This window comes from Mustela lutreola, chromosome 6 (assembly GCF_030435805.1).
Source record: "Mustela lutreola isolate mMusLut2 chromosome 6, mMusLut2.pri, whole genome shotgun sequence".
In the NCBI taxonomy this organism is placed as follows: domain Eukaryota; kingdom Metazoa; phylum Chordata; class Mammalia; order Carnivora; family Mustelidae; genus Mustela; species Mustela lutreola.
In genome coordinates, this window is record NC_081295.1 from 131692810 (window position 1) to 131764898 (window position 72089).

General features: G+C 42.9%; 2 long non-coding RNA genes across 3 annotated transcripts; both read left to right on the forward strand.

Annotated features, from left to right (window-relative positions):
* The first annotated feature begins 11405 nt into the window (after positions 1 to 11405).
* On the forward strand, positions 11406 to 43245 carry LOC131834433 (uncharacterized). 2 transcript variants are annotated; one of them, XR_009354871.1, is made up of 5 exons: positions 11406 to 12129; positions 12738 to 12931; positions 15559 to 15621; positions 18152 to 18287; positions 41862 to 43245. It is a non-coding gene; the product is annotated as an uncharacterized LOC131834433 (long non-coding RNA). The 2 variants fall into 2 exon arrangements; XR_009354870.1 differs by lacking the exons at positions 18152 to 18287; positions 41862 to 43245 and adding an exon at positions 16564 to 16835.
* An 8437-nt stretch (positions 43246 to 51682) lies between these two features.
* On the forward strand, positions 51683 to 63565 carry LOC131834434 (uncharacterized). Its single transcript, XR_009354872.1, has 4 exons — positions 51683 to 52322; positions 61361 to 61420; positions 62281 to 62372; positions 62468 to 63565. It is a non-coding gene; the product is annotated as an uncharacterized LOC131834434 (long non-coding RNA).
* The last annotated feature ends 8524 nt before the right edge of the window (positions 63566 to 72089 follow it).

Below are 72089 nucleotides of genomic sequence, written 5' to 3' on the forward strand. Positions count from 1 at the left end.
AATATAAAATAGGTCCTTACACCACCCACTTCGCTCAAAAAACACAAAGTCAAAAATAAAACTGAGTAATTCCTAGACAGTGAGAGAGGAGCACACTGACTTCACCTTAGAACCCTTCTGAGGGCGGTGCTTGGCGGGTGTAGGGGGGTGTGGGGGGGTGTGGATAATGGGACCTCTGAGGGTGTGGCCCAAAGGGCAGGGCCCTTTGAGAAGGGGCTTTCTGGGGGAGGGGCCCTTCTGGGAGCAAAGCCCTGGGTGGGGGCGTTCCCTCTGGGGGCAGGGCTGGGAGCAACCCCAGAAACCTGGCCCACAGAGAAGCTGGTCCTGTCTCTCCCTCTGTCCCCTTTCCCCAGGAACCCCTAGGCTTTGGAGACTAAAGTCAAAATTAAAGCCATATGTCTAAATGGTTCATACTGTGGTTGGGTAGTGTTTTTAACATATTAATTGACTGGTTTTTCTCAGTATTTGTCAAACCTTCCCCATCTCAAGGCTTTCTCTTAAGCAGCAGCGCAAGGCTGGCCCTTCAGTTGGGTCAAGCTGTTTGGTGATTCTCTGTAAAAACCCACCCTCTTGCGCTGCCCAGGAGGGCAATGCTGCGTCCTAGGATAAACATAAATATATATCAAATGTGTTTACAAATTATATTTATATGTATACATTCAATTCTATGTTTACATATATATGTATAAAATAAAAATAAAAATATTGTTTAAAATGCTATTTTGCGGGGAACCTGGGTGGCTCAGTCCTTAAGCGTCTTCCTTCCACTCAGGTTATGATCTTAGGGTCTCGGGACTGAGGCCCACATTGGGCTCCCTGCTCAGCAGGAAGCTTGCTTATCCCTCTCCCATTCCCCCTGCTTGCATTCCTGCTCTGTCTCTCTGTCAAATAAATAATTTTTTAAAAAGAAATACTTTATTAAAAAAAATAAGTAAAATGCTATTTTGCCCTCTATCCTGGTAAGATGGAACACATTCCTAACAAGAGATCTTCCTTGACTCCGTGATAAAAATTTAACATTGTCTTAATGAATCCTCACAACATCCGCCCCCCCAACCCTTCTTAGATGTTACAATTAAGGTTCAGTGAAGTCCAAACACTGGGCCTGAGGTAATATACCCGGTATGTGGCCTCTTGCCATAGTCTAGCAGCCCAAATTGGGGGCGAGGGTGTTTGAGTGTCATTGGCCAGGATGAAAAAGCTGAAAGATGAAAAGAAGGGTAGTCTTGCTTTTTGGCCCAAAAAAAGGGGATTTAGAAAGAAAGAGACCTGTCGCCCAAAGGAGGAGGCTCCCCACTGATCCCGGCTGGGCAGGAGTCAGAGCAGAAGGGAAACTCCCATCACCAAGGAGAATGGGCTTCTCCTTCATACAAAAGCATAGGATCCCTCTCACCTGATATGTTTCTGTCCCATAGTCATCCCCCTGTGCCTGTCCCATAATAGCATTCTCAGGAAATGGCTGAGAGATACATTCAACTTGCAGAATTATAGCAAATAAAGTAATCTTTGACCCATCCTAGGAGCTTCTGATTACTGGGAGGGGCCAAGCCATCCTAGGGCAAGTGCACTCATTTCAAGAACCAGTAAAATGACTCTAAGAGTATCATAAGGGCTAGTGATCATGACTGGTCCAGAAATATTTCTGGGAGTCCCTTTTAACATCCCTCCCATCATTTCTTCTCATCTTCAAGGGAATGGTACTTAGGTATTCTGAAAGAAATATGCATGACTAGTAAACTGTGTGTGACCCCTTCAGCCTAATTCATCCCTCACCAGCAATTAACACTGATGGTTTGAAGGATGGCTACTCCCCTGGCCGGGCAAGAGCTGAAGCAGAATGTATGGGGCGAGGTGGCTCTTCCCCCTGGATATAAATAATTAAACCCAGTAGCCACCCTTCCTGCCTGGCCACTGTCATTTAGGTATCCCTAAATGGGAATGAGATGGGGGCGGGGGTGGGGGAGGGAAGCAGGGGACGGTCAAAAAAACTACAGTAGCTGCCACTGAGAGTCCAACCTGGCATTAGACTGAGCTCAAGTCCTGATTCCATCATATATGAGCTGTATGAACTTGGAAAACTGAGTTCAACTCTCGAAGCATCTGCTTTGCCCCCCCCCTTGGAGTGAGAATAGTCAGTAGTATTGACTTCACAGGGCTTGTTAGGAGGATTAAATTAGATACTGTTTATTTAGCACAGTTCCTGGCCTATAGAAGGCACACATAAAAGTTGATTATCGTTTTTATGGACCTCCAACTTTAAGCCTTTTATAAAGAACCAAATGATAGCTCTGAAAAATACCAACTGCCTACAAGGTTGTAGGGAAAGTGGTATCTATGTTGACCTGATTAGAAAAAAGTGGAAAACCTCTTTTGTTTAAGCCTTGTTGAAATTTTTCTAAACTCTGTCTGCTCTTCTGCTTTAGTAATTAGAACAAACGTTGGAGACTCGTGGTTTTCTGATAATTGAGTTGCTCGTTGTAACGCAGGGCAATTCGACATTAGTGTTTATTTAAAAAATTACCGCAAATGAAGATAAATGGTGAGACGTGCACTAAATTTGATGAAAATCCTGACGTGAGTGTTTCTTCTTGGGATTCTCTCTCTCTCTCTTTTTTCTCCTATGATCTGAGAACGGATTACACTCTACTTGGGTGATGGCTCAGGTCAAATGTGTGGTTTTGCAGGTGCCTAGCCTTTCACAGACAATCTTGGAAGAACCATCATTGTCTCTGTAAGAGAACGGAGGGAAAGATGTGATTTTAACACTCAGCCTACAACAGTTCAACAATCTACTAATGTGAATTTAGAAACGCTGAGCAGGTCCCCCTTCTAGTAAGGAATATCTCTCCCGTTTTCTTATAATACCTGAGTTTCTACAACTGAGAAATCTACTCATTTGTGTAAAACAGCTTCCCAGGATTGTTTCTCCTTTAAACGCAAGTGAACTTTGGGGATGGCACTCAGATCCCTTTCTTTTACTGGACAACTGTGGAGCAGGGGTTGGGTGTTTTCAAGAGGGAAAATATCCACAAGGGGACAGAAAAAGGACATAAATGTACAAAATCCCATTTTCCAAGAATGTAAAAACTTCCAGGGGAGCCTGGGTAGCTCAATTGTTAAGTATCTGCCCTTCGGCTCAGGTCATGATCCCAGGGGCCTGAGAATCCAGCCCCGCGTCAGGCTCCCTTCTCAGCGGGAAAACCTGCTTCTCCCTCTCCCACTCCCCCTGCTTGTATTCCCTATCTCATTGTGTCTCTGTCAAATAAATAAATAAAATCTTAAAAAAAAAAAGCGAACTTCCAATATGTATTTTTTTCCTTTGCTCTAAATATCTCAATGTTCACTTGTTGAAAGCATTTGATTGAAGCCCTGGGAAGAAATGGTAGATTGAAGCACTCATCAGAGTTGTTTGTGCTGCTTTGCAGGGGTCTGGCTGCACTAAATTATTTCAAGAAGTATTAATTATCTAAGTCACTCAGAAGAAGCCATTTACCTATTTCATTTTCTGTGGTTCTTGATCCTTCCCCCAAATTCTCACAGGCCTCCGCAGCTGGCAGAGTCCGCTCCCATAACTATAATCCCTGTCCCATACTCTCACCTCCATCATACATCATACATACCTGATAAAACCCCACCTTGGTAAAAACCCAACCCTCTGTCCACCCTATGTCTTCCCCTGGCAGCTGAACGTGGTTGGAGAGAAAAGCAACGATGCTGGAGGCTTTCACATTAAATTCTCAGCCACAAATCCAAGTATGTTTCTCTGACCGACAGAATCTCCACTCTTCTCGTGAAATATTTTGACTATTTCACATCTTCTTTCCTCCAACCTTAAGCCAGGGCTTCTCAACACTGGCCACACTTTTGAATCGCCTGGAAGCCTTTAAAAAACAGGAGTGCCCACCTCCAGAGGATCTGATCTAATTGGTGTAGAACCAATTAGATTAATATCCAATTAGGGTCTGGATATACGTGTGCTTTTAAAATTCTCCCAGTGATTCTAATGTGCAGCCATTTTGTTCAGAGTGAGAACTGAACACCTTCCATCAGATAGAGCTGATGACCGACCATTCTGACGACTTCACTGAGAAAAGTAAATTGGGAGCACCTGGGTGGCTTCAGCTCTGGTCATGGTCTCAGGATCTCGGGCCCTTGCATTGGGCTCTCTGCTCAGCAGGGAACCTGCTTCTCCCTCTTCCTCTGCCTGCCTCTCTGCCTACTTGTGATCTCTTTCTCTCTGTGTCAAATAAATAAATGAATAAAATATTAAAAAAAAAGAAAGAAAAACAAATTGGGTGGGTGTCTAGGTGGCTAAGTGGTTAAGTGTGTGAATCTTGGCTCAGGTCATGAGCTCAGGGTTATGGAATCGAGCCCCACGTCAGGCTCCATGCTCAGCGGGGAATCTGCTTGAGATTCTCTCTCTCTCCTTCTGTCTCTTCCCCCTGCATGTGTGTGCTCCTGCTCTCTCTCTCTCTCTCAAATAAATCTTGAAAAGAAAATCAAATCGGTAAGGAAAGAAGACCCACAGAATCCCACTAAGTTTACCTGGGTGGAACCCTTACTCCAATCCCTTCTGAGTGAGGACAAGCCCCTCCACTTGGGGTTTCTTATCATTTCCCTGACCTCTGAGTATGAACGTGCTCCAGGACCCAACCACAGACTTCTCCTCTGTCTACACTGAGTCCTTGGTGACTGTCCCTCTTCTACCATCGATCTCCTGATGACTCCACATCTCCACCTCCAGTCCAGACCTGGATCTTGAAATTTCTTCCACTGCCTGCTTTCCAGATCTACCTAGATGAGTTAAACCCAACAGGTTCAAAACCAAGCTCTTATTCTTCTCGAGTTCTGCTGGTCTTGCAATAGCTCAAACAGGAAACTGTAGAGTCATTCTTGATTCATCTCTTTCTTTCACTGCCCATGTTTAATTCTATGGTAGAAGCTGTGGATTCTATCTTCAAAATATATTATAAATCTGACCAATTCTCCACACTTCAGTTACTCCCACTGTGGTCCAAAACACCGTCTTCTATAGCCTGAGTTATTGTAATAGTCTCCTATCTGGTCTTCTGGATTCCATCTTTGCTCTGTTCTAGTTTTTTTTTTTTTCCACTTAGCAGTTAAAGCAATCCGCTTAAGACAAAAGTCAGACCTTGTTATTTCTCTGCTCTAAGATCTCCAATGGCTCCCCACTTCACTCAATACAAAATTCAGTCTTACAAAATTTAACACTCAACTTCCTTCTCAACTCATCTCCTACCTCTTCACTCAGCTGTCTCTGCCTCCGCTCACCAGCGTCCTTAGTGTTTAACAGAGTACAGCAAGTGCGTGCCTCCCTTGGGGGGTTGCACTTGTTTCCTCTTCTTAAATGTACCCGACTTGTTCTCTGAATCCCCTCAAGGATCTGCCAATGTCTTCTTATCAGAGTAATCTCCCCTAACTGCACACACAGCCAGCACCAGCATCATCACAATCAACATAATTTCTGTCCCTCTCTACTTTTGACTTCTTATCAACAGCTGACATATTATATATTTATTTATTTACTGTCTGTTCTCTCTCTTCTATTTGAATGCATGTGCTATAAAAATGGTATTTGTGGGGTTTTTTTTCTGATTTATTCTGTGTTCAGAAGAGGATTTGATACATAATACTCAGTACATAATTGTTGAATGAATGAATGAATGAATGAATGGAAATATCAGGTTATCTCAATCATAAGAGAGATTTCTCTCAAGCATTTTCTATAGTATTCCCTTATTTCATTCTCTGCACCTCTGGGTTGATTAGTAGATAAAATCATCATGTAAAATCAGTTTGAGCAAGGTTGAATCCTTAAGCTTCTATGTCACCTAGGACTCCAAATGTCACGGTGTACCATGCACATTTGCCTCCAGCCTTCTCCCCCATATTTTGGTCATGGTTCAGCAGTTGTGGCATCGTTAAGCTTTCTTTTCCCCTCCTCTGTCTCAGTTCCAGGAGGTCATCCTTGGCTTTGGGCCCCCTCCTTGTGGGTGATGAAGGCAATGTAGGGAGAGGCAGCAGCTGCCCTGACTCACCCCTGCTTTCTCCATTCATACTGATCCAGTAACACATAGCCTGTGCAGTACAGGGCTGGCCAGGTCAGTCTCTGCCACCTTAGGACCTCATTTTTTTTTTAAGATTTTATTTATTTATTTGACAGAGAGAGATCACAGTAGGCATAGAGGCAGGCAGAGAGAGAGGAAGGGAAGCAGGCCCCCTGCTGAGCAGAGAGCCCAATGCGGGACTCGATCCCAGGACCCTGAGATCATGACCTGAGCCGAAGGCAGTGGCCCAACCCACTGAGCCACCCAGGCGTCCCAGGACCTCATTTTTGTTCCTTGCGGCAGCTTGGCCATTTGCAAAATCAGAAATTATAAAAGTACAAACAGGAAACAATATGCCATATTTTATGGATTTTAAGATGCCCCTCCCCTCCCATTTTCTTTCACATCTCCAGTGTCAGGAATTGTCTTATAGTTGGAGCTGAGCAGGTGGAAGTCCCTATAAAGTTACCACAGCTTGACCCTGTGCCATGTGGTTACTGCTCCTAGGGCACAACCAATCATCTACATCCGTTGGCATGCCAAGCCACAGGCCTTTTGAGGAAAGAAAATAAACTGGTTATTATATGAAAATCTCAGATAAGGAAAAAAAAAAAAAGAAAAGGAAAAGAAAAAGAGAAACCCCACCAGCATCCAACCAAGCAGAACGGAGGGGTGGCAATTTGGATGACCTCAGAATACTTTTATAAGAAGTGCAGCATGCAAAACAATATTGAGAAAGGAGAACAAAGCTGGAGGTATCAGTTTCTTGGATTTCAAGATATATTACAAAGCTATAGTAATCAAAACAGTAGGGTACTGGGAGAAAATATACGCATAAATCAATGGAAACAGGATAGAGAGCCCAGAAATAAATCCACAATTATATGGTCAATTAATCTTTGACAAAGGAGGCAAGAATATGCAACAGAAGAAAGTCTCCTCAAAAACAGTGTTGGGAAAACTGGAGAGCCATATGCAAAGGAATGAAACTAGACCACATTCTTTTACCATACACATAAAGAAACTCAAAACAGATCAAAGATCTAAATGTGAGATCTGAGGTGTGCCTGCCTGACTCAGCCTGTACAGCATGCAACTCTTATTCTTGAGGCTGTGAGTTTAGGTCCCACATTCAGTGTAAAGCTTACTTAAAAAAAAAAGTTAAATGAATAGATGAGAGACCTGAAACCATAAAAGTCCTAAAAGACAATAAGCAGTAATCACTTGGAGATTGGTTTTAGCAACATCATTTGTGGATATGTCTGCTTAGGCAAGGGAAACAAGAACAAAAATAAATTATTAAGACTACAACAAAATAAAAAGCTTTTGCACAGTAAGGGAAACCTGCAACAAAATCAAAAGGGAACCTACAGAATGGGAGAAGATAGTGGTGAATGATAAATATAATAAAGGATTAATAACCAAAATATGTAAATAACACACACACACACACACAAAACCCCCCAAAAACCCAAACCCCAACATATAATCCAATTGAAAAATGGGCAGAGGACTTAATAGACATTTTTCAAAAAAATACATACAGACATGCAATAGACATGTGAAAAGATGCTCAATATCACTCATCATCAGGAAAATAAAATCAAAACCATAGGGAGATCTATCACCTTATACTTGTCAGAATGGCTAGTATTAAAAAGAAGAAAGAACAAGTGTTGGCCAGGATGTGGAGAAAAAGGAACCTCTGTACATTTTTAGTGGGAATGTAAATTGGTGCAACAACTGTGGAAAACAGTATGGAGGTTCCTCAAAAAATTAAAAATAGATTAAAATTAAATAGATTAAAAATAGATTAAAATTAATCTATTAAAAAATTAAAAATCAGTAATTCTAGTACTTGATATTTACCCAAAGGAAATAAAAACACTTGATTCAAAAAGATATATGCCATCCTAGGTTTTCTGTAGCACTATTTATAGTAGCCAGGATATGGAAGCAGTCCAGGTGTTCATCAGTAGATGAATGGGTAAAGATATGGTGTATATAGATATATAATGGAATATTATCCAGCTATAAAAAAGAATTAGATCTTGCCATTTGTGACAACATGGCTGGATCTAGAGGGTATTAGGTTAAGAGAAATAAGTCAGACCGAGAAAGGCAAATACCATATGATTTCACTTCCTTTTTTTTTTCTTTTTAAGATTTTATTTATTTATTTGAAAGAGAAAGAAAGAGATCACAAGTAGGCAGAGAGACAGGCAGAGAGGCAGGTGAAGCAGGGTCCCCACCGAGCAGAAAGCCCGACTCGGGGCTCGATTCCAGGAACCTGGTATCATGACTTGAGCCAAAGGCAGAGGCTTTAACCCACTAAGCCCCCCAGGCGCCCCTGTAATATCACTTCTATATGGAATCTAAAAAAAGAAACAAGTGAACAGACCAAAAAAAAAAAAAAAACAAAACAAAACAAAAAAACAAACAAAAAAACAAAAAAACCAAAAAACAAAAAACCCAGAAATAGACTCTTAAATACAAAGAACAAACTGGTGGTTATGGGAGGGAAGGTGGATGGGGGATGGGTGAAATAGGTGAAGGGGATTAAGAGGTACAAATTTCCTGTTATAAAATAAAGAAAATAATTTCCTGTTCTCATCTGGAGATGAAAAGTACAGCATTGGGAATACAGTCAATGATATTATAATAAGTTTATATGGTGATGTGATGATAAACTTACTGTGGTGATCACTGAGTAATGTATACAATTGTCAAATTACTATGTTGTACACCTGGAACTAATTTAACATTGAATGTCAGCTATATGTCTAATAATAATTTTTTAAGTGCAGCACAACAGAAGCTCTGGGTGGCTCAGAGGAACATATTGTGAGAAAAATCTGGGCACTGAAATCTGTCAGTTAGAAAGTAAATAAGAGTAGTGAGATTCTTAATGTGAGGTTTGGAAAAACGTTAACCAACAATTTTAACTTTTATTTTTATGTATGGATTAAGGCCATACGTGATAAAAATCTGTTTAAATACTTACCAAAGAGCTTTTTGAATACATTTAAATTAAAGCATTAATGAAAAGGAAACATTGTATCATAGTTTGAATGGTAGCATTTTTTGTTTCTTATTAAACTATACCAGGAAAGGAGGCCAAGACTCAATGAAATATGGCTATTATCCCAAGTTTCACAAGAGCATGAACCTCTCTGGCTTAACAAAGCCTAAGGAATCTACTACAGAAATGGATTGTTCTTACTACCCTGGAGCCTTTTGTGCAGACTATGAACCAAAAGCTCAATATTAATCTTAAAATTAATTATATTACAAAGTTGTATTATTTGGAAGATGTGTTTAAATGACTCAAAGTTAAAAGATCTCAGTATAATGCTGGTTCTATAATTATCCTCCCAGACAACATTACTTGTAAAGCTTAATGATGTAGAACCATAATCATAGCATCGAGTAGGAGGTTGCCAAGCAGATGGGAAAGTTTTTTGGTTTTTGTTTTCCAGTTGTTTTCTTCCCTTTCCTCCCCTCCTTTCACAAGGAGAATCAGCCACATGTTTTTAAAGGCTGAAGTATTTTTACTGTTCTTGGTTGGAAACATTTGTTTAAACAAAGTAGCACTTGGTTGCTAAACCCTTGATTCTAAATGGACATAGCCATCTCATTTTTGTTGGGCCAGGGTTTGGATAACAATTTGATTTCCCAGTCTGTTTCTTTTGTGACCATATAATCCTCTCCCAGTGTTGCAGGCTCTGTGAGCTACAAGCACTTGAGAGCTCATAAGCACAAAGACTCTAAGGTTTCTTTGGGATTAGCACCATACAAATGCAGATTTGGGACAATGGAAGACTGTGTCCATCCTTGTAACTGTTACTGCTCTACTTCCTGCTTCCTCTGGGTAGCAAAGCAAGCCACTGTTTTAAAAATACACACTCACTTTAGCTGCTGACTTTTTCATTGGCTGCCTGGAGAAGAGAAGGAGTTCTTGCCTATGTATTTCAGTGTTTTGATCCCTTTCAATTATTTTTTAAAATATATATCATTAAATTTTACAGGAGTATTACAGAATTCCTAATTGCAGAATTTGAACTTGAGCTACGCAGTCTTACTTTTCGTCTTCAATCTATGTGTCATTGACCTTTTTAAGTCTGATTACCTGTATGAACTCTCTTCAGAATCTTTCCCTGGTTAACACAGTATAGAGAAGTGCTGGAAACCAGTTCTTTTCTGTGACACAATTCTTCCAACGGAGTTGAAATGCTTTGCAAACAATTTCACGTATATCAGCCAATTCATATACAAAGCAATGTCATGTGAATCCTTTCCTTTTTATATATCATCTTTCAGTGATGATCAGGAATTCATGCTGGTATAGAGACTCTGGTTTGGGAGGAGGAAACAGGGGCTTGCGAGGGGAGGGCGAGAGCAGAAGCTGCTCACCTGCTGTTAGAACTGACCATAGCTGGTGGTCCCAACATCTTCACCCTTTATGCATCTGCATCCTTTATGCATGAAATAGCAATATGCCTTTCCCTTTCGTGTAATCCTTATTTAGTTAATACCCAGTAGGTTTTGCAAGCCCTTCACATCTCTGTGGATTTATTTTATTTCAGAGTGCAAGTGACTTTATGGCCCAATTACCATCATTGTGACTTATTGCATTATTGTGGGAGGGAGAGAGGAGCAAGAAACGCCTGATCATGTGTAACATCATCAACGGAATGAGTGCCACGCACTCCTGGCCAAGGCAGAGGGATGGATAAAACCTTTCTGATCTATTGTTTATCAGAACACTGAAGCCTGGGTGATTGTGCCGTATTTTAACAGACAAGTGTGTCAAATGTATGGGTGAAGATGTTGCAATGGTGGTGTTAGAGTAATTAATATTTGGAAGGTAATGAATATTTTGAGTTTAAAGATGTCAAAGGTCAAAGACGGGAGGAATGACTAAGATCGGATGTTAACCCCCTCAAATTACAGGGGTATTGAAGCGAGACTGAGTCACCACCTGACCCCAGGAATGAACCGGCGAGGCGGGCTTCTTATTAGAGCAAGGCTCCCGGAAGCCAGATAGCCCCTGTGCTTGCAAGAGCTCAAAGTACAGCCAGCTGTGGAGCACAGAAGCAGCAGCAGCCGCAGCAACCGCGGGAATCATGACCCTCGGGCCCGGCGCCTACCTGGAATTTACGCAGCACCTGGTTAAGAACCACCGGGGCGGACAGCTCCCCGCCGCTGCCGGCGCCGACTCCCCTTGCCGCCGCCACTCTCCTAGCCCCGCTCGGCCGAGGGGCGTGGGGCGTGCCTCGCGCCGGCCCCGCCCCACCCTGCTCCCCATTGGCCGGCGGGCCGGAGGAGCGAGGAGGCGGGGTCGGTCTCTGGCGGCTCGCGCCCGGGAAGGTCGGCCAGGGAGCGCGGGGTGCCGCGGGAGGGCGCGCGGGGACGCAGCGGGCGCCGAGGAGACACAGCGGCTGCGGTAGTGGCTACAGGAGCGGCGGCGGTAGCGGCGGCGACTGGGCCCGGCCGCAGCCCCTGCCTCCCGCCCGCGCGCCCTGCGTCCCGCCGCGGCCTGCAGCCTGCGGCGCCCGAGCTCCGAGGGCGCTTCCTCGGGCGCTGGGCCCGAGGCAGCCAAGACGGCGGGCCGGCCGGGCGCGGGGAGGCGGGCGCTGTGCTGCGGACTGCGCTGGTGGGGGGCGGCGGGCCTTGGCGCGGGCCCGGGCCCGGCGCGTGCGGCTGGGAGGCGCTGTGGGGGGCGGGCGCGCGGGCGGCGGCCGGGGCCTTGGCCGAGGTCGGCGGGGGCGCGCGGAGGAGGGCGCCGGCGCTGTTCTAGGCGGTCGGCGCGCGCTACGAGAGCCTGCACATCTGGGACGACGTGTTTGGCGAGTCTGGCCCGGACAGCGGCGGGAACCCCTTCTACAGCACGTCCGCCGCCTCGCGCTCCTCCTCGGCCGCCTCCTCGGACGACGAACTCGAGCGCCCCGGTCCCCCGCCGCCTCCTGGCGCCCGCAGGAGTCCGACGAGGACGAGGCCAGCGCGGGTTAGAGTGCCACGCTGCGGGACCGCCCGCCCCCGCGCTTCGAGGACACTGGCGGTAAGGCGCGGCCCGCGGGGGCGGGGGCGGCCCGGGGAGGCGTGAGCTCAAGGCCGGGAGAACTCCAGACGCTCCGCGGGCCGGCTGCTCGAGTGAGGCTTTTCGCGTCAGCACACAGATGGGGCCGCGCGGCAGGGGGGATTTGAAGTGCCAGAATCAATCTGGTTGCGTGGTGGTGGTTGGTGGGGGCCGCTCCGACTTCCCCGCCGATGGAGAGGATGAGGCGGAGGCCCAGGCGGCACCCTGCCGCTGGCAAGGACCCAGGGGGGGCCTTCCCTCCCTTGCTGGGAGTGTCCAACCCAGTCACACCTGTGGGGTTGCTCATTAGGGGTGCGTTTGAGTTAGGTTCCTAAAGCCCGATGCAGCTTGTGTGTGTGTGTGTGTGTGTGTGTGTGTGTGTCTGTGTGTGTCTGTGTCTGTGTCTGTGTGTGTGTGTTGCGGGTGGGGGGTGCGTAAATCGTTTTGTGTGGATGGCCCCAGAGCAGCCTTACCGAGGTGCCAGGGGTGGGGCAGCCAGCCTTTGGAGGGAGGCCCAGTGCAAGCCGGGACGTCTTCACTGGCTCTTGTTTTCTCCAGTGAATCTGACCAACTTTGTCCATGCCTTTCAGGATCACTTGCTCAGAGCAGAGAAGAGTGAGAGGACAAGTTAGCAGCGTTAAGCTGTCTGCTCTCACTCCGGAAGGCATTTGTGTGTTCTGCTTACCGACACGGTCATGGTCAAGCCCCTGATATCTGGAGGTCGCAGGCCTGCTGGCAGTTGTGGCTGCTTGAAGTCCTCCTTTACTGCCTTCTTTTTGGGAAGGTAATTCTGAAACGTCTCTGCTTAGCCTGCAGAAGCTCTGCGGTCTCTGCCCTCTGGGAGAGGTGGAGACCAGCCAGCAGTCCCACCTGTCCCCTGATGCTCTCTGTTCCTTGCTCAACAGCCTACTGCGGCAGGCCCTTGTTTCTGCACACCATTTTCGTGTGTGGAAGAGTGTGCAACCAGTGTTGTGGAGGACCAGGGAGTGGCCATACTGGACCCAATGCCGCTCTCCCTGTGGCTCTCCATGATTGTTGTTCAACCATAGGAGGGCAGGCCAAAGGGAACCCTAGCTGGTGCCTGGGCTTGGATCTGGACCTTGTGCCACAGCCTGCTGGTAGGCTGATTGGGTTGGCTGTACTCTCTCAGCAGGGAGTGGTCTCCAGACCTCCCACAGCAGGCTGCAGTGTGGACACCCTGAGCTACAGCTTGGGCTCGTAGTGTCCGAGTCAACTGTGCCGTGTTTTGGAATGGGTGAATTTAACATATTCTCATTTAGGCTTCAGTTCAGAGTTTGGGAATTTTCAAAGTCACATCACCCTGCATAATCCTTTTAAACTCCATACATTTCCCAGAATGTCATAAGGGTTTCCAGCCCCAGATGGCTGTTTTCCATTCAATTAGCTCTTTAAGAATTGTACGTACCCAGAGCTCTGGTTTGGCAGACTTGATGCTGTGAGTGCTGTGATCCAGTTTTTGATCTTGGCACATGAGAGACATGTCCTCTTGTTTCCCTCCCTCTCCGGGGAAAATAGGGGAATCGTGTTAGCTTAAGCCTGGTTATGACTAAGAGCCATGAGTGTTGGTGTGAGAAGGATGAACGCACCTAAATACATTTTCAAGCAATATTATGTTTCTCAGTAACCTATACTTGGGAGAAATTCTGCATCAGAGCATTTTAATCTAGCCCCTGCGGCACTTAAATGGTCATGAAGTTCAGGATCATTTGTCATTTAGCATCAAGTTCAAATTCTGCTTCCTTTAGATGTGCACTGAGCTCACACCTGGACCCGAGAATCACAGGCAGACAGGCGCTTTGACCAAAGACATTTAGTGGTTATTGGATGGTATTTATACCCAATTTTGTTTTCCAGTTTTTTGTGGAAGCTTGCTTTTAAAATCCAGCCCTAATGAAGAATTTCCTTTTCTTCTTGAAACAGTCTTTCCCTGTGGGAAATTCAGGGTGGTGGCGGAAGGGTGAGGTGGATGGTTTATTAAGCATGAGTTCAGATGGCCTGGAACAATGGGATATGATTTATGGGGCCTGGAAATAGATGCCGGGCAGAGAAAACCCTTGTGCCCCACGGTGGGGGGAGAGAGATGGACGGGTTTGTTAAGAGTGAGAGCTGCACCCTGGCCACTCTGAGAGCAGAGAGGCTCAGGCTCTGAGGTTTATTAAAGTGTCAAATACAACCCCACTTTCAAGGAAGGCAGCTTGGGCCTGTCTTCCACCTTTGTTCCCTGGTTCACTGACAGACGTCAGCGGGCCAGTGGGGTAGGAAAGGGTGGCAAACAGGACGGTGGCATTTGGATCTATGATCAACCCTCGAATAGGAAAATCCGTAGCAGAAATGGCTGTTGGTGCTAGAAGCAGATGAGGAAAGCAAAGGACTTAGGGAACCGGTTTCCTGCCTGCCTTCTGCTGCAAAAGCGTGTGTGTGTGTGTGTGTGTGTGTGTAGATAAGTGAATGTGTATGTATGCAGAGGTGTCTTACGCATAAATATGTATTGCTTGTGCTGGCTTGGGCTGGTTGGGGATTTGGGTTTTGGTTTTAAATTAGAAATTACAGGTGCTGTCTGGGAGCCCCGCTGATGCCCTAGAGTCCCTGCGCCGGAGAGAGGCATCGGCACTGGGCACCCCTGAGCTTGGATCTGCATCTGGAGAGCACACAGTAGGGAGGCACCTGGTGCCCAGCCGAGGGGAGGAGGGCAGGGAGGCAGAGGTGTTTCTGTGGTTCAGGTTGAGACTAGTCCACCTACGGCTCTTCTAGTCTTCCAGTCTTCCCAGAATCTTCCTTCTGTTCTGTCCATGCATTTAGCTTCCTGGATCAGGTGCTCCAGAAGTGCAGCCATCAGATAGGAGTGGAGGTACCCTCTCCCTCTCCCCCTTCCCTCTCCTCCCTGGGTTCTGGTTGTGCGTGGGAGGGCCCCAGAGCCCCCCACCCCACCCCAGGGTGCTTCCACACCCCATCCCGCTTCCCGGCAGCCCCTCGGTTCCTCATACTCTAATGTGAAGGACCTTTGGGTGGGACCTGGGTCAGGAGGGGAGAGAGGCCTCTGAGAGGCACCCAGTCCTTTTCTGAGATGGTGAAGAGGACACTGATAAGTCAATGAGATTCTGGTGTTTCAAAGCCACCCAAAACTGTCTATGGCAAAGTGATTAAAAATTGAATTATTTTGGGGCTTCCTGGGTGCCTCAGTTGGTTAAGCATCTGCCTTCGGTTCAGGTCATGGTCTCAGGGTCCTGGGATCGAGCCCAAAATCGGGCTTCCTGCTCAGTGGGAGAGTCTGCTTGTCCCTCTGCTTATGTGCTCTGTCTCAACAAATCACAATTTTTTTTTAATTTTAAAGACTTTTATTTATTATTTTGGATGGAACTGGAATGGGAGGACACCTGTTTCCTTCCTTAGGAAACTGTTACAAAAAGAAGATCATGGATTGGGACAGAGGATGATTTTCTAGGAAGAAAAAAGGTAAATAATTGTAATGGTCTAAAAGTGGTGACAGTCTTGCTTGTAGATGTTCCTCCTGCATTTTGGGAAGTTGGAGAATCCGTAATACCTTCAATTAAAGTTTTCCTGAGAATCCCCAGCTGACTTTGGGGGTGGGGGGCATTGTCCTTTGTGAAGATTCTGAGCTTCTGTGAGTGAGCAGACCTCCACTCCAGAGTGACATAAAAAGCAATCTGCACCTCCTTCCTGATTTGTCTGTAATGAAACTTGCTTTCCTCAGGTCCCAGCATTCGAGGCAGATAAATATGTTCCCTTTCGTTGGCTCTTACTCATACTTCAGGAAGATTTCCCATGTGCTTTCCTTGGCTGGCTGGGAAACTGGACCACAATTTATGGCATCTTAGGGGACAGGTGCGTAGAATTCCAGTGGGATCCCGGAAAAGAACCTAATTGGAGATTAGAGACCATTGCGGTGTGAAGCTTTTCTTTGAGATCGAAAGAGGTGCATGTTATGCAAATATTAGCAAGTGTAAGTTCACACTGTCTATTGAAAATTTATAGACTCATTATGGTCAAGAAGGCTGGAAGATAAGTAGATTTTGGGAAAGATGCAGATAAATTCAGGGAGGTGGCAGATTACCCCAGGGAAAGTAGAATGGCCAAAGAGTATGGCCCAAACTTTTTAAAAAGATTTTATTCATTTATTTGACACACAGAGAGCCAGAAAGCACAAGTGGGGGGAATGGCAGAGGGAGAAGGAGAAGCAGGCTCCCCGCTGAGCAGGGAGGCAAATGTGTGGGACTCGATCCCAGGACCCTGGGATCATGACCTGAGCTGAAGGCAGACACTTAAGCGACTGAGCCACCCAGGCGCCCCCTGGCTCCAACTTCCAAAGATGGTGTATGAGATACCTTTGGTGGGAAGGGATGAAGATCAGCAACTGTCCTTGATTCTGCTTCTCAGGAAGGCATTGTGATGTGGTGCCCAGGACTTTGGAGACAGACACATGCTTGGTGCCCTCCGGCTCTGCTGCTAAAGCAACACCTTCCAGAGGGCAGCTGCAGGCACCGGGTGGCATCACACAGGGTCAGACACAGGAGGCACTCAGCCATGTACCCCTTCCACCATCCTGCTGGGGTTAAAAAAATTACCTATATATTAAAAAAATGAACCAAAATAGTGGGAATGAATGAAAAATAAAAGTTTTCCTATGAAGTAGTGGTGGTTCTCTTGTAGTCCTTTTTTTTTCTCTCTCTTTTTTTTTCTTTCTTGGTTTGTTTTCTGGGGAAGGGGCTGCCACGTGGGTTTTCAGTAAATGATGTTCCCTGACTTAAGTCCTCCTACCCCCCTCAAGGGTAGGGCTCTGAGGAAACTTTTTTTTTTTTTCAGGCTTTTGTTCTCTGGCAGTTTTTTGTTTGTTCACTTTTTTTTTTTTCTCACTTTGACCGCTTTTGATGGTTTTTGTAGTTTTAGAGGAAAACAAACCACACCCTGATCTCCCTCTCAGAGAGAAGCCTCAGTCTGGCTGCAGAGCCCAAATAAGTTCCCCCTTGGCCGCTGGCAGAGCAGGTTCCAAGTCGCTGTCCCTGGGGATGGAGGATCTTTTGCTTGTACCCAAAACCACGGCAGCAGCAGCTTTGGGCACCTCCAGACCGCTAGAGAGGTTCCAAGCCGCAATCGCACACTGAGATTTTCCCGCTGGCCCTGGCTGGGAGTGCCTGGTCTTTCTGGGTCTAAGAGCGCCCAGCTTGCACGCACCAATTTCAGGGGAGGCAGAGGTTCGCGCGCGGGTCTCAGGCTCTGAGAACAGGGCACAGGTCTGAGAGCAGCAGGCTGGGCCTTTGCGCACCTCTCTGGGGGGAGTTTGGTGCAGGCTCTGAAACAAGGGCGCGTATCAAAGGGCACCTGCTGGGCCTTTATACCTCTCTCAGGGGAGTATCTCAGGCTCTATAGCAGGACTCTCGCATTCTGCCCCCTGGCATGGCTCCCATCCCCTCACAGGAAATGGACCCCACGCAGAAGGACCCCATGCATTCTCTGCACGCTGGCAGCTTAGGGACCAAGAGCTGGTTTCTCCACTGCACTCTCTCTGCCTCAGCGCCATGGGAGGCTGTCCTGGGACCGGGGACTTAAGCCCCTGTCCCTAGCTGCCCTGATTCCCACAATTTCCCCCGAGATCCTTTGCTCTTTTGGAGTGCTTTCAACCAGTCTTTGAGTTAATGCTGGTCCCCAGATGCAGGGCACTCTCGCTTTTATTGGGGTATTACTTTCCAACTGGTCGCCTCTGGTAGCTTCCTCCCCCTTTTGTTTATCTTCTGATATCAGTTCCCAGTTCCCACTCCACTTTACCTGCCCACTGGCATCTTCTCCCCCTGTAAAGATCCAGATGTGTATAATTCTGTTCTCAGGCTGATTTCATGGGTGATTGGAGTTCATGGGTGATTGGTAGGTAATCAGCTCATTTTGGGGTATGAGTTGAAAAGATGCCTCCTCCTACTTCCGCGCCATTTTGTCCCCCCTCTTAACTTTTTTTTTTAATTTTATTTGACAGCACAAGTAGAGGGAGAGGATGAACAAGAAGCAGTATCTGCACTGAGCAGGGAGCCAGATGCAGGGCTGGATCCCAGGACCCTGGACAGATGCTGCACTGAGGGAGCCACCCAGGCACCCTTAGACCTAGGATGCAGGTAGGAGAAGCAAGCCAGGGGTTCCTTGCCCCAACACTAATGACCATGGCTCAGACAAATCCATCTTCCACTGCAGGCTTCCATATACTCTGCGAAGGAGACATTCCCCTTCCTGTCCCTGAATGCTCTGCCAGTTCAAGGCAGATCCATGTTTCTGACGGTTCCTCTTTGGTCATTCTGCCAGGGACAGCCAAGAGGGCTCCAAGCCTTGTGTGGACCCCAGGCCTGGGGGTCCCAGCCCTGAACTCTTTCCTCTGCCCTTGATGACCCCAGAATAGATCAATTCAGCGACTGTCAATCCATGCCAGGTCAGGGAACAAACACAGCAGTACAGAAGATCAACTCGCTTTGGCCCCAGGAGCCTGGATTCCCCAAGGAGGGCTTCACCTGGTCTCTGAAGGGGGTTCCGGGGGTTCCAAGATGGCCATGGGTGGAGCCCACCAGGTAGAGAGGCCCCTGGAGAGTGTCCACTGGGGCTGAGCAGACGGAAGATCCCCTCAGGCCTTCCCTAGAGGCTCCACTGTGCCCTGGGGAGAGACGAGGGCCGGCCACACCGCACCAGGGCCACAGCTTGGCCGCCCAGGAGTGGCAGCGGGCTTAGCCTGGAGCTCAAGCAGGGGCAGGGAGGCCGGGACTGGGCGGGGGATTGGGGTCCTGGAGTCAGCCGGGCAGAAGAGCGGCGGGAGCCGGCAGGGGGCACAGCCAGCCCCCTCACAGGACAGGACAGAACAGGAGGCTGGGCGAGGGCGCGCAGGCCTGCAGAGGCGTGCACCGCTGTTTGCCTCCCCCCACCCGCCGCAGCGCGCCCGCACCTGCCTGCCCCACCCACTGCCTTCTGTGGGCCCAGCGAACTCACTGCGCAAGTAGCACCTCCCGGGGAGGCAGGGGTTCTGGGCTGGCCGGGCAGGGCGCAGGGGATTGCATCGGAGCCCCGCTGATTCAGGTACTGAGGGGCTGGGGAGGGGTAGGGGCGCTAGGGAGAGAGGGAGGCTGGGGCCCTCCTGCCCGCTGCCACCTGCTGCTTCGTCCACGGGAGCGGGAGGGGGGCCTGGTGGACAGGTTCCTGGTGGCCTGGTGCTCCTACACCCCCCAGCCCTTGCCCCACAGCCCTCGCTCCACTTCTCGGTATCCAGGGAACCCGTGGGGCCCTACTGACATTAAGGGGCCCAGCACCACTGGGCTCGTCTGACCCCCGGAGAGACGCCTGTGCTGACAGGCTTCTTTTCCAGAACTTGATGGAAAATTTTGTCCCTCAGAATCGCCGGGCTCCCCAGCCCGAGAAGAGCTGGCTCTGCCCGTGTAGCCTGGGCCCCACTGGGCCCCCTCCACCTCAAGTGCCTTTTACCCAGGAGCCCCAGGATACCATTTCTTTCTGGCCCATGGACCCCTTCCCCCCACCCCCACCCCCACACCTCTACTTTGGGGCTGCGACCACCCTGGGATCACTTCCATCTCCGGCCCCCTACCCCACAGGTCCTTGTCCACCTCCAGGCCTGACCCCTGGCCCCTCTCACCTCTGGAGTCACTGAAACCCTTCCACTAGGGGGCCACTGGCATCTGTGATCCCAGACTCCCAGGACTCCCCTCCACCTTGGAGCTCCCTACCCTGTTTCCTCTAGGAACTGCTGTGCCTAGAGGGCAGAAACACTACATTCTCAAGCCAGCTGTATTTGGGCCAGGGATTCAGATATCCTCAGGGACCCTCATTTCTGGGGCACATACTCCTCTCTGTGCAGGAGAGACCAGAGAGAGCAGGCTTGGGGATCCTTCCCTCCAGCTGGATGGAGGGGCAGAAGCTGGGGTGTGTGTGTGGGGGTGCTCACAGGTGGCCTCCCTGGGTAAGGAGCTTCCAGGAGGAAACTTCAGGGCGAGGCCATGATGTGGAAGCCTCAGGAAGCACTGGCTGCACAGACTCCAGGCTCCTGGCTTGAGCAGTGTGCATTCAGTGGCCAGAGCCCTACAGGGCCAACCCCGTCCAAACCCACCTTCACCCCCCACCCCACCCTGGCTGGCTTTATTGTCTTGAATTTGCACAGCACCCTTTTCTCCAGTATGAAATTGAAAGCTTTGCTTTGAAAAGTTTTGTGTCCAGGAGGCTCCTGGGCATCCACTTACTTTATTTCCGGAGGCTAGTTGAGGAGGGTGGAGTCTTTGGGACCTTAACAGCAGGTCTCCTGATCCTTCCTGACTTCCTTTTTTTTTTTAGATTTATTTATTTGAGAGAGAGAGATAAAGAGCACACCACAGAACACATGCAGGCACAGGTGAATGGGCCAGGTGAATGGACCTGTGCCAAAACAAAGAGTCAGATGCTCAACCAGCTGCAACCACCACCTCCCGCCCCCCATTTATAGATGGGTTACATCTACACACTGTTAGGTGCTTTGCCTGGACCCAGCTAGTCTTACAGCAGTCTTAGGACACTGTCTCTTGCCCAGTGTCTCTGGTCAGTACCAACCCATGCCTCCAGTGTGGGAATGACTTCTTCCTGACTCCTTCTTAACTCCCTGTCCAGCCTGCATTGCCCACCCACCTCCAGGCTGTCCTAGTTGTATATATTGGATCCCTGTAGATTGTGGGCACCATTGGATCCTCACCTGTCGTGGCTGGTGCAACAAATCAACCAGGAACATGAGGGTAAGAGGATGAAGAAAAGAACTCGAGAAGCAAAGAGATGTGCAGGAGGAACACTGAGGAGGATGTCCAACAGTGCTAAGTTTATTCAAAGCATTGAAGCCATATATGTAGTGACATTACATCTGTGTCTAGTTAAGCAACCACGGTTCCTCATGACACCAAATGGCTGATGTCAGTACAAATACAGCAAACCTGAAAGTAATTTATGGGCTGTACTAAGGCAGCAAGGACCAGCAACCAAATTGTTAGCCCAACCGAATTGTTCTCATTTGTTTAGCAAGCGTGTGGGAAGTCATGTAGTCGAGCGTACAACACATAGCACAGACCCTTTCTCAGTGCTACTCAACTTTTCCCATCCTAAACCTTTTGTTAGGTTATTTGGACTTTAAAGGAGGCACAAGTCAGGGTCTGGTTTGGTTCTCGTCTCAAGCCTTATTGCGGCCTCCCACACTCACCGAAATGAGAACATGGCTCAGGGTTATGGAGTGAATATACCCTTTAGGAAACATTAAAGGATGTAGCATAACTGGTCCGGGGTCACCCAGCCTGTGAGAGGCATGGGTGAGATTCAGACTGCACTGGGTCCCACAGACATTTTCAGCTCACCTTAGTGTCCAACCTGGTCCCAGAAGGTTCCTGCTCAGGACTTTGCTTTGTGCTGAGCTGGGCTTGCTTCCTGCCTATGAAACCATTTTCACAGTGTGTCCCCAGCCCACCCTCTCACATTGAGCATCAGTGCTGCCTTGGCTGGCCTCTGTTGATCGTGCCGTTCCTCTCCATCCCTCTGTCACCCCTCGGGCCCACTGTCCTACTGCCCTCTGTCCAGTGGGCCAAGTTCTGAGTTTCATGCCTGCACTTCCTCTTAACTGTGCTCTGTTGAAATCCTCTCTAACAGGGAGGACCTGTTTATCAGAGCAGCTTGATTTGGAATCCGTCTCCCCTGGGGGTCAGAGCTTCTGACCATCATGTCCCCAGCCTCAGCACTTGGGATGCCTGCCCAGCCTATTCTGGGTGCTCGTGGAGCTCTGGGATCTTGGAGAAGATTTGCCATGAAAATAAGCATTTATACATAATACGGAAGAGAAGATTTGAGGAAAATGAGTGGGTGTCATCTGGTAATGTTTGTGTTAGGATGGTTCTGAAATTTCTGGGCCCTGAGTTACCAAGAATCCTAGGTTGCCCAGCTGGAAGGACCTCAGATAGATCAGCTGGGCTCCTCACCTCATTTGACAGATGGGAAGTTGAGGCCCAGAGCTTAGTGCCACAGAGTAGGAGTGAGGAGAGATGTTAGTGACAGGAAGAAACCATAGGGTAAGCACAAAGTGGCTGAGCCTGGGCTTTTTTTATGCAAATGAGTTGCTAAAACAGTGGGCCAGAGGCTGCTGACCCTATCTAGTGCCCAGCAAGAAGTAACACCAGCCCACATCTTCTGAGGTTTAACTCCTGCCAGGAATGATTCTCAATGTTTTATTTGTGGGCACCTGGGTGGCTCAGTTGTTCAGCTGAGGTTATTCTCCCAGGGTGCTGGGATCTAATCCTCACCAGGCTTCCTGCTCAGTGGGTAGCCTGATTCTCCCTTTCACACTCCTCGTGTGTGTGTTCCCTCTCACCCTGTCTCTCTCTCTCTGTCAAATAAATAATAAAATCTTAAAACAACAACAAAATCAAAATGCTTTATTTGCCTTAGGAGATAGGGTCTGTTATGGCTACCATTTTAATGCATGGAAATATGGGGCACAGGGGAGCTAAAGGAGTCCAAGGTCACACAGCTTGCAAGTGGAGGAGCCAAGATTTGAACCCTGGGCAGCCTGCCTCCAGAACCTGCATTATTTTTTCCCCTTGTGTATGTCATTTTAAAAAACCTTTCCTTGAATTCTTTTTTTTTTAATTTTTTTAAATTATTATTTTTTTTATTTGACAGATGGAGATCACAAGCTGACAGAGAGGCAGGCAGAGAGAGAGAGAGGGAATCAGGCTCCCGGCTGAGCAGAGAGCCCGATGTGGGGCTCAATTCCAGAACCCTGGGATCACGACCTGAGCCGAAGGCAGAGGCTTTAACCCACTGAGCCACCCAGGTGCCCCCGTTCCCTGAATTCTAACACAGATGTGTAAACATTGTTAAGCATGTAGTTTATTGATCATCACAAAGCTTAGGTTCTGAAGCATTGCAGCAAGCTGGGGTGGGCTTTGATGTCAGACCTGGTTGGAATCCAGTTTCTGGTGCTGCATGACCTTAGGTGACTTACTCAGCCTCAGTTTCTGCACTGAGTTTGGCAGCCTTGTGATGAGTAGAGCGTGTGACAGTGCCTAGCGTGTTTGGTGCCTGGCGAGTGTTTAATAATGGTTTTCTCTTCTTTTTTTTTTTTAATTTTTTATTTTTATAAACATATATTTTTATCCCCAGGGGTACAGGTCTGTGAATCACCAGGTTTACACACTTCACAGCACTCACCAAAGCACATACCCTCCCCAATGTCCATAATCCCACCCCCTTCTCCCAAACCCGCTCCCCCCAGCAACCCTCAGTTTGTTTTGTGAGATTAAGAGTCACTTATGGTTTGTTTCCCTCCCAATCCCATCTTGTTTCATTTATTCTTCTCGTACCCACTTAAGCCCCCATGTTACATCACCACTTCCTCATATCAGGGAGATCATATGATAGTTGTCTTTCTCTGCTTAACTTATTTCGCTAAGCATGATACGCTCTAGTTCCATCCATGTTGTCACAAATGGTAAGATTTCATTTCTTTTGATGGCTGCATAGTATTCCATTGTGTATATATACCACATCTTCTTGATCCATTCATCTGTTGATGGACATCTAGGTTCTTTCCATAGTTTGGCTATTGTGGACATTGCTGCTATAAACACTCAGGTGCACGTGCCCCTTTGGATCACTACCTTTGTATCTTTAGGGTAAATACCCAATAGTGCAATTGCTGGGTCATAGGGCAGTTCTATTTTCAACATTTTGAGGAACCTCCATGCTGTTTTCCAGAGTGGCTGCACCAGCTTGCATTCCCACCAACAGTGTAGGAGGGTTCCCCTTTCTCCGCATCCTCGCCAGCATCTTTCATTTCCTGACTTGTTGATTTTAGCCATTCTGACTGGTGTGAGGTGATATCTCATTGTGCTTTTGATTTGTATTTCCCTGATGCCGAGTGATATGGAGCACTTTTTCATGTGTCTGTTGGCCACCTGGATGTCTTCTTTGCAGAAATGTCTGTTCATGTCCTCTGCCCATTTCTTGATTGGATTATTTGTTCTTTGGGTGTTGAGTTTGCTAAGTTCTTTATAGATTCTGGACACTAGTCCTTTATCTGATATGTCGTTTGCAAATATCTTCTCCCATTCTGTCAGTTCTCTTTTGATTTTGTTAACTGTTTCCTTTGCTGTGCAAAAGCTTTTGATCTTGATGAAATCCCAGTAGTTCATTTTTGGCCTTGCTTCCCTTGCCTTTGGCATTGTTCCTAGGAAGATGTTGCTGCGGCTGAGGTCGAAGAGGTTGCTGCCTGTGTTCTCCTCAAGGATTTTGATGGATTCCTTTTGCACATTGAGGTCCTTCATCCATTTTGAGTCTGTTTTTGTGTGTGGTGTAAGGAAATGGTCCAATTTCATTTTTCTGCATGTGGCTGTCCAATTTTCCCAGCACCATTTATTGAAGAGGCTGTCTTTTTTCCATTGGACATTCTTTCCTGCTTTGTCGAAGATTAGTTGACCATAGAGTTGAGGGTCTATTTATGGGCTCTCTATTCTGTTCCATTGATCTATGTGTCTGTTTTTGTGCCAGTACCATGCTGTCTTGATGATGACAGCTTTGTAATAGAGCTTGAAGTCCGGAATTGTGATGCCACCAACATTGGCTTTCTTTTTCAATATCACTTTGGCTATTCGAGATCTTTTCTGGTTCCATATAAATTTTAGAATTATTTGTTCCATTTCTTTGAAAAAGATGGATGGTACTTTGATAGGAATTGCATTAAATGTGTAGATTGCTTTAGGTAGCATAGACATTTTCACAATATTTATGCTTCCAATCCAGGAGCATGGAACATTTTTCCATTTCTTTGTGTCTTCTTCAATTTCTTTCATGAGTACTTTATAGTTTTCTGAGTATAGATTCTGTGTCTCTTTGGTTAGGTTTATTCCTAGGTATCTTATGGTTTTGGGTGCAATTGTAAATGGGATTGACTCCTTAATTTCTCTTTCTTCTGTCTTGCTGTTGGTGTAGAGAAATGCAACTGATTTCTGTGCATTGATTTTATATCCTGACACTTTATTGAATTCCTGTATAAGTTCTAGCAGTTTTGGAGTGGAGTCTTTTGGGTTTTCCACATATAGTATCATGTCATCTGCGAGGAGTGATAGTTTGACTTCTTCTTTGCCAATTTGGATGCCTTTAATTTCCTTTTGTTGTCTGATTGCTGAGGCTAGGACCTCTAGTACTATGTTGAATAGCAATGGTGATAATGGACATCCCTGCCGTGTTCCAGACCTTAGCGGAAAAGCCTTCAGTTTTTCTCCATTGAGAATGATATTTGCGGTGGGTTTTTCATAGATGGCTTTGATGATATTGAGGTATGTGCCCTCTATCCCTACACTTTGAAGAGTTTTGATCAGGAAGGGATGCTGTACTTTGTCAAATGCTTTTTCAGCATCTATTGAGAGTATCATATGGTTCTTGTTCTTTCTTTTATTGATGTGTTGTATCACATTGACTGATTTGCGGATGTTGAACCAACCTTGCAGCCCTGGAATAAATCCCACTTGGTCGTGGTGAATAATCCTTTTAATGTACTGTTGAATCCTATTGGCTAGTATTTTGTTGAGTATTTTCGCATCTGTGTTCATCAAGGATATTGGTCTATAGCTCTCTTATTTGGTGGGATCCTTGTCTGGTTTTGGGATCAAGGTGATGCTGGCCTCATAAAATGAGTTTGGAAGTTTTCCTTCCATTTCTATTTTTTGGAACAGTTTCAGGAGAATGGGAATTAGTTCTTCTTTAAATGTTTGGTAGAATTCCCCCGGGAAGCTGGTTGGCCCTGGGCTTTTGTTTATTTGGAGATTTTTAATGACTGTTTCAATCTCCTTACTGGTTATGGGTCTGTTCAGGCTTTCTATTTCTTCCTGGTTCAGTTGTGGTAGTTTATATGTTTCTAGGAATGCATCCATTTCTTCCAGATTGTCAAATTTATTGGCGTAGAGTTGCTCATAGTATGTTCTTATAATAGTTTGCATTTCTTTGGTGTTAGTTGTGATCTCTCCTCTTTCATTCATGATTTTATTTATTTGGGTCCTTTCTCTTTTCTTTTTGATATGTCGGGCCAGGGGTTTATCAATTTTATTAATTCTTTCAAAGAACCAGCTCCTACTTTCATTGATTTGTTCTATTGTTTTTTTGGTTTCTATTTCATTGATTTCTGCTCTGATCTTTATGATTTCTCTTCTCCTGCTGGGCTTAGAGTTTCTTTCTTGTTCTTTCTCCAGCTCCTTTAGGTGTAGGGTTAGGTTGTGTACCTGAGACCTTTCTTGTTTCTTGAGAAAGGCTTGTACCGCTATATATTTTCCTCTCAGGACTGCCTTTGTTGTGTCCCACAGATTTTGAACCGTTGTATTTTCATTATCATTTGTTTCCATGATTTTTTTCAATTTTTCTTTAATTTCCTGGTTGACCCATTCATTCTTTAGAAGGATGCTTTTTAGTCTCCATGTATTTGGGTTCTTTCCAAACTTCCTTTTGTGGTTGAGTTCTAGCTTTAGAGCATTGTGGTCTGAAAATATGCAGGGAATGATCCCAATCTTTTGATACCGGTTGAGTCCTGATTTAGGACCGAGGATGTGATCTATTCTGGAGAATGTTCCATGTGCACTAGAGAAGAATGTGTATTCTGTTGCTTTGGGATGAAATGTTCTGAATATATCTGTGATGTCCATCTGGTCCAGTGTGTCATTTAAGACCTTGATTTACTTGCTGATCTTTTGCTTGGATGATCTGTCCATTTCAGTGAGGGGAGTGTTAAAGTCCCCTATTATTATTATATTATTGTTGATGTGTTTCTTTGATTTTATTATTAATTGGTTTATATAGTTGGCTGCTCCCATGTTGGGGGCATAGATATTTAAAATTGTTAAATCTTCTTGTTGGACACACCCTTTGAGTATGATATAGTGTCCTTCCTCATCTCTTATTATAGTCTTTGGCTTAAAATCTAATTGATCTGATATAAGGATTGCCACTCCTGCTTTCTTCTGATGTCCATTAGCATGGTAAATTCTTTTCCACCCCCTCACTTTAAATCTGGAGGTGTCTTCGGGCTTAAAATGAGTTTCTTGGAGGCAACATATAGATGGGTTTTGTTTTTTTATCCATTCTGATACCCTGTGTCTTTTGACAGGGGCATTTAGCCCATTAACATTCAGGGTAACGATTGAGAGATATGAATTTAGGGCCATTGTATTGCCTGTAAGGTGACTGTTACTGTATATGGTCTCTGTTCCTTTCTGATATACCACTTGTAGGCTCTCTCTTTGCTTAGAGGACCCCTTTCAAGATTTCCTGTAGAGCTGGTTGGTGTTTGCAAATTCTTTCAGTTTTAGTTTGTCCTGGAAGCTTTTAATCTCTCCTTCTATTTTCAATGATAGCCTAGCTGGATAAAGTATTCTGGGCTGCATGTTTTTCTCGTTTAGTGCTCTGAAAATATCATGCCAGCTCTTTCTGACCTGCCAGGTCTCTGTGGATAAGTCAGCTGCCAATCTAATATTTTTACCATTGTATGTTACAGACTTCTTTTCCCGGGCTGCTTTCAGGATTTTCTCTTTGTCACTGAGACTAGTAAATTATACTATTAGGTGACAGGGTGTGGGCCTATTCTTATTGAATTTGAGGGGCGTTCTCTGAACCTCCTGAATTTTGATGCTCATTCCCTTTGCCATATTGGGGAAATTCTCCCCAATAATTCTCTCCAGTATACCTTCTGCTCCCCTCTCTCTTTCTTCTTCTTCTGGAATCCCAATTATTCTAATGTTGTTTCGTCTTATGGTGTCATTTATCTCTCGAATTCTACCCTCGTGGTCCAGTAGCTGTTTGTCCCTCTTTTGCTCAGCTTCTTTATTCTCTGTCATTTGGTCTTCTATATCACTAATTCTTTCTTCTGCCTCATTTATCCTAGCAGTGAGAGCCTCCATTTTTGATTGCACCTCATTAATAGCTTTTTTGATTTCAACTTGGTTAGATTTTAGTTCTTTTATTTCTCCAGAGAGGGCTTTTATATCTCTCGAGAGGGTTTCTCTAATATCTTCCATGCCTTTTTCGAGCACGGCTAGAACCTTGAGAATTGTCATTCTGTATTACCAATGTCTGTATTGATTATGTCCCTAGCCTTCGGCACTGCCTCTTGTTCTTTTTTTTGTGTTGAATTTTTCCGTCTTGTCATTTTGTCCAGATAAGAGTATATGAAGGGGCAAGTAAAATACTAAAAGGGTGGCAACAACCCCAGGAAAATATGCTTTAACCAAATTAGAAGAGATCCAAAATCGTGAGGGGGGAGAAAGGGGATAAAAAGAGGTTCAAAAAGAAAGAAAGAAAAAAGAAGAAAAAAGAAGAAAAAGAGAAGAATTTAAAAAAAGAACACACCTAAGAAAAATATAAAAAAGAAAATATATATATATTAGATAAACTAGTAAAAAATCGTTAAAAAAGAAAAAGGTAACAGTTAAAAAAAATTTTACCCGAAGGCGAGAAAAAAAAAAACAAAAAATGAAAAAGAAAAAAATTAAATTAACTGCAAGACTAAAAAAAAAAAAATCACAGGGAAAAAGCCATGAGTTCCGTGCTAGGCTTTCTCCTCCTCTGGAATTCTGCTGCTCTCCTTGGTATTGAAACCGCACTCCTTGGTAGGTGAACTTGGTCTCGCCTGGATTTCTTGTTGATCTTCTGGGGGAGGGGCCTGTTGTAGTGATTCTCAAGTGTCTGCCCCAGGCGGAATTACACCGCCCTTATCCGGGGCTGGGGTGAGTAATCCGCTCGGGTTTGCTATCAGGAGCTTTTGTTCCCTGAGCGCTTTCCGTAGTGTTCCGGAGGACAGGAATACAAATGGCGGCCTCCTAGTCTCTGGCCCGGAGGAGCCGAGAGCCCAGGGCCGCACTCCTCAGTGCGCCCTCAGAGAACAGCACCCAGTCACTCCTGTCTGCCTGACCTCCGGCCGCGCTCCGAGCTCACTGAGCCTGCGACCGGTTCTAGGTCACCCCGAGCTGCGAGCTTACTGTTGGCTCTGTCTCTGTAGCCGGCTTTCCCGTTCCAATACCTGCAAGCTCTGCGACACTCAGACACCCCCGATCCTTCTGTGACCCTGCGGGCCCTGAGGCCACGCTGACCCCGTGTGGGCTTTGCCCCGGGTAGCCTCTGGAGCGATGTCCCTCAGTGGAACAGACTTTTAAAAGTCCTGATTTTAGGGGCGCCTGGGTGGCTCAGTGGGTTAAGCCTCTGCCTTCGGCTCAGGTCATGATCCCAGGGTTCTGGGATCGAGCCTCGCATCGGGCTCTCTGCTCAGCGGGAAGCCTGCTTCCTCCTCTCTCTCTGCCTGTCTCTCTGCCTGCTTGTGATCTCTCTCTGTCAAATAAATAAAATAAAACTTTAAAAAAAAAAAAAGTCCTGATTTTGTGCGCGGTTGCTCCGCCGCTTGCCAGGACCTGGCCCCTCCCCCCGGGGTCTATCTTCCCGTCGCTTTGGATTCACTTCTCCGCCGGTCCTACCTTTCGGAAAGTGGTTGTTTTTCTGTTTCCAGAATTGCTGTTCTTCTTCTCTTTGATCTGCCGATGGATTTTCAGGTGTTTGCAATCTTTAGATAAGCTATCTAGCTGATCTCCGGCTAGCTGAAATAGTCTCAGCCTGCTACTTCTCCGCCATCTTGACTCCTCCTCCCTCATGGGTAATTGTTAAGAGCAAGTAGGTTAAAAACAAGTCCCAGAAACCAGTCCCAGGTAACAAAGCCCGGTTTTCTCTTCTTAATAATGAAGATTCTAAGTTGTGCTGGTTTTGTTAAGTGGTCCGAATACCTTCCTCATCGGTCAGTTGCCTGTCAATCGCCTTGTCGGTACTTGTGATGAGTCACTTTGGTAAGTCACTATATATAGCTGAAACATTTGTGGGTAGTGGAGGGACACCCCCCTGCCCCCACTACCCCTGAATTGAAAGTCTGTAATTTAAAATGTTCCACCTGTGCCTATTTTTTTTTTAAACATAACCACTTTGGGACAGTGAAAGTTATATGTCTTCTCCTTAGGGTTGTGACGGAGCCTTTGGGGACCTGCAACAGCTTACTTCCAGTTTCTGTCTGGCATCTGATGGGCCAGAACTTATTTTAACAACATTCCATCACATTCTAGGCACCTGGAAAGAGGAATATGTTGAACTTCTAGGAAATTACTTTTTGGAACTGTTTTTATCCTGAGGAATAACCCATTTAAAAATCGAATGACCTTTATGGTTGACTTTTCCACTCTACATAATGCAAACTGAAAAACCCATTTTTTTCAGCTGCTTCTGCAAGCAGTGGGAAGAGCAAGCCTGTGGGAGTCCTCCCCAGGTTGACCCCAGCACAGAGCTGCATCATTCTACACACCCCCCATGACTTGTCTCCTTGTCTGTGAGGTGGTAATGATGGTGCAGGGAGCTCCGGGGGTTGTCGTGAAGGTTACAGAGATGGGGGTTGTAAACTTTGAACAGTGTGTCCCACATAAAATGCAGATCTGGTGATCAGAGGCAGCTGCTCACATTAATTGTTGATGCCAAAGCACTAGAGTTCCACAACAGCCTATGCCTTTCTTTCCTGGGTCCTTTTTGTCTCAGCCACCACCTTAGAGAAAGTGACTCAGCAAGGCTGGTGCTTGTGGAGCCCTCTACAAAGCCAGCTAATTCACATGGGCGATGCCCTGGAGATAAGGGGGTTTTCCTGGGTGGTAGGACCCCATTTCAGAGGCTTAACTAGCCGGTTTCTCCTAACTGGTCCTGTCCTCCAGGGTCAAGATGAAGGCCTGCCAGGAGACTGGTGGTCTCACCAGAGTTTTCCACTGAAAGCATGAAGGACCCCATGGGGCCTCGTGCAGAATGACATGGGTGTTGGAGGGAGATCAGGGGGAACATCGCCTGTACCATCATGGGCAGGTCACTATATCTGGCTCAAGCCAGCTTTCTTCCCATCTGGGAAATGGGAGAAGACCATGCTTTTTCACAGGAGGTATGAGGGTTTAGGGAGGTATTTGATGACTGTGTTGGGGCTGCATGAGTAGCAGAGTTGACAGAGGGGCCTTGGAGTCACAGACTTGGGTTCAAGCCCCTGCTGCTGCCACATAAAAGTAGATCGCTTGGGTAAGCCATGGACCTCAGTGTCCTCCTCTGTGCACTGGGGATAATACCTAGCATGTAGGTCTGTGAGGGGTACCAAATAGAAGGCCATATTAGGAGCTTAGAGCAGAGCCTGGTACTCACTAGATTGTAGTTTTATGGTGATACTCTGGCATCACTGGTGTTTCAGACCTGGTCCTACCCTCTGGAAGCTTTGGCTGTGTGACAGATGGCTTATGAGGCCTTGGCTTACAGAAGCGGTGTCTGTCTTTTCTTAAGATTAAGGGTACAGAGGGGTGCCTGGTGGCTCAGTCGTTGAAGCATCCAACTCTTGGTTTCAGCTAAGGTCATGATCTCAGGGTGGTGGGATTGAGCCCTGAGGTGTGCTCTGCTCTCAGTGTAGAATCTGCTGGAGGTTCTATATCCCTGTATTTGTGTGTGTGTGCTCTCTCTGTATCTCTGTCTCTGTCTCTCTCTCTCTCTAAAATAAATGAATCTGTAAAAATAAATAAATACATACATGCATAAGTTAATTAATTATGGGTACAGAAATCAGTGATGGAGCTGGGCTGATGGGACGCTTGGCAGCAAAGACAGGTGCACCCTGCTTGAAGGCTCAGGGGTAGCTGCGGTGTCGCCAGTGGTGATGGGGGTGTGAGGAAATTGCTTCGTGCAGCATCCAGAGAGGAACTTAGATGGGGAGGGTTCCAGGGAGTAAATGCCCATGGGTTGGAAGCATCTTCAGGCAGATGAATGTCAGAGTGTCCTCATGGATGGGGAGCACTCTTTCTCCCTGAAGCTGCCCACGAGTGGAGGTGTGCCTGCTGGGGACATAACTAAATCATTGGGGTTTAGCCTCCTAAGCTGTTAATTTATGAAGATGTAGCCAAGACCTTGTTTCACTGCATTTTAAAGAGAAGTAAATTAAACTGTTGTTTGGGATGGTGTTGTCTTCCAAAGGCTCATTCAGAGTCAGTGGCAGAGCTGCTGTGGGCTTTCCAACTTGTCTTGAAAGCCTGGTCCAGGAAGGGTGAGGGATATTCCCATCTCTTGGGGTCTCTTGCCCTCTCTGCTTGTGGTAGAATATGGTTTTGTGACTGGTAAATAAACAGGCATCTTGTGCAGATCCTTCCGCTCTTCATGTGGCTGCAGTAGAGGAAATTCCCATTCACTGGGCACAGACTGTGGCTGGACGGGTGGTGTGGCGGGGCTCTCACTGAGCATTCTCCTTTCACGTAATCCCCGACCAGACATGAGTTTTGTGGTGTTGCCACTTTTCTGCTGGCCAGGAGGGAAGTTGAGGCCCAGGAAAGTTACACTTTCTCTCTGTGGTAAGCAGCAGAGCCATGTCAGCCGGTCCAGGCCCTGGCTTTCAGGTCTGTTTGCTGTGAGCATTTCCTCTGGTGTTTCCAGCTTTTGGCCTGTTTGACCTATCAAACTATTGATGGTGTATTGATAATTCTAATACTCTCGACATTGTGAGAGATTGGCTCTTCACTTTGTGCTAGAAATGTTTCTTGCTGTATTTTTCTTTTAATTAAAAAAAAAAAAGGTCAAAGTCCCATGTTTCTGCCCATTTGAATCTCCCTGAGTCTCCCTGTTGTGAAGTGGTTGGGTTTGGGGATTTCTAGGGCAGGGGCCCTGACATAGTTGTTGGTGGCTTTGCCTGGAGAAGCCCATGGCTCAGGACTTAGAGTGGGGACTGGAGCAGTGTGAACTGTGGCCTGAAAATGTGTTCATTTGTGCTGAGGTGGTGCCCAGATTCTTTTGGAGGATGAACTGAGGTTTTGATCAGTAGGTTAGAGAAACACTTGATGGAATAACACTGATAATTTTGTTTTTGTATTCAATCCTAATTTTGTGTTTTTGTTTTGGGGTAGTGCAGTGTGCTCTATGTTCTAAGAAAAAATTGGCAATCAATTCATACAGTATCATGATTTAATAATCCTTCCTCACTCACCGGGTCATATTTCAGGTTTTTATATGTAGTTTTTATATCTGTAGTTCTGTTTCTGAATTCTGCATTTTGATTCCTTCCTTCATTTTTAAATTTCTTATTTTAAAGATTTTATTTATTTGAGAGAGAGAGAAAGAGAGAGAATGAGCTAGGATCAGGGGCAGAGGGAGAAGGAAAGGGAGACTCCTCACTGAGCAGGGAGCCTGATGTGGGTCTCAGATCCCAGGTCTCTGAGATCAGGACCTGACCCAAAGGCAGATGCTTAACAGTCTGAGCTACCCAGGTGCCCCCACATTCCTTCATATTTTTATTTTTACTCCAGTGCTGCACTGTTTGGCTGGTTGCTTCAGTTTCTGGGAGGGAGGGAGATGACCCCCTCCCCTGTTCTTCTAACAAGTTTGCTTTTGCTGCGTTGACTGGAGAAGGGCCAGGCTTCCTGAAGATGAGTAGGATGATTCAGTGACACCCAAAAGGCAGTGGCTATCATTGTTCCCACTGTGCTTCAACAACTTCACCCACTGACTCTGATGATGGCAGCCACCAGCAAATCTTCTGCAGAGGACTGCTGCATTGGGATGCTTTTCTTGTGGTGCTGGACTTCATTCCCCCTGGCAGCCAGTACAGCTAGGATTAGAACCTAGGAAAAGTCCCATTAGAACCCAAGAAAGTGGGGTGCCTGGGTGGCTTAATCGATTGTTTGCCTTTGGCTCAGTTCATGGTCTTAGGGTCCTGAGAGATCAAACCCTGCACTAGTGTCCATGCTGGCTGTGGAGCCTACTTAAAATCAAACAAACAGAAATCAGCCCAAGAAAGTACCATCCTTTGTGTTGTTCTATACTGTGGATCAGATTTTATTTTTCTTTTCTTTTTTTCTTTCTTCTTTCTTTTTAAAGATTATTTATTTGTCAGTGAGAGAGCACAAGCAGGGGGAGCAACAGGCAGAGGGAGAGGCAGGCTCCTGGTTGGGTAAGGAGTCTGATGCCGGACTTGATCCCAGGACCCTGTGATCATGACCTGAGTCATGTTAGGCTGCTGCCTAACAGACTGAGCCAACCAGGCATCCCCCAGGATCAGACTTCAATAACCCTACCAGATTTCTTTAGTTTTGACATTTTAAAGGACAATGAAAGCTAGCTAAACCTATACCAGGATTCTCCATCTGCTGGGTCTGTGCTGTCCGGGCCTATGTGCCTCCTGTTCTTCTAACCCCATCATTTCCACCCATGTTTTAGCCAGAGAACTGTAGGCAGGTGTGTGTGTGTCACTGAAAGCTTTGACTCATCATTCATATCTTTATTGTAAGCTTATAATCTTTATTTTTCCTTTTTTGGGGTAAGATTTTATTGATTTGTTTGTTTATGAGAATGAATGGGGAGCAGAGGCAGAGGGATAAGCAGACTCCCTGCTGAGCAGGAAGCCTGACATAGGGCAAGATCCCAGGATTATGACCTGAGCCCAATGCAGATGCTTAACCGACTGAGCCACCCAGGCGCCTCTTTACTTTTCCTTTATTGATTATCTGCCTTTCTGAGGCAGTGTTCTACCTGGGTTTTCATAACTCCACACTAAGGTATTCTTCCACTAGTGTGGCCTGTTTTGAGGTAATTCCTATACATTCTGGCTATGCTGCTAAATGATGCTATGATCTTGGACTCTTTTTTTTTTTTCTTTTAACCTCTCTGAGCCTTGGTTTCCTCTGTGCTAATGGGGATAATATACCCTCTTTTGCATATGTGTGGAGGGCCATGGCTGACTTGGATGCAGTTGGGGTCATCTCACGGCACATGGAATACACAATTTATCTTTCTTCCTGTCTTGATAACGACATCTTGGTTTTCATGCTGTCTTAGAACAAGTAGAACTTGACTTACATGTAAGTTGTGAATTCACGTACTTTTGACAGAGGTGTTATTTTAGTTTAGTTTAGTTTAGTTTAGTTTAGTTTTAAGCAGGCTCCACACCCAGTGCAGAGCCCAGTGTGAAACTCAAACTCACCACCGTGAGATCAAGACCCAAGGTGAGATCAAGAGTTGGCTGCTCAACCAGCCTAGTCACCCAGGCATCCCTTCTGTTTATCATTTTTCAAAAAATGTGACAAGTAACACTTTCTCTGCCTGGACCTGTCCTCACATCTGCTATGCTGGCCTGGGGGTCAGACGTGTAACTGGTGTGGTGCTGGTGATGATGAACAAGACAATTGTTAAGTCTTTTTACCCTAACTGCTGTTGTCCTATTTCCCTTTTTTTTTTAAAGATTTTATTTTATATCGTGGTGATACATGCTAAAACTGTTGCTTCTGGTCCTGCATTAAAATTTGAATATGTAGGGCATTTTTCAAGGATTCATCCCTGGAGATACAGTATTTGTTTTTCTCTGTCTGACTTATTTTGCTTAGCACAATACCCTCTAGGTACATCCATACTGTTGTAAATATCAGGATCTTGTCCTTTTTGATGGCTGAGTAATATACCATTGTGTGTATGTACCACTTTGTCTTCTGTTGCCAGACACTTGGGCTGCTTCCATATCTCGGCTATGGAAAAAAAAATACTACAGTAGGCTTAGGGGTGCCTCTGTGCTTTCAGAATGTTGAGTCTGATGTGTCAACTGCCACAACAGTTGTGGCAACTCAGGAAGGGAGCCAGGTCCAGGAGGTAAGAGGAGGAGTGCAGCTTAGGCAATCTGAGTTGAGGTGTCTGTGGGACCTGCAGGTGTAGGTTCTGGTTGGACAGTCAAAATGTAGGGATGGGTGCTTGGGGGAAGAGAGATGCAATCATGCTGTTGCCAAGGGATATATTCCTTGTAGACAGAGTGACAGTTAAGGATTTAGGGTAATTCCTTCTTTTCTTGGGCAGATAAAGGGGAAGAATAAAGGAGTAGTGGATGGAAGGGGAAGGACGTGGCTTTGATACCAAGAAGGCATTTTTGCACAGATGTCTAGAGAAGAGAGATTTCAAGGAATTAAATGTCAGCAATGTTCGATGATGTGAAAAGTTGCAAAGCAGCTTGATTAGGGGGTGGGGGTAGATCGAGGAGGTTGTCACTGAGTACTGAAAGAAAATGGGAGGTGAGTAGTGGAGTCCTAAGCCAGACAGAGAGATAGAGTGACTGGGCATGAGACCATGGAGGCCACACACAAGAATAGCCTTTTAGAAAGTTTGATGGTAAAGACAGACGATCATAACTCCAGACATAGCTTGGACAAGGGTGGGTTTTACAGGCTGTGTTTACCTATTTGCAGGTTGACTGAAGGGAGATGACAGATGGTGCATGGTGCTGGGTGTTGTGGGTTGAGATGGGATCAGGTATACAGAAAAACACACAGAGAGGAGTGTATGGATGCCCTGACTGCTTCTGTAGAATGCGAGGCCACCATTAGGCATGGAGGGAATGGAACGTGGATCAAGGAGATGTGAAGTCTCAGATACAGACCACATATCTCAGAGTCTTACAGGGCTCTCCTTGCCTCTGCATGGCCCTTCTCGCAGGGTTTAAGTTTTGAACAGTCCTTTTGTTGCTCTGGGTTTGGGGTGTGACTGGAGAGACAGAGCAGAGAGCAAGGGCTGAAGAAAAACCAAGAGGGCAGGAACTCACAGAGGGGAGTCTACTACCCTCTTTGCCTTCCCTGGTATGGGCTCTCTCCTGATATGGATGGATGGATGACCTGCCATTACTTCTTTTAAAAATGCATTTGGATTTACCCTGCCAGAAAGCAACACATGTTTATTGAAGAATAGTGGGAAACCCCAGAGAAACTGAAGGAAGAAAATAAGCACTTAGCTGAAGACAACCATTCAAAAGTTCTGGCACCTTTTCCTCCCAACTTTCACTGAAGTTGAACAGATAAATGTATATATATGAAGTGATTTCTGGGAAAGACCAAAAAAAAAAAAAAAAAAAGATACCAACAACAAGAAAACAAAAAAGAGAACAAAGCAGAAGAAAACGGTGTTCATTTTCTTCCTGAGGCTGCCCTTCCTCCCTACTGCTACTTGGTTTTACTACCTGCTTTTCTCCCTGGGCTTTCTTGACAAAACATGGTTCCACTACTTTTACCTTCTTCAAAGTGTTTGACAGAGTCATTTGCTTTCAACATGGAGTTTGAGCAAAATGGACTATTGTTTTAAAATATTCTATCATGTGTGCTGTAATATCTCATCCTGGACATGATACAAATGCTATGATAAAAAGAGGAGATGCTTTTAAAGTGATCACCAGAGTTGTGAAATTCATTGGCATGATCCTTCTTTTTTTTTTTAAGATTTTATTTATTTATTTGACAGACAGAGATCACAAGTAGGCAGAGAGTCAGGCAGAGAGAGGAGGAAGCAGGCTCCCTGCAGAGCAGAAAGCCTGATGTGGGGCTTGATCCCAGGACCCTGGGGTCATGACCTGAGCTGAAGGCAGAGGCTTAACCCACTGAGCCACCCAGGCTCCCCGACATGATCCTTTTTTTGAGGGTCATAATTCGTTTAATTTTTTTCTGCTCCAGCTTAACTTTCACAGTCTTCAGTTGTTATGTGCATTAGACACAGTATTAGCAGTAGTGGCAGTAAAAATACTCCTGTCACCCTTTACAGGTACCATTTTACCAGCATCTCCTTACCACTGTAGCAGCTTTAAACCCTGTTTCAACCCTGTTCATTCCTTTAAATGCCTTTTCTCTCTGGCTTTCCTTAAAACCTTTTTCTTAGTTTTTGGTGTTCTATAGCTTTATCACAAACTGTCTAATTGAAGATTTCTCGTCTTTCTTGGTATCTGTGCATTTCCTGTATTTCTGGATTTATCATTTCTGTAATATGCTCAGCTGTTGTCTTCTGAAATGGTGACTCTGTCCTTCTGTACTTCCCAGGATTCTTATTTAAACCTCCCGTCTGTTGTTTGTGTCTCTCAAGCTGGCGTCCATCCTCTTCTCCTGCCTCCTTGTGTTGCATTCTGGGGAATGTCTTCACTTCTTGGTGCAGTGTGTGAAGTCCTTAATTCGGGGCTCATCTACTGCCCCACCATTCTGGTATGTTTTCTGTTGTGTTTTACATCTCAGTGATTTTTGGTCCCTGTTTAACTTCCTTCAGTTCCATGTTCACACTTGGCCTGTTGCTTTTGATAGGCTCTTGATCCTTCTTCATTTTTAAACCTCTTTTGTGTTCTTAAACAATTAACATGTAATATTTTCTATTCTGTATCTGATCATTCCAGTGTCTAAAGTCTTCATTTTCCCTCAGTCTTCTGTCTCTCACAGTGGCCTCATTTCTTGCATGCTCTGTGAAGGTATTTTGAGACCAGATTTATTGGAACATAGATATAATCTCTTTTAATTCTGTTTTTTTGTGGTTTTGTTTGTTTGTTTGTTTCCTGGAGGGTTTGTCTTTCCTTTGACAGGAGGCTGGGAGTGTTCTTGGTTGGGATCACTTTGGTTCCATTTGAGGGTCCTGGTTTATTAAGGAAAGCTCAGGTTCAGTTCCCCCAACTTACCATGTGGTAGGAACGGAGTGTGGAGGGCACAGGCCTGTAGAGATCCTGCAGTGAAAATGGCATTTGTTCTCTGGCACCCTGATTTGTTTCTCTTGAGCTTTTTGCTTACAGATCAGGTTTTGGCTCACTTGTTTCTGCCACCTCCCTTCTTCCTGCTTCCTTTCCTACCATTTTCTAAGTCCTTTGTTAGTTTTCCAATGTCCTCTAAAGCCCAGAAATGTTTTGTGAATTCCATTTGCCATCACTAATTGCAAGTCTCATCCTGCAGCAGGAAGGCCAGAGCCAGACACTCTAATGCTCTACCTCCCACAGAGGAGATTTTAATACTCTCTCCTCGTGTTCAGAAATTCTAGATTGGAGATGGAGTTATGGATACATTATCATCTACAGAGGATTAGTTGCCTATATAATAGAACAAGTATGCATTATTCTAATCTTCCTAAAACTTCCATTTTGCACAATAAATATGAATGAATAAGGAACCCGCATTACTTTAGTTTATGCAGATGTTCTCTTTCTGTCTCTGGCTTTAGATGGTAGGTTGTAATTTGTATGGTTCATTCTGAAAATTGGGTAACTTCATTCTTATTTTCTACATGTTGGTGCCATATAAAGTGATGATTTATGGAGATTCAGAGGTAAATATTTATCAACATCTAAATAATTGGGGAAGGCTTCCTTTACAAAAGGTAGAATTATTAAGACCTGTTTAATCACAGAAGGGATATCCTGTAAAGCTAGCCCATAAATAAAAAGTGGATCAGAAGAAAGCAGAGAGAGGAGAGAATTTGGAAGGAGCACGTGTAGGGACACCTACTGCCTATCCCTGTAAGTCAGGGGCAATCCGGAAGGGAAACCTTGTTAAAGGAGGCAGTAGTGTTTAGATGTAATGAGCTACTGGAAACCTCACAGTGTTCTGGTGAAGCAAGTGGTGTACAATCAAGTCCGCCAGCCCAGTTGAAGTTGTGGCTTCAGGCAGCAAGCGAGCAGGCCTTTCTGTCTGCCTTTATCTCCAGTGGGAGCAACTTGTCCTCCTTGAAGTCAGCCTCCAGACATCTTTTCCTGTCGTTACACATCTGTGCATCACTGAGAATTTCTGCGGTTGCTGCTTCATGGAGATGTTTGTCACTTTTGGGTTTTGTTTGTTTTGTTTTGTTTTTTACCGAGGTTCACTTGCTAAGTTTTCTCTTCTCTTAAAAATATATTTAATCTAGGGGTGCCTGGGTGGCTCAGTGGATTAAAGCCTCTGCCTTCGGCTTGGGTCATGATCCCAGGGTCCTGGGATTGAGCCCCACATCAGGCTCTCTGCTCAGCAGGGAGCCTGCTTCCCTTCCTCTCTCTCTCTGCCTGCCTCTCTGCCTATTTGTGATCTCTGTCTGCCAAATAAATAAATAAAATCTTTAAAAAATATATGTGTTTAATCTAGGGGCACCTGGGTGGCTAAGTGGGTGGGTTAAGCCTGTCTCTTCAGCTCAGATTATGATCTCAGGGTCCTGGGATTGAGTCCTGCATCGGCAGGGAGCCCTCTTCCTCTCTCTCTCTCTCTCTCTCTCTCTCTGCCTCTTTGCTTACTTGTGATCTCTCTCTGTCAAATAAATAAGTAAGTAAATAAATCTTTTAAAAAGCTGAGTGAAATAAGTCAAGCAGAGAGAGTCAATTATCATATGGTTTCACTTATTTGTGGAGCATTACAAATAGCATGGCGGACAAGGGGAGATGGAGAGAAGGGAGTTGAGGGAAACTGGAAGGGGCGGTGAACCATGACAGACTATAGACTCTGAAAAATAATCTGAGGGCTTTGAAGGGGTGGGGGTGGGAGGTTGGGGGAACCAGGTGGTAGGTATTAGAGAGGGCACGGATTGCATGGAGCTCTGGGTATGGTGCAAAAACAATGAATACTGTTACACTGAAAAAAAAAAAATATATATATATATATATATATATATATATTTCATCTATCATTGCCATGTATTTCAAATGGTAGTGGGGGATGATGGTGTGGGACCCCCTGAAGTGAATTTACACGGCCATCTTGACCACAATATAAGTGTCGTACACAGCCGTCCTGTGTCCCCTTTCCTTCTGAAATGGATTCTGTCTTCCCAGCTGTTATCAATAGAAGACAGGGGTCTTTGTTCTTGTAGGTGACTTGTCCAAGATTGCACAGCTTTTGAGGTTTAACCTTTGGTCTGATTGTAGGACCCATTTTCTTTAACTCAGTGCCATGCAACCTACCATGTAGGAGTCTCAATACTCTCCTGCTTTTGAAGCTGTACTCCACAGGCCACGTCTACCAGTGCATATCTATTCTTGTCTAGTTCACTCATTTATTGCACACATTTACTGGATGCCAGCTATGTGTTTCAGGCACCTTTCTAGGTGCTGGAGATATGGCAGTGGGCAAGTCAGACACAACCCCCTGCCCTCATTGATCATGTTCCATTTCCTACTACTGGAAGCATCCACCAGGAACAATGGACTTATGCCAGAAGTCCAGCAATGATATGAGTTTCAGAAATTTCTGAATGGTTCTTTGTGGAAGTGATGCTTTGGCGGCAGCCCTCAAGGTAGCTACCTGCACAGGCAAAAAGGAGGGCTGGTGTAGAAATGCCTGATGAATGGGCTTCAAGGTCAAATAACTGAGCAAGGTCTTTAAGGTCTTATTTAGCTCTGAGATTTTTCAAGAACTTTCCATGATACATGTGCATATTATAGAAAAAAACCCTATTGAAATCACACTGTAAATTTGGAGGACGATTGTCTTTGCAATATTTTTGTGATTAACTGACAGTTGATGATACGGGCACTGTTGTAAGTCACTTATCCCTGTGCTGGCACTTTGTGGTAAATTCTTTTATCATCCTTATTTTTCAGAGGTAGAGACTGATGCAAAGGGAGAAGTTTAGTGGTTCTCCACTGGCCACAGCTAAGCTAGCAAAAAGCAAAAAGCAGAGCATGCATTGGAACCAGGCACTGTGGCTCCAGACCCCAACTCTTCACCCTTGGGCTTCTTGCAGCACGCCTGCTTCCTTGTCACTAAGAACTTGGTGCAGGAGTTTAACAGTACCTTTAACTTCTAGTTTTTCTTTCTCAGAAATGAATCTGCATTGCAGTGCATCTCTGCATAAACATGGTTTAATTTTTTCACCTTTAATTTTGTTTTTAGGTAAGATCTGAAGGAGTCAATCTGTTTCTTCTGTGGCTTCAAGCACTTCAGACAAACTTTGCAGAAGAGCAGGTGCTGATTTTTGCTTGCCTCATGCCTGGTTTCCCAGTGATCATGTCATCCAGAGGGACCTGCATGGTGGAGACACTCATCAGTCCTAGCCCTGGTGTGGCGGATGATGAGGAACATTTTAGCCAGCCTTACAGGTTGAAATGACTCTGGAAGTTCTCTTGAGGGATTCCTCAGCTTGTCATGATCCTGAATAGAACCCTTTATTTCATAGATGGGTTTGGAGGAGGAATTATCCCCTGCTCTTGTTCACAGTAATGTCTTACAGACATTAGAATAGAAAGAATCAGAGCCTTTTTTATATGCAATGAGGACAGGAGACATTTACTGAAGTGGTGGAAACAGGAATGGAAGGGAGGACGCAGATGTTGGAAACAGCAGGAAGTGGAGACACATCATGTATCTGGAGTGTTTTCTTGGCTGTGAATGAAATTTAAATCTGCCATCCAAAACTACTGTTTATTGTCCTCAGCACGATTGTTTCACGAGTGGACATTCATCTGCTCACCCAGCTGTGAATGTTCATGCTGCATTCATGGGGAGACAGTAGCTGCTTCCTGGGAAAGTCATGGCAACCATCTGTGTCCCATGAGTTTTTAAGGAACTTGCCAGTTAGGGCCATTGATTGATTAATGCACATCACTTTATTGCTCAAAGACAGGTATTTGATCCTTAGGCTGACCAAAGCAGAATTTGGCAGAGAGAAGAATAGTTTAGAGGGAGAGGTGGCTTCATGGGACTTTGTACCATATATCCAACCCCTTGATGCTTGCTGGCCTGGAGTGTAGTGTGAGCAGGTTCCAAAGGAGGGGCAGATGTATTTTAATGAAGGCCATTTTTAAAAAACCCTTTGAACGTTGGTGAAAGAACTCCTTTTTTTCCCCACTCTGGAGCAAAGATATATCCACAAGAATCACTCCACTCTTGCTGGCCATATCAGGGGAAAGGATCACTGAGGACCAAACAAGCTTTTTCTTTCCAGTACTATTGAACTGTATGGTTATTCAGGTAAAAGCAAAATCTTGGATAATTCAGGAATGGTCTTCCTCTTGATGGGAAAGAGGAAACATTGCTTATTTTCTCCCAGCTCATCCATATTTAGTATGTTTGTTGGTTTGTTTGTTTGTTTTTTGAATTGAGTCTTTATGATATTTCACTAGAACTTGAATATGTGCTATATCACATCAGCAAAGACCTGGCATACATAATATTTTGTGTGAGAGTGTATGTCAAGGAAACATTTCAGTTCTCCCATCTGCTTTCATATTACCATATTCACACAGAACACTTCACTTCTTTTTTTTTTTAAGATTTTATGTATTTATTTGACAGAGAGAAATCACAAGTAGATGGAGAGGCAGGCAGAGAGAGAGAGAGGGAAGCAGGTTCCCTGCTGAGCAGAGAGCCCGATGTGGAACTCGATCCCAGGACCCTGAGATCATGACCTGAGCCGAAGGCAGTGGCTTAACCCACTGAGCCACCCAGGCGCCCCCAGAACACTTCACTTCTAACACTGTGGCTGAGGCTGTGGATTTTTCCCTCACCAGGCAACTCTGCAACACCAGCTGGGTGTCCTGTAGTTTCACTCAGCTTTGACACTGTCTGCCTTGATATGGCATCTGATCCCACAGGTTAAGGGCTCAGTCCTGTGAGACTGTTCCATCACATTCAGGTGCCAGTCACAAGTAGGAGGGGCCCAGGTTACCCACAACTTCTCTACAACTTGGCTACAAATCAGAGGTTTCTTCAACTCCTCCTCCGGTTCAACTGAGTGGCTCACAGAACTCTGGGAAACATTTGTTTTTATTTACAATTTATGAAAGGTATGATAAAGGATACAGATGAACAGTCAGATGCAAACACACAAAGGGCACAGTCTGGGAGGGTCCCAAGCCCAGGAATGTCTATGCCTGTGGAGCTGGGTTTCATCTCCCTCCTGGTACCTGGATATGTTTACTTACCTGGAAGTTTCCTGAAACCCCTGCTATGAGGAATTTTATGGAGGCTTCCTTACATAGATGTGCTCTGCTTTCAGCCCCCTCCCCTCTCTGGGGGAATGTAGGGGTTGGGGTGGAGGTGCCAAAGATTCTAAATTCTAATCATGGTGTGGTCTTCCTGGTGATGTGTCCTCACTGAGGAGCCATCTGGGAGCCCACCCAGAGTTGTGTTATTAGAACAAAATATTAAACTCAAAATGGATGAAAGACCTCAATGTGAGATAGGAATTTTTGCCAGTTTTCTTAAGGGGATTCTTTCTCTCTGCTATCCCTCAAGATTCTGTCCTTGCCTCCCTTCCTGACTGCACTGTACTATTGGGCAATCTTGCCTATTGGGCAGGTGGAATGGACCAGTAGGGTCAAAATGCACAGCTTCTAGAAGACAAAGGGATACTCCAGTTTGCTCTCAGGACTTTGGAGTCTTTGTGGTTTTGGTGCTGATGAAAGGAAATGAGAGAGGAGAGCAGACAAGAAAGAGTGCTAAGTCATTAGAGAGAACTGGTGGGATAAAATACAGGCATGATGAGTAGAATGAGTTTAAAAACATGATACTATTGGGTGATTTTTTTTTAATACTCAGTAAGAATATTTTTAACAAAGTGAACCATTTAGTTTTGAAATATTCATTCTTAGCATCATTTGAGTTTTAAGATAGGATTACATTACATGATTGTCAACATTATTTGTCACCATGACTTTTTTTTTTAAATTTCGGATAGGAATTTTAATAAGATAGCATTTTATTTCAGTAGACATTTAAATTAAAATTTAAATGTACATATGTTCTTTCCCAGATATTATCCAAAGGCTACAAATTAGAGTGGAAGAATAAGGAGAATCAAGATACTTGTTTTAAAGTTCTTTTTACATTGTTTTGAAAATATTGTCTTCCTCATTTATTTCCATCATTTACTGTGTTAGGAAAATCTACAAGCTTGTACTTGGTAAGTACTGATTGGGCTGGGTATAGAGGATGTCCACAGGGAAGCTGTCCGTTCTCTTTCAAAGTGACCTTTGTTTATTTTTAAGCAAAATAGTCACTTTATTCTTATATTTAATGGTAACTTTATTGTAAGAGGTTTAAAGTTTCCTAATAAATGATTTTACCTATTTGTACAAACTATTTATTTGTACCTCAGGAAGACCGTGGCTCCTAAAATAATTCAACATGTGTCATGATTCTTCTTGGTATAATTATATTTAAAATTATGTTTTAAAATTTTAATTTTTAATTGAAACTGTTTGTTGAAGGCAGTATTTATTTTCTCATGCAAAGATGTTGAAATACACATTCTTGTCGAAGTCTTCTCTTAAAGGTGTTGAAGTATGGTGACCCCAGACCCCAGACCTTGCCCAGTGGTGAGGCAGACCATCCCAGGCCATGCAACTGCCCAGAGTAGCCCTTCCTTATATCCTGGATCTTTCATCCACTAGGTGCTACTTACAGCTTCTTATGGAGGGGCCAATATTTGGGCAACTGTGCAACCTAAGGGCAGTAAGCTCCAGAAAGGAAGGAAACATGAGGGAATTTCTAGTTTCACTGCTCAGTGTTTTTTGGATGTTTGTTTGTTTGTTTTCCCCTATGAAAAATGAAGGCCCACAGGACAGAAGTATCCCTTTGATTGGTGCTGGGGTGGGGAAGCAAATTTTCTTCTCCCTATTATTGGAAAACAGGCAAAATTAGTTAAAGTGAATAATCAGAAACAATTTGGGAGGGAAAAAGATCACAACAGGCATTAATCAATGTGGTGAATGTGGACTACTAATTCAGTTGTCTTTGGGTGTATACTTACATAGACACAAATGTGCATGCTTGGATCAGGGGAAAACAGCAGAAACTTGATGCCTTTTGAAAGATGTAGAAGTACTAACCTTTAGAGGTACCGGGCTGTGTATTTGTTAGCTATCTGTATATGGGTATTTTTTTCAGAACGTGTTTCTGATTTGATAAATAGTCTATATTCACTGTGGAAAACATAGTATATTTTAATATATTGAAATTAAAGTTCTTTGTTGAGAACTTGTCTGCCTCATGCAAGTGCCTCCAGGTAAATAAAAGGTGGGAGGTTGGGGTACCAGGTGGTGGGTATTATAGAGGGCACGGATTGCATGGAGCACTGAGTGTGGTACAAAAACAATGAATACTTTTTCAATATCCCTTTGGCTATTCGAGTTCTTTTCTGGTTCCATATAAATTTTAGAATTATTTGTTCCATTTCTTTGAAAAAGATGGATGGTACTTTGATAGGAATTGCATTAAATGTGTCGACTGCTTTAGGTAGCATAGACATTTTCACAATATTTATTCTTCCAATCCAGGAGCATGGAACATTTTTCCATTTCTTTGTGTCTTCCTCAATTTCTTTCATGAGTACTTTATAGTTTTCTGAGTATAGATTCTGTGTCTCTTTGGTTAGGTTTATTCCTAGGTATCTTATGGTTTTGGGTGCAATTGTAAATGGGATTGACTCCTTAATTTCCCTTTCTTCTCTCTTGCTGTTGGTGTAGAGAAATGCAACTGATTTCTGTGCATTGATTTTATATCCTGACACTTTATTGAATTCCTGTATAAGTTCTAGCAGTTTTGGAGAGGAGTCTTTTGGGTTTTCCACATATAGTATCATATCATCTGCGAAGAGTGATAATTTGACTTCTTCTTTGCTGATTTGGATGCCTTTAATTTCCTTTTGTTGTCTGATTGCTGAGGCTAGGACTTCTAGTACTATGTTGAATAGCAGTGGTGATAATGGACATCCCTGCAGTGTTCCTGACCTTAGCGGAAAAGCCTTCAGTTTTTCTCCATTGAGAATGATATTTGCGGTTGGTTTTTCATAGATGGCTTTGATGATATTGAGGTGTGTGCCTTCTATCCCTACACTTTGAAGAGTTTTGATCAGGAAGGGATGCTGTACTTTGTCAAATGCTTTTTCAGCATCTATGGTTCTTGTTCTTTCTTTTATTGATGTGTTGTATCACATTGACTGATTTGCGGATGTTGAACCAACCTTGCAGCCCTGGAATAAATCCCACTTGGTCGTGGTGAATAATCCTTTTAATGTACTGTTGAATCCTATTGGCTAGTATTTTGTTGAGTATTTTCGCATCTGTGTTCATCAAGAATATTGGTCTATAGCTCTTTTATTTGGTGGGATCCTTGTCTGGTTTTGGGATCAAGGTGATGCTGGCCTCATAAAATGAGTTTGGAAGTTTTCCTTCCATTTCTATTTTTTGGAACAGTTTCAGGAGAATGGGAATTAGTTCTTCTTTAAATGTTTGGTAGAATTCCCCCGGGAAGGCGTCTGGCCCTGGGCTTTTGTTTGTTTGGAGATTTTTAATGACTGTTTCAATCTCCTTACTGGTTATGGGTCTGTTCAGGCTTTCTATTTCTTCCTGGTTCAGTTGTGGTAGTTTATATGTTTCTAGGAATGCATCCATTTCTTCCAGATTGTCAAATTTATTGGCGTAGAGTTGCTCATAGTATGTTCTTATAATAGCTTGTATTTCTTTGGTGTTAGATGTGATCTCTCCTTTCATTCATGATTTTATTTATTTGGGTCCTTTCTCTTTTCTTTTTGATAAGTCGGGCCAGGGGTTTATCAATCTTATTAATTCTTTCAAAGAACCAGCTCCTACTTTCGTTGATTTGGTCTATTGTTTTTTTGGTTTCTATTTCATTGATTTCTGCTCTGATCTTTATGATTTCTCTTCTCCTGCTGGTCTTGGGGTTTCTTTCTTGTTCTTTCTCCAGCTCCTTTAGGTGTAGGGTTAGGTTGTGTACCTGAGACCTTTCTTGTTTCTTGAGAAAGGCTTGTACCGCTATATATTTTCCTCTCAGGACTGCCTTTGTTGTGTCCCACAGATTTTGAACCGTTGTATTTTCATTATCATTTGTTTCCATGATTTTTTTCAATTCTGCTTTAATTTCCCGGTTGACCCATTCATTCTTTAGAAGGATGCTTTTTAGTCTCCATGTATTTTGGTTCTTTTCAAACTTCCTTTTGTGGTTGAGTTCTAGCTTTAGAGCATTGTGGTCTGAAAATATGCAGGGAATGATCCCAATCTTTTGATACCGGTTGAGTCCTGATTTAGGACCGAGGATATGATCTATTCTGGAGAATGCTCCGTGTGCACTAGAGAAGAATGTGTATTCTGTTGCTTTGGGATGAAATGTTCTGAATATATCTGTGATGTCCATCTGGTCCAGTGTGTCGTTTAAGGCCTTTATTTCCTTGCTGATCTTTTGCTTGGATGATCTGTCCATTTCAGTGAGGGGAGTGTTAAAGTCCCCTACTATTATTGTATTATTGTTGATGTGTTTCTTTGATTTTGTTAATTGGTTTATATAGTTGGCTGCTCCCACGTTGGGGTCATAGATATTTAAAATTGTTAAATCTTCTTGTTGGACACACCCTTTGAGTATGATATAGTGTCCTTCCTTATCTCTTATTATAGTCTTTGGCTTAAAATCTAATTGATATGATATAAGGATTGCCACTCCTGCTTTCTTCTGATGTCCATTAGCATGGTAAATTCTTTTCCACCCCCTCACTTTAAATCTGGAGGTGTCTTCGGGCTTAAAATGAGTTTCTTGGAGGCAACATATAGATGGGTTTTGTTTTTTTATCCATTCTGATACCCTGTGTCTTTTGACAGGGGCATTAAGCCCATTAACATTCAGGGTAACTATTGAGAGATATGAATTTAGGGCCATTGATGCCTGTAAGGTGACTGTTACTGTATATGGTCTCTGTTCCTTTCTGATATACCACTTGTAGGCTCTCTCTTTGCTTAGAGGACCCCTTTCAAGATTTACTGTAGAGCTGGTTGGTGTTTGCAAATTCTTTCAGTTTTAGTTTGTCCTGGAAGCTTTTAATCTCTCCTTCTATTTTCAATGATAGCCTAGCTGGATATAGTATTCTGGGCTGCATGTTTTTCTCATTTAGTGCTCTGAAAATATCATGCCAGCTCTTTCTGGCCTGCCAGGTCTCTGTGGATAAGTCAGCTGCCAATCTAATATTTTTACCATTGTATATTATAGACTTCTTTTCCCGGGCTGCTTTCAGGATTTTCTCTTTGTCACTGAGACTTGTAAATTTTAATATTATGTGACGGGGTGTGGGCCTATTCTTATTGATTTTGAGGGGCATTCTCTGAACCTCCTGAATTTTGATGCTCGTTCCCTTTGCCATATTGGGGAAATTCTCCCCAATAATTCTCTCTAGTATACCTTCTGCTCCTCTGTCTCTTTCTTCTTCTTCTGGAATCCCAATTATTCTAATGTTGTTTCGTCTTATGGTGTCACTTATCTCTCGAATTCTCCCCTCGTGGTCCAGAGCCAACGTTGGTGGCATCACAATTCCGGACTTCAAGCTCTATTACAAAGCTGTCATCATCAAGACAGCATGGTACTGGCACAAAAACAGACCCCTAGATCAATGGAACAGAATAGAGAGCCCAGAAATAGACCCTCAACTCTATGGTCAACTAATCTTTGACAAAGCAGGAAAGAATGTCCAATGGAAAAAAGACAGCCTCTTCAATAAATGGTGCTGGGAAAATTGGACAGCCACATGCAGAAAAATGAAATTGGACCATTTCCTTACACCACACACAAAAATAGACTCAAAATGGATGAAGGACCTCAATGTGAGAAAGGAATCCATCAAAATCCTTGAGGAGACCACAGGCTGCAACCTCTTCGACCTCAGCCGCAGCAACATCTTCCTAGGAACAACGCCAAAGGCAAGGGAAGCAAGGGCAAAAATGAACTATTGGGATTTCATCAAGATCAAAAGCTTTTGCACAGCAAAGGAAACAGTTAACAAAATCAAAAGAGAACTGACAGAATGGGAGAAGATATTTGCAAATGACATATCAGATAAAGGACTAGTGTCCAGAATCTATAAAGAACTTAGCAAACTCAACACCCAAAGAACAAATAATCCAATCAAGAAATGGGCAGAGGACATGAACAGACATTTCTGCAAAGAAGACATCCAGATGGCCAACAGACACATGAAAAATGCTCCATATCACTCGGCATCAGGGAAATACAAATCAAAACCACAATGCGATATCACCTCACACCAGTCAGAATGGCTAAAATCAACAAGTCAGGAAATGAAAGATGCTGGCGAGGATGCGGAGAAAGGGGAACCCTCCTACACTGTTGGTGGGAATGCAAGCTGGTGCAGCCACTCTGGAAAACAGCATGGAGGTTCCTCAAAATGTTGAAAATAGAACTGCCCTATGACCCAGCAATTGCACTATTGGGTATTTACCCTAAAGATACAAAGGTAGTGATCCAAAGGGGCACGTGCACCCGAATGTTTATAGCAGCAATGTCCACAATAGCCAAACTATGGAAAGAACCTAGATGTCCCTCAACAGATGAATGGATTAAGAATATGTGGTATATATACACAATGGAATACTATGCAGCCATCAAAAGAAATGAAATCTTGCCATTTGCGACAACATGGATGGAACTAGAGCGTATCATGCTTAGCGAAATAAGTCAAGCAGAGAAAGACAACTATCATATGATCTCCCTGATATGAGGAAGTGGCGATGCAACATGGGGGCTTAAGTGTGTATGAGAAGAATAAATGAAACAAGATGGGATTGGGAGGGAGACAAACCATAAGTGACTCTTAATCTCACAAAACAAACTGAGGGTTGCTGGGGGGAGGGGGTTTGGGGAAGGGGGTGGGATTATGGACATTGGGGAGGGTATGTGCTTTGGTGAGTGCTGTGAAGTATGTAAACCTGGTGATTCACAGACCTGTACCCCTGGGGATAAAAATATATGTTTATAAAAAATAAAAAATTATATTAAAAAAATACAATGAATACTGTTATGCTGAAAATAAAAAAAAAAAAAAAGAAAGTCAGTAAGAGAGCTGGACATACAGCAAGTAGTAGCTCAAGTCCAATACCATGTAACTTTTTGTATTGATTATGAAATTTAAAGGAGAAAGGGACTTCTTTTTTTTATTCTATTTCTTTTCAATGTTCCAGAATTCATTGTTTATGCACCACACCCAGTGCTTCATGCAATACGTGCCCTCCATAATACCCATCACCAGGCTCACCCAACCCCCTACCTGCCTCCCTTCTAAAGCCCTCAGTTTGCTTCTCAGAGTCCACAGTCTCTCATGGTTTGTCTCCCCCACCAGTTTCCCTCAACTCTCTTCTCCCCTCCATCTCCCAATGTCCTCTGTGTTATTCCTTATGTTCCAGAAGTAAGAAACCATATGATAATTGACTCTGCTTGACTTGTTTCACTCAGCATAATCTCTTCCAGTCCAGTTCATGTTGATACAAAAGTTGGGTATTCATTCTTTCTGATGAAGGCATAATAATCCATATTTTATATTTATATGGACCACATCTTTATCCATTCATCCATTGAAGGGCATCTTGGTTCTTTCCACACTTTAGTGACTTTGGCCATTGCTGCTATGAACATTGGTATACAGATGGCCCTTCTTTTCACTACATCTGTATTGTCTTGGTATATACCGAGTGCAGTTGCAGGGTCATAGGGCAGCTCCATTTTAATTTTTTGGAGGAATTTTCACACTGTTTCCCAATGTGGCTGTACCAATAAAGGGACTTGTTATTAATTCTGTGGAGCTGGTCAAGTCTGATACTCAAAGATGAATTCTTTCAGATATAAAGTAGTTTATACTGATTCTATTCTTCAGATTCATCTACAAGGAAAAGCCTATAAAACTAAAGTCCCATGGATTTGATTAGGGTAGTATTGGATGTTAAAGTACCTGAAATGATGAAGAATGTCTGTACATTCTTCTAGATTTGTTTCAGTCCTAAAATATTATATTAGTTATAATGTATGTGAAAATATCCTTACTATTAGAATTGCTTATCCTTTCTCAAATTTTTTAGTGGCTTAGTACTTAGTACTTCCACCGCTGTATGCCATAGCTGCAATAAGCAAGCAGTAACAGGAGCCACCATCCCACCTTTGTCAGGTCACAAGGCAGAATCAGAAACAAGTCTACCAAAAAATGTCATCCCTAATAATTTCTGGTACTTTAATTTTAAAGTTTTAGTTGATATTCATCCAATCAAATATATAGCTGAGGTATATGTTTGTGAGAAATTGAACTGTTTAGGGTGGTGGGTTACACTCACTCCCCTAATCATGTATTCTGTTTCCTTCCAGACATCCCCCATTTGAGACCAGCGCCAGTGTATGTACATTACTACAACTCAAGACAATGAAAACATTTATAGTATAAAAATTCCATACATGGCAGTTCACATTGTTTTTATTAAATGGATTATAAATTTCTTTTTGGAAATAAAGTATCTAGCTATAATCCAAAACACTCAAAATCGAGTTGCTGTACTGCCCCATATCAAACAGGTATGTCATTCCTCTTTTTCTTATATCTTACATAGGTAAAAATACACTAACACATACCAAAGTAATTGACTCATAGGGGTTTTGGTTCCTAAAGGATGCTGGTTCTAGAGATTATGTTTATGGGTGGGCTCTCTCTCTGTTGCTGAAGTGTCAGAGGGACTTCTGAGGTAGCACTTGCCATGCTCTGCTGACATTGCCATGAAAAGGTGATCTTGGGGGCCAGGGAGATGTTCTGAGAACATGGTGTTGTGTGCAGTCTCCTGGACCCTCTCATTTTCCTTCCTTTGCTCAAGAATCAGTGACATCGGAGCAAAAGACCAGGGGCCTGTGTTGCCTTCACCCATCCCCAGCACCAGGCAGGCCCTCAAGAATCATGAATGTGGGCTGTGGGAAGGACCTATTCGACTGCCAAGTGCCTTTTGGCATCTCAGGGGGAGGAGTGGAAGAGCATCTCAGGATTTTGAGGTGCCATGATGGAATGCCTGGAAGAAAAGGCCATCTCTTTCAAAGGCTTTCAGTGAAGACCTCTTTCTGTGTGGGGCCCATGGTATACCTTCCCTCTCTTGTGGTCCTTGGTCATAGAGAAATGGGCTTACCCAGCAGGTTGAGTTGCTTAGAGACCTTGTGCTGTGTAGAGAAGGACAACTTGGGGAGGTTTGAGAGGAGCTGCTTCATGGCAGGGGCCTGCTTTTATGCACAAAGCATGGTCCCCTTAGAGCAGGTTCGCTGATGCCCCGGAGTTCCCAAAAGTGTGACTAGGCCTGAGCTGGAAGAGTTTACAAACCTGAGTGGCAGGTAGCATCTTGATGGAGGAGGACCAAACTGAGGTCCAGAGCACGTGTCCTCATTGAGAGAGAGATCCCAAGTAGGCAGAGAGGCAAGCAGAGAGAGAGAGAGGAGGAAGCAGGCTCCCCACCGAGCCGTGAGCCCAATGCAGGACTCGATCCCAGGACCCTGAGATCATGACCTGAGCTGAAGGCAGTGGCTTAACCCACTGAGCCACCCAGGTGCCCCACAAAATTGATTTTCCAAAGGAATATCCCAGAACACTGAGGAAAATTTAAAAGAGATGGAAATGAGAAACGAATAAGTAAGATCTGAGGTCAGGTCCAAATCTACCTTGCAAGTATCCTGAGAACAAAATGAGAAAATAACAGAAGTTATAACTGAACTAATGCAACATTTACTTGAGCTGAAAAACAGTCATGCCTTCAGTTCATAAAGCCTTCAAGTCCCAGGGAGAATTAGCTGAACAGATTCAAACCAAAACAGACATAAACCTATTTGACTTTCAGGGACTAAGAAAAAATTGTCAGAGTTCCAAACAGAAACCAACAGTTCCTTCTAGAAAATGAGACAGAGTATCATTGAATATTGACTTTAAGCTATATCCCTCAGAGCTGAAAGAACTCTCTTTCTTAGAACTCTTGCTTCCTATCACATATGTAACCAGATGTCAGATTGATTAACATTGTAAATTGATTTAAGTTCTAACTCTACAAACAAAATGATAAAGAATTTGGAGACAATCTAGGGACATGTAAAAATTTGGGAAGTGGTAGACTACCTTAGGTAGAGATAAGACCCACAGACCATAGAAGAAATGACATGCCACTTTATTTTAAAAATTTGAAAAAGATTTGTATATCAAAAAATAGAGTAAAGCTGCATGTGGGCAACAGGCTGTGAAAAGCATCTGTAACATTAGTTGTTCAAGGATTTCATGTCTCTGACATGCCTACAAATTGAGAAGAAGACAAACAGTCGGATTGAAAAACAGACCAAATGAGAGGAAGGAGAAGTTCATGGAAAAGGAAACAGAAATGACCCTGGATTTCATATTGAGCCAGGGAACACCATTAGTTCTGGACCATGTTGAGACACCTTTATTCACTCACCCTGTAGACAAAAACTAAAAATCATCAGGTAGACAAAAATTTGCATGAAATCATATATAAGAAACTCAGTCCCACTCTTTGATAAATTTTACAGTTTTATCTTGTGTGATTGTTAAGTCAATTCAAAACAATCTGTTTAGAGACTCTGACTGTTCCCTACTTGGTTACAAATTTCCAGGGAACCATCACTGTATTTATTGAGAATAAGTTCCTCATTCTTGAAAAATACATTTGAGTGATGAAAAATAGCAAGAATAGCGGAATAACCACAAATTCAAGGTTCTAGTTTTCCCCCCGCCCTTAGTTGGAAAGGAAACTTTTCACACATGTGAGTCACTTTTATTATCTGGCTTTCTTAGTTTCCGTAAAGTCTGACCTCCTGAATCAGTTTGGATGGTTGTCTCATCCTAACTCAAACTGTCTTAAAGAGTAAACAAAACAAAACAAAACAAAACAAAACCTTCAATCTCATGAAGAAGCAGCTCATGGCAGGGCTTGCAGAGAATGTGTTTTATTCACACTGTCTCCATTATTCTCTCCATTTTTCCCTACTCTGCCCTTTCCCTATGGCCAGTTTGTCTTCCACCCCCTGCTGACTGTGTGATGGCTGCCCACAGTGGGGGCACTGCTTTCCTTGTTCACATTCAGAGACAACCCAGATATTTCTGTAAAGCCCTTCCCATTTGTGTGCGTGGGACAACCTAGGTTACTGTCTCTCGTAGAACAGTAACAAGGCACTGACTGTGGTACAGCTGGCTGTGTGAATGGCCCAGGAGGAACATGACTGGCTTCCATGACAGAACCCTTCCCTGTAGTGTGGATGGGGCCAGCTTCCTGTGAGTCACCTGGGCTGCAGTGGAAGAGGCACACGGTGCCCTGGGGTTTAGGGAGGGGGAGGGAGGAAGGTTGCTGGCAGTCAACTATCCAGGCCCAGTACTACCACACCCTGAAGATAGTCCTACCTAGAAATGGTCCCTGCCATTGTACAGAATCAATATGTCTCACAGTGTGTTCTTCTAGTAGTTTTTTAGTGCCACTGTAGCAAATGACAAATTCTCAGTGGCTTGAAACAACACAAATTGATTATCTTGCAGTTCTGGAGGCCAGAAGTTCAAAAATCAGTCTCAGTGTGGTAAAATCAGGGTGTTAACAGCCTGTGTTCCTTCTAGAGGCTCTAGAGGAGAATCCATTTTCTTGCCTTGTCCTGCTTCTAAAGCTGCCTGCATTCCCTGACTTGTGGCCCTTCATTGCACCACCTTTTATCCCTCTGTTTCCAACTTCACATTGCCTTCTGATTCTGATCCTCCTGTCTCCTTATGGATCCTCATGATTACATTGGGACCACCAAGGTAATCCAGGATAATCTCTCCCCCCCCTTCACACCTTAATTTAATCATGCTTGCTAAGTCCCATTTGCCAGGTAAGGTAAAGTACTCAGAGCTTCTTGGGCTCAGGGTATGGTCATCTTTGGGGCAGTTGCTATTCAGCTGATCAGTTGCCTCCTGTACTCCATTTTATGCCTCACACCTCATCTCACATGTGTCTGCTGTGTTCCTCTCTTCATCTGCATTGCAAATGAGAAATGCAGCAATTTAAACCATTGAATATTAGATTTTGGAGATAGTTGCGGGAATAAAAGCACATATAATTTTATTTGTGTCCTAAAAGTTTTTGTTTGGAATTTTAAATTTTATCTAATGGTCCCTAGGTAAATTAAACATGATTCAATCAGTTGCTCTGAAAAATCTTTTCAAAGAGTATACTGCTGTTGTAAAGGCTCTTCAAAACAGTATTTTGAGTGCTGTTTCCAAATGAAGTTAACACTTTCACCCTTATCACTGTATTAAAGGTCATGTTTGAGGGGTTTTTTTGTGTGTGCTTTTTTCCAAAGTGAACTTGCTTCTCCATCTAAAACTAATACCTCTAACAGTATTTTTCACCAGGGAGGAGAGGAATTAGTGTATCTTCTAGAATAAGTTTTCTTTCCACGTGAAGAATCTGTTAGGACTAATATTCATGGGAGAAGGAAAAGACAGTAGCTCTTACACCCCGTATACTATGTTGACAACAACAGCATAAGCCTGACCAAAGCTGTACATCTGGGTGCATCATTTCAGCTGAAACGTGTTCAGTGAAGTATGATTTATTCCTTAGTAATTCATTTTTGTGTGAGATAAAAGTACATTGACAGAAATTAGGGAAAGCAGAGTGGTAATTTTAAAATTTCATCAGTGACTGTTTTTTACCAGTTCTATAAGCACATTAATTGATATTAAAACCCATAAAAGCTCATTTGGGAATGAAAAAGAAAGTTTGAGGTGGTATTGATATTTTTAATGATATTTGTATTTATGTGTATGGTTACGCTTAGTTACACTTTGATTGAGTCTGAATGTGCCCTTCAACAATAATCCATGGGCTCTGGGTTTCCTGAAGTTGTATGTCATGGGGTGAACAGTTATAAAAAGTGAATCCCACAAATTGACAACCCTATGGGGGTTTATATATTACACAAACACATTTGTTTGTTGACTGCCACTCCAGTACTTTCTGTGTCCTAGAGCTCTACCCACGTGGTGCAGGCTGCCCCCATCTGTGCTGGAGAATCATGACGGGGCATTCAGTGGCCTTAGGCATCCCCACAGAGCTGCAGTTGCATCCTCTCATTTACCACCTAGTTTGTGGGCATCCCCCTTTAGCTTGACCCTGACAATGGACAGGTCTCAGTATGAGCTGTCTGTGGGAAGAAACAAGATGTTGGGGGGCAGCAGTAGTTGTTGATGGGAAGTTTTAAGTGTCAGGTTGTATCTTGCAGTTTCCTGAAGCCTGGCAGTGCATGCCTGGGCCAACCTAGTATGTCTGTTTCACCAACCAAATCTTACTCATGTGCCCAAGAAGTGAAACCATATTTGCCTTTGCCACCAGAATCAACTAATACTAAATAAAAGTTGAGAATTCCAGCTTGATTATAGTGAGTGGAAAATGGACCTCTCTCTGTGGTTAATTCTTACATATGATTTTACTGTTCATCTTCATAAAAGGGATAAGAAATGAGGAAACTTGGATTATCAGTTTTTTTCACTCTCATCACTCACTGCAGTTATAATTGTCAAAATACCAAGATGTTTTTCAAAAGTAGTTTTTTTTTGTTTGTTTGTTTGTTTGTGGAGGGAGTAGGGACTAAGACTAAGGAAAGCATTGTTCTATCAAGAGAAGTCGTTTTCAATTTATGGTATGATGGGAAATCCATCTCGTATGTCCTATTTGGATAACAGAGCTCACTTTTAATTTTTTTAAACTTCCTTTGATTTTTTTAATTGAAGTATAGCTGACCCACAATGTTGCATTAGTTTCAGATATAAAACATAAGATTTGACAAGTCTGTATGTTATGCTGCACTCGCCGTACTGTACCACCAACCATATTCCCTATGCTGTGCCTTTCATCCTGCAACTTATTAATTTTGTAACTGGAAGCCTGTTATCTCCCACTGTACTCCACGCATCTTGCCTGTCCACCCACTGCCTCCTCTTTGGAAACGATCAATTTGTTCTCTGTAGTTATGGGTCTCTTTCTGTTTTTCTGTGTGTTCAGAGAACTTTTTAAGATAACTTGGTGCCTTTAAACATATTCCTTGATTTACATTATTTTGGATACATATTTGCCATGTTACCCAATTAGTTATGTAATGACTTCAAAATTTGGGTGCTTAAAACAACCCTTTTGTCATATTACATATGTTTTGGGGGTCAGAAATTAGGGCAGGATCTCATGGGGCAATTTTTATGCTTAATACGGCATTAACTGAGGTCAGTGGGTGGTGGCCTTCAGCAGGCGGCTGCTTGTCTAGAGCATTCAGGATGACTTTATGCACATGCCTGTTACTTTGATGGGTACAGTTGGGAGATGAGGCTCAGCTGGCCCTCCACTTCCATGCAGTCTTTGTAACAAGGTTGTTGGACTTCTTTCCTGTCCACTCAGAGCTCCAATAGCAAATGTTCCAAGAGAGGGGTTCCTTTTGGACTTGGGCCTGAAACTGACACAAGTTTCTTCCACTCTCTTCCACTGTTTAACACAGTCACAGAGCCCATGTGAATCAAAGGGAATGGGGAGTAATAGAATTTGTGACCATTTTTTAACGTGCTACATATGTTCATATGTACATTTTTTTCCGTTTCTCTGACCTGTGGGAAAATGGAAGTTATTGATCAAAGAGTCACAGGTTATCAAGCTGTACGAGAGACATTAGACTTAATCCAACCTCCATACTTTATAGATTAAAGAATATATATGTAGGTGCACATGTACATCTCCATATCAGTTATTATATATACACTTGTATATCACTAAGAATGGTGTCCATGGATCAGCCAATTCTTCTATTTTCACAAGAATGAAAAGGACTTGTCATTCCCTGGGAAATCTGAAGAAAGAAGTGAGAGCAAGAGTAAGAGAGAAAGAGAATGAGAGGAGCATCTGATGGGATAGGATTTCTTACAAAAGGACTCTTGAAATGACCAGAGAAAACAGACCAACAGAAAAGGGCAGACTTTGACCAAGGGGTGCTCAACGACGTGAATATCCACATGGAACAGAAGAGGTTTTAATGCTATTCCCTACTGATGTAGCCGACATACTAAAGAGGACATCAGAAGTTTTCTGGAAGATACAATAGAAAACCATTTTGAGGAACTGGGGGAGGTGGCAGAGATGAGTGGAACAGAACACCAAAAACAGGAAGCCCAAGAAAGCTTGGGTGCCACTTCCAGTCGGTGACGAGAGAAGAATTAGGCATGAACCAGTCAGCTGCAAAAGACTGGGAACAGGGAACAACAGTCGAAAAGGATGGCTGCCAGGAGCAACTCTACAGTCTCACTTTTATTGGATAGAAAACAATAGCCAATAGAAGGATTGAGGAAGGTCAAATGTTAATCCCATCTTGCTGACAAGCAAGAAGGAGGATAAAGTTTATAGTTAAACAAGCACATTGTAAGAACTCTTCTAACTAACAAGGGCACTTCTGGGAAGAGAAAGGCTCCATGGCGGATAAGGGAGGCAGGCGGTTTTCATTCCACCCTGAGCTAACCTGGCGTTCCCGGGTGCTCCGCTTTCCTGAAGCAGGCGGCATTCCGCCCTGGGCTGGCTGGGCTTCCAGCCAGCGCAGCTTCTGTGAGGGGGCTGCATTCCGCCATGAGCAAGCGAGGTATCCCCTGCTGCCCAGCTTCTGTGAAGGGGCGGTGTTCCGCCCTGAGCAAGCTGGGCATCCCAGTCATATATCATCCTTTTCCCCAAAGACCTGTTGCCAGTATATGTATTTCTAGAGGTCATATGTAAATGTGCTTGGTAACTAGTAAAATCCTCCAGGGGTTACAGTTTAAGTAACAAATTGTTCCGAGGGGCAGCAGTAGTTGGGAAGTTGGACTCTACTCATTCCAAGGTTCCAAACAAAAAATCTTGCCCAACAAATGACAAGACTAAAACTATGAAAGGCTCTATGGAGATACCAGATAAGGAACTGTATACAACTCTAGATAGGAGAACTAGGAATCAAGAAGGATAAATAGGTAACTTCAAAACAATGAAAATCCTAGAGAAGAAATATCCCAAGGAGAAAACCATCGGCCAAGAAACATGAAAATATTCCTGAAATCCTCAGTGATCACAAAAGAGCAAAGGAAAACACAATGTGTTAGTGTTAACCCAAGGAGGCAGACCCCAAAGAGTGCTGCTTAATCCAATGGATTGAATCGTGAAAAACGGATTTAATCATGGAGTGGGGCACCTGGGTGGCTGCTTTCTGCTGGGGTCCTGATGCCAGTGTCTTGGGCTCCAGACCTTCCTGGGGCTCTGTGCTCAGCAGGAAGCCTGCTTCTCCCTCTCCCACTTCCATGGCTTCTACTCCTTCTCAAATTGGGCTTCCTCTCTCAGTGTCTCTGTCTTTCTGTCCAATTTGTCAATCAATCAAACAATTCCTTCAATTCAAGAAGTAAAAATCAAATGTTGACGCATGGGGCTCTAAAGAACGACAAGAATATGGAGGGTTGTTTGATGATTTTTTTAAGATTTTCTTTCTTCCTTTGACAAACAGAGAGGAGAAGAGGCAGGCAGAGAGAGAGGGGTAAACCGGCTCCCTGCTAAGGAAAGAGCCAGATGCAGGATAGGGTGCGCAGGCTGCTGCCTCGCCAAGTCCAGCGTGAAGCCCTGCAGCAGCTCCAGCAGTCCCAAGTGGATCTCTCCGCAGGCCTTGCCCGCCCCTCCCCCGCTGGGGGCACCTGGGCACCGCCCTCACCTCCTCCCTGGACTTACCTGTGGCCCCGCCCCACCCTCACCCTCCAATGAGCGCGCTCAGAGGGCGCTGGAGGTGCTCAAGGAGGCTTGCCCCAAGGCTCCCTGGGCTCAGCTACTCCCTGCTGCTCCCTGCCACGACAGCACCGAGGGCGGCGGGGGTGAAGGCGGCATCCGCTGAGGGAGCCTGGCCCTGGGAGGGCGGGCAGCACCTCGGGCACCTCCTGCTCGCCCTGGGGCCTGTCACTTCTCTCCCCACCCCTCCCACTCTCAACAATACTTCCCTTCTGTGAAGGGTTTTCATACTTGGTTTTAGGGCAAGAGCACAATTGAGTGTGAGGGGGGAAGGGCAGGACCAAAAGAGAGACCCAGTGGCCTCTGCCCTGAGCCCAGAGCTTGCCTCGGGGCTCAATCTCAAGAGCCTGAGATCACCACCTGAGCCAGAACCAAAGAGTTGGGCGCTTCACTGAGGGTGCCACCCAGGTGCCCCTCAGCTGTTGTGGACCACTTTCTGGAGAGGGGTGCCTGCGTGGCTCTGTTAGTTCAGCAGCTGCCTTGGGCTCCGGTCATGACCCCGGTCTTGCAGGATCTCCTCCCGCCTCGGGCTCCCAGCTCCTTGGGGATGCAGCTTCTCCCACTGACCTTCTCCTCTCTCATGCTCTCTCTCACTCATTCTCTCACAAAGAAAAAAAGAAAAGCTTTCCAAAAAATGTCTTTAGCCTTGTTTTATGGGCTTCAATATGGTTGATCTCAATGAGTTTTCTCATCGGATGCAGACAACTTGAGGATAGCCATGTCTTCCTAAAAGACTCCTTTTGTGTTCTGAAATGTCTTCTTTCTCTGTTCATTTATCAGGTGTCTTTCCATTGTCTCTTCTCAAGACCTAGGAAAAGCAGCCTTTGAGGATTCGTTTGGGTAAGGTCTAGTCCTTTTCATCCTTTTTCTTTCCACAAAATCTATAGTAGCCTCTGCATCCTTCCTAGTAGAGTTTATTTTTCACTGACTTATTGAGGTCTTTTCTTTCAATAGAATTTCAGTCGTTCACTCTGAAGGTCATTGTTGAAATGTTGAATTTGAAGTCTACTACCTCGCTAGGCGTATTTTCTTTTTCCTGTCTATTCCTTCTTCCCTTTCCCTTTAGAATTGCCTTCATTTCGATGACCTGAGTCCTTTGGAGGCTAATCTCTGCCTTCTTTGATTGGCTGTCAGAGGGGCAGTCAGAGATTAGTAGGTAATTCTGACCCTTTTTGCAATTGTTCTCTGTAGTGAGTACGAACCTTTAATAAATAAAGTGTAATAAATAAATGAATAAATAAATAATATATAGTAAGTACAAATCCCTACTAAATGAAAAACAGGAACAAATTGCAAACTAACCACATAGCAAGTAAGCCTAGACCATATGCGTGCAGTGATAACAAACTAACCTCGTAGCAAATACCACATAGCAAATAAGCCTAGACCATACGTGTGTAGTGATAAGATTAGCACGGAGTAACAAGTTGTAAATATTTTAACTTGTGCGAAATATCATAAACCAAAACATGTTTACGACATGTGTGTTTTTGGTGTGTAAGCATAAGAAAAATAAGTGATGTAATGTGTTTATGAAGGAGACTTAGCACAGTATATAAAGAGGCATTGGGTTGGACTGAGGTGAAGCGAGTTCACTGTCAGGAGGACATCATCGCCGGTGTTACCGACGCCCCGACAGTTTCGTTGCCGACCACTCACTGGTTCTCAGTCTCAACTCCTGCGATGACCTTTCTGTCTAGATTGTGAGGCGACGTCTCCTTCTCCGTGACAACTTCAGCGGACCGTGACCGGGCCACGATAGTGGTGCGGACCTCGTCCCAATATAGATCAAGTGAGTTACATCATATCCATCTATCTCTTCTTTACACGTTGTGACCTCCTGGCAGGACGCAGAGGTTTTGCTCACGTCATTCTCCCCTTCTTTAGGGAAGCTCTAGAGTCAGCTTTCTCGGAGGGATCATTTCATCCCACTCCTAACTCATGCTCCTTACCGAGTCTCTACTGAATATTGTGACTTAGCCAGAAGAACACTTCCCTCTGGCTGGTTGGAACTCCAATGACCTCTAGCCTTGTAGGAGTCTTGGCAACCATCTGGTTCCATTGCCTTGACTCTTTGTCAGAACCTGGAGCATTTTCTAAGACACACACTGCTACCTATGGACCAAGGACTCAAGAGGACTCCAGTGTGTATTTCCAAGAGTTTGATTTCTACTTGACTTACTTCTCTCTTGAACCCATGGCCTTTTCATCACTCCAGCCTTCCTGAATCCCAATCTCTCTTTCCTCACAGCAGGGAGACTTCCATCTTTTCCTTGGAATCTCCTCCCTACGTGCACCATCCAGAACTATTCCAGGTGAAAATTCAAGTGAATCCTGGGGCTCAGTTTTTGTTTGTTTGCTTGCTTGCTTGCTTGCTTTCCTTTTCACATGGTTTTCAAGTGTCCGTTTGTTTTCAATGTTTTAAAGAGTTATTTATATAGATAGACATAGATATAGATATACATATAGATATAGATATAAACATATCTATAGATAGATAGATAGATTTTTTTCTCTTTTCCAATTCCTCATGGGCTTCTGATTGGTTACTTTTCCTCTAACAGGGTTGTATTAGCTTTCTAGGGGTGCTATTACAAGATACCACAAGCCTAGAGGCTGAAACAACAGAAGTGGACAGTATCACAGTTCTAGAGGATACAGTGTTCGTAGACCATGCTCCTTTTGGAGGTATTATGGGAGGATCTGTTCCAGGCCACTTTCCCAGCTTGATGCATTTGGACTTTGGACTTCTTCACATGGCCCTCTCCCTCAGTGCATATCTGTGTATCCACAGTCTCCCTTAGAAGGACACAAGTCCTCCTGAATTAGGGGCCCAGGCTATTCAAATATGATCTCATCCACACTAGTTACATCTCCAGGGACCCTATTTTCAAATAAGGTCACAAACCCAGGTGCTGGGGTTTAGGACTGGGATAGTATATATGCATACACACACAAACACACACACACGTGTGTGTGTGTATGTCTCTCTCTCTCTCTCTCTCTCTCTATATATATATATATATATATATATATATATTTACATTTATATTTATATATACATATACTTTTTGATTTTTTTTTTTTTGCCTAATAAAACATTCTTGTTCAGAATCTCAGTCTTCCTTCCTTTCAATAGAATATGATTCGCATGCTTTTGGTGCCTCCTGAACAATTCGAACACCTCTACCTCCTCAATTTCCATGAAAGTTATTCTTACCTAAAGTCGTCTGCCATTTATTTTTAAAAACAGTTGGCATCTTTTTGCAGTTTACAGTGTTTTTGGTTTGAGTATATGTTTATAGGCTGATGAAGGTGACTTTCGTCCTACTCTTTCCTTCTAAATTTGTTCCTTTTTGGGAAAGTAAATTTCCTACTCTTTAAAAACAAGGACCTAGTAAAGCGAAATGGTTCTTTTTTGTGAGTCTGCATTCCATTTTCTCATTTTGCATGTGCTTTATGTGACCACAGTTTTGGGGGCTGACAGCATTTATCAGCATTTAAAAGAAAAAAAATTAAATTTAATTGAAATTAATTTAAATTAAATATATTTAATTAAATTTAATATTGAAAAAAACAAATTAAAATTTAAAATTTAAAATGTAAATTAAATTCATTGGAAGGGGACGTGAAACATGAGAGACTAAGGACTCTGAAAATCAACCTGAGGGATTTGTAGGGGTGAGGGGTGGGAGGTTGGCGGAATCAGGTGGTGGGTATTAAAGAGGGCACAGATTGCATGGAGCACTGGGTGAGGTGTAAAAACAAGGAATACTGTTATGCTGAAAATAAAAATTAAAAAAAAACCAGAAAAATTGAAAAAAACTTAAATAAATACTTTTAAAGAAAAAATGTATTTTAAAAAATGGATCTATGACTTTCTTTTTTTTTCTTGTTACTGTTAATGACATGAAGACAAAGTCAGCCTAACCTAGCCCTGTCAGCTATTAGCATGATCACTTATTTCAATGTGGAGTTAATTTAAAATGAACACTCTGGGAGAAATAAACTATATAAATCAAATATATAAGCATTATTCTAAAGTTTTGGACTTTGCTTCAAGAGAGTTGGCATATCTTTAGTTTCACTGTGAGAGCAATAACCAGTCACTGGGGTATCTAGTAGGATATGTAAACTGGAAGAAAATGGAAATAAATGCTAATATATACATGCATATACATGTATGCTTTGTTTATACTGTATAATCATATATTAAATCCCATGGCTTTGGAAGAAAGTTCTGAACAGCTCTAATATAAAATGATAGAGAATATTGAAAAATAGAATATGTAGACTTTCAAATTGGAATTCAAAGTTTTGTGACAATTGTCAATATTTGCCAAACTTTTCAGTAGGTTCTTTGATGCCTGATTCTTTATTTGGGTATCAGAAAATCTTTTTCCCATATGGAAGCTTTACACATATTCCTAAGCCATATGGAATAAACACTTTGACTTATATGCAAAAGATCTGTGGTCTTTGCAGAGTCATTACAATTTCTCTTGTGGTACAGATGAAGCCATAAATAAATATATTTATATTTATTTATAAATAAGTATATTTATATATATACTTTATACTTATAAATAAGTATATTTATAAATATACACATTTACATAAATTGTCTCATATGTTTTTGAGTATCTTACTTGCTCTTACTCATCAGAGGTAAATCACTGCTTAGGCCCATACTTAAAGGAAGTGTGCACAGTGGGTTTCATCAAATATAATATTTTTCTTCTCTTTGTACCATCATCCAATTCCAGTAAGTACTTTACTTACACTAAATCCCGTCAACTTAACCTGTACTGGTTATTCTTGTAAAAAATAAATGTTAAAGAGTCTCGAAAACATGGTAGTTTTTTCCTTCTAAAATTTTGTCTTTTTTTAATGTAAGCTAAAAAGAAAGATAATCATTCTGTTAGAAACTTAGCCAACTGCATCCTCTGTTATAATATATATTTTTAGTATGTCCTTCATACTACATCTCTAATAGTATTCATTTCACAGGCTTTTGTGCTCATAAAGGAAAATAAAGGAGACCTTGAGATTATAATAGCATTGACTAGTATTAAATGTGAGAATTTGATACCCAAAAAGGATAGCATTTGTTCAAGTTTACTTTGGTTTTAAACAGACCTGTACCACTGGGGATAAAAATACATGTTTATAAAAAATAAAAAATTATATTAAAAAAAATTAATATTTATTTATTTATTTGAGTAATAAATTCATAAACCTAATTCATTCTTATATTTTTAAGTTCAACAGGCAAAATTTATTACTCCATTTATAACTCAAAAAATATTAACAATCACTTCTAAGGAGACTGAGATTACCTTATAAACACATTAAAAAGTTAGCTTAGGGCACCTGAGTGGCTCAGTCAGTTAAGCATCTGACTCTGGTTTTGGCTGAGGTGGTGATCTCAGGGCTGTGAGAAAGCCCCAAGGTGGGCACTTCACCCAGCATGTCTGCCTGTTACCTCTCCCTTTGCCTCTGCCCCTTCCCCTTGCTCTCAGGAACATGCACGCACACGCACTGTCTCTTTCCCTCTCAAATAAATATATAAAATCTTTTTAAAAATTTTTAAAAGTTAGTTTAGATTTCTTTAAATATTTTTAATTGCATCTATATCTATTTGGATAATTAATTGTCCAATTTACAAACATATTTAAAATCTTTCATATATTTAACTCTTCTATACATAATAAAATAAACTTATAGACATGATGGACATCAAGTTCTCTTAAATATTCCAATATTATGCATAATCTTTGATCTTTGACTTTAAAACCACAAGACTAAAATGATTATGCAGGCTACACATTTTGAATTAGAATCCTTATCTAATGTTATTTTTAATGAGTAATGGTTGACATGAAGACTAATAACCAATAACCTTCCAGATTCATGGTAAGAATGTGCTTTGAAGATAGGTCGGGCCATGTGATTTGTTTTGGCCAATAAAATAAGAGCAGAAGCAACATGTGTTGCTTTGATGCCAGAAAACTTTAAGAGGCAGTGCTATATTGTCTTCCCCCAGAAACATTGAACAGCATTGCTCCAGATTGTGGTGACTCTGTCAGTGTCAGTCCCTAGTATTTTCCTGTCCTTCCTTTTGTAACAACACGGGTGCAAACTGAGGGCATCATGCCAAGTGAAATTAGTCAGAAAAGAAAAATATCATCTGTTCTCTCTTATATTTGGGATCTGAAAAAGGCTTTCTACTTAGAGAGTAGAATGGTGGTTGCAAAGAGTAAGGTTCTGAGGAATATGGAAAGATGTTGGCCAAAGGGTACAAACTTCCAGGTAAAAGATGAATAGGTTCTGAGGATATAGCCACCCAGGCACCCCTAGAATGATTACTGTTTTAAAGACTGATAATACCAAGTGAAAATTTGGATCTACAGGAAATCTCAAACATTATTGATGGGAATATAAAATAATGTCATTGCTTTTGAAAAAAAAATTATACTTTAAGTTACTTGTAACACCTACACATGACCAAGTATTTCCAAAAAACATAAAACTATATTTCCACCCAACATCTTCTATTTGAATTTTTAAAGAACTTTCAGAATAGCCCAAACTAAAAACAACCCAAGTGTTCATTAAATAGTTAATGGATTAACACATTGTGGCATATTCACACAACAAAATACTACTCAATAGTAAAAGAGTATGAACATAAGGGAATAATCTCTTATATATACAACATTGCAATTTAATTTTAAAACATTATGCTAAGTAAAAGAAGCCAGGTACAAACACCAGATGTTATATGATTCCATAAACTACAGTGTAATGTGTAAAGAAAAGCAATTATCTAAGGTCACTGAAGACTGAGCAAAGCAGACTTATGTTACAGGTAAGTCAACACTTGCTAGAAGAGAAAAATCCTAGGTAAGCTTCCTAGTTTCACCACTCAGAGCCTGAGGACAGACAGCACCAACATTAGTGCAATGTTGTGCAACTACAATATGGATATGATAAAACTTTTTTAATAGACTGATGAACCAAGAAGAGCAGAGTCTGGGACAACTACACAGCTGAAAAATTAAGAGGGTGCAGAGTAGAGTGAGGGCAGGATTTCTAAAAAGAGAGATAAGGTAGAAACATCACATTATGCCTAAATATTTGGCGAACTTGCCATGTACCTCATGGAAAAAAAATGTAGTTTGAGTTCTGTCAAACTGCACACTCAAAAACAACAACAACAACATTCTTTGAAAGTATATAACCTAATCCAGAATCTCTACAATGTATAATTCTTACCCAAAACACAAATCCAAATTACACAAATTCCAATGAAATGGAAAAATGCCACACTCAAAGAAAAAAACAATCAGCAAAGACAAAAGTAGAGATGGATCAAGATGTTGGCATCAGAATAGATTTTAAACAAGCTATTCTAATTATCTTCATGGATATGGAAATACCTTGATGATGAATAAAAAGACAAATCTCAGCAAAGGAATAGAAGCTATAAGAATAAAAAAAAATTAAAAAGTGGAAAATAAAAATTTCACATGAACGGATTAACAACATATTGAGGATAAAGTAAATGAACTTTAAGACAGATAAATAATAAATTATATAAGAGAGAATTAAATGCAAAAAATGAACAGACTCAGAAAAAGTGCAACAATTGAAGGGGCTCCTGGGTGGCTCAGTGGGTTAAAGCCTCTGCCTTCGGCTCAGGTCATGGTCCCGGAGTCCTGGGATCGAGCCCCGCATCTGCTCGGCAGGGAGCCTGCTTCCTCCTCTCTCTCTCTCTCTGCCTGCCTCTCTGCCTACTTGTAATCTCTGCCTGTCAAATAAATAAATAAAATCTTAAAAAAAGATTTCTAATAAATTGAAATTAATTTTCCTTAAAATTATTTGAGAATTTTATTTTGCATTTGCCATTTATTCCATCTCATTAAACATCACTATCTAATATCTACCTCCAGATAGCTACTAGCATTTTTAACATTTATACCACAATAAACTTTGATGGTTTAATAGTTGTCAAAGTATACTGCAATGTTTAGCTATACTGCTATTGCATATAAAATCAGGACTTGGTAAAGCATACCAAATATACACAAATGTATATTTTTTATCCAGTAAGATTCAATTTATCTGAGGTAGACTGTTTTATATAGAAATATCTCGAACAAATAGGAATATGTTTTCTTCTTTTATAGATTAATACTTCCAAAAAGAGATAGTTTCTGAAACAAACTATGACCTCCTACAAAACTGAAGTGGTTGAAAAGACAAAATATTACTAAATCACCAACAATACTATGTTTTTATTCACTGGAATCCGGAGATTAAGGAAAAAATACACTCTACTCTAAGCCATGTTAGGTTGGAATTATTATCCTAATACTGTGAAGAAAATTTTCATTACATTATGGATTTTTATGTGTGAAGTACAAGCGGAGAATTATCTTTAGGAAATGGGAGAAAATTGCAACTACTTTTCAAATGTAATCTTGACATTTTGAAAAATGTAGTCATGGATCTGTCCCCATGGGGACAAATATTTTACCCTTCATTTCTGCACCAAAATTCAGCACATCATAGTCAGATCTGATCTAATCTCCATGGTCTGTCTTAGGGGGGTTATATGCTTATAAAGATATGTCCCAATGAACAGCAAAGATTCACTGAATGTTTCTGTTCCCCACCCTTTCAATTGATACTGACAGTCATCCATTTTTTTAGCCTCAGGTTTTTCAAGATAAAAATCAGTTTTTATGCAGTAAAATAGATGATTCAGTCAAAAGAAAAAGTTTGTGAGAACTTCAAAGCAACCACAATCCTTGGGACTAAGAATTAGACCCTAGGCCCAATTCTGCCAGTAGGACACACTTACAGAAATCAACATTGCTTACAAACATCCAGAGTTTGCCTTCATTTAACCCCTTATTAATGATAAATGGAAGGAAGGTTTAGAGTCACTAAAATCCACTGCCACATAGGTCATTATTTTCTTTTTTTCTCCTCTTTGCATTGAGATAATCTATGCAAACGTGCTTTACCTGGTACCTGAAATAAATTAGTTATCCAATAATGTGTTCATTGTGTTCTTTTAATTGTTTTGTTTCATTCATTTTTCCCTTTACACCTTGAAAAGATATTAATTAAGAAATTTTAATCAATACAGTCAAACAGCAGACATCCTGTTTATTATCTGCAGACCTTTCTAAATCTCTAGAACAAAAACAAAACTTTTTATTAATTTTTTTAATGAATCTCATCATTGGCAAGTTCTTACTGGTAATTTCATACGTGTGACTCATTAAAATTTTGCCTCTGTGTATGCTGAGGAATAGGAGAACTTCGATTTTTGTCACTTTGCCAATGTGCTCGACTTAAGCATGATCTCTTCTTATATTTCAATGTTGCTGAGGACCTGGCCTTTGAAAGCACTATAGAACTTGCTTCCAATGCAAACATAGTAATTTCACTTCAACACCATATCACAATATATCTAAACAGCAAAATCACATAGTTAACCCAATATAACTCAATAACTTATTCATTTCAGGGTTTTATTCTTTCTTAATTGCTTTATATTTGTACTGTCCACATGGAATTTTGCTCTTATGTACCTCCATTTCCATAGTAGGCATATCAAACATTATGAACACAGTTCACTTACAAAGGCAAAAATTTTATGATAATTCATTTCATGCATTACTGTTTTTAACCTAATTGATTTTCCTCATGGAAAATTTTAACACATAAAATTACGTAGTGCCTTTGTTTACTTACTTGCCATCTCTCTTCTACACTAGAATATCAAGTTTAGGAGGGCAGGAACTGTATTTCTTTGCTGCTATATCCTCATTGAATACAGTACCTAGCACACATCAGATGTACAATAAAGATTTGTTAGATGAATGAGCAAATAAACAAAAGGACAGTAAATGTCTGTCTGTACTTGTTCAATCTTATGGAGGGTCAAAAACTTACACTATTAGGTGGGACAATATGTCTCCAACGGAATGGAATTGAGTATTTTGCTCCTCTTAGGTCACTTAGGCTCTGTCAAAGGACCAGAAGGCTAGGGCGTGGTTAAATCCCCTAAATAAGAAATATATTAAGAACTGACATTATTATTTGTAATCTCAAGGACTCTAAATTCTGTTTTTTTTTTCCATTTGTATCTTCCTTTCCCCAAATTATTTTATAGAGATCTGTCTGATCTATTGATCAGAGATCAACACTCTAGGTCAGAAAGAGCCTAATAGAATCTGTATTCTTAATATTTCTAATAATGTTCTAAAAATAAAACCAAAACCAATGTACTCATAAACATCATTTGAGAATCATAAATTTATGACATTTCTCTGTTTACATAATATGTGCTCATACATGTATACTATATACTCATATTCTTACAAAAACAAGAATATAAAATGCATACACAAATTGAGAAATAAACCAGGAAAATAGTTTATAAAGAAGGAATGGTTCCTATCAATTAAAATTGTACAGGTTTCATAAATTTCTAGTTGGCCTATTAGCAAATTGGAGGTTTTTTTGGATAGGAAGTACATATCTTCTAGCCTCCAAAGGTGACAGACACGGCCAAAACAGGAAATATTATTAGTTGAATGGTATTAACAAGTTCTGAGTTCCAAGGTTGGAAAGTAAACTAGAGAGCTCCAAATGTGGAATTCCTGAAAAGTCAGAGAAATAAATTCAACAAAAGAGCAACTGGCTAGGGATGGGATGTCTTAAAATTTGTTCATTGCATATATGATGTCTTTAAATATGCAGGTTTTGTTTGCTAAAAAAAAAAGTTCCCTTTTATGCCTAGTGTTTTAAAATTTTGTAATCATTGAAAATACTGAACTTTATAAAATGTTGTTATGGGGCCTATGGGTGCCTTGGTAGGTTAAGTATCTAACTGCCTTTGGCTCAGGTCATGATTTGTGAGTCTTGGAATGGAGCCCCATGTAGGGCTGCCTGCTCAAGGAGTCTGCTTCTCCTTCTCCTCTGGCCCTCTCCTCACTTGTGCTTTCTTTCTCTCTCTCAAATAAAATCTTTTTTAAAATGTTATGACATCTACCAAGATACATATTTTTTTTAGCACAGTGACACATTGCCTGATACTCAAATGATAAATCATCCTTGATTAGATTCTTTCTTTAATGTAATGTGTTACCATATTTTACATAGTAAACATAATATTGAATTTATATTATTTTACTGACCTTTTCCTTTATTACAAGTTTTGGATTACCTTTACACTGTTGGACTGATTTCATTGTATAGGTTATCTCAAATCATTCTTCGGATCAGGTGGGGTAAAAATAATCACACATTTATGGCACAAGAAGGGTAAACAGAAGAACAACTTTGACTCTCATGCTTCCATCAATGAGAAAATATATTTCTATATATACATAAATATACATATTTATGTCATTATGTACATATTTGTACCCATATGAGATGTTACAATCAGTATATTGAGCAGTGATTCTTTTTTTTAAAGGTTTTA